The sequence below is a fragment of the Miscanthus floridulus genome, chromosome 9, assembly GCF_019320115.1.
Source record: "Miscanthus floridulus cultivar M001 chromosome 9, ASM1932011v1, whole genome shotgun sequence".
Taxonomy (NCBI): domain Eukaryota; kingdom Viridiplantae; phylum Streptophyta; class Magnoliopsida; order Poales; family Poaceae; genus Miscanthus; species Miscanthus floridulus.
In genome coordinates, this window is record NC_089588.1 from 69,452,732 (window position 1) to 69,524,820 (window position 72,089).

General features: G+C 47.9%; 1 protein-coding gene across 3 annotated transcripts; it reads left to right on the forward strand.

Annotated features, from left to right (window-relative positions):
- The first annotated feature begins 4,244 nt into the window (after nt 1–4,244).
- LOC136482108 (flavin mononucleotide hydrolase 1, chloroplatic-like) lies at nt 4,245–52,693 on the forward strand. Of its 3 annotated transcripts, none has more exons than XR_010764966.1 (7): nt 4,245–4,597; nt 5,100–5,175; nt 24,561–24,612; nt 24,771–24,885; nt 24,948–25,018; nt 25,117–25,191; nt 52,359–52,434. XR_010764966.1 is itself a non-coding variant. In XM_066479355.1 (7 exons), the coding sequence occupies exons 1-7, from the start codon at nt 4,371–4,373 to the stop codon at nt 52,664–52,666; spliced, it is 768 nt and encodes a 255-aa protein (XP_066335452.1). In that variant the 5' UTR covers nt 4,314–4,370; the 3' UTR covers nt 52,667–52,693. The 3 variants fall into 3 exon arrangements, 2 of the variants coding, with proteins under 2 accessions (XP_066335451.1, XP_066335452.1); XM_066479355.1 differs by lacking the exon at nt 25,117–25,191 and adding an exon at nt 52,528–52,693 and having other exon boundaries at nt 4,314–4,597; nt 52,359–52,446; XM_066479354.1 differs by lacking the exons at nt 25,117–25,191; nt 52,359–52,434 and adding an exon at nt 52,528–52,649.
- The last annotated feature ends 19,396 nt before the right edge of the window (nt 52,694–72,089 follow it).

The window sequence follows — 72,089 nt, forward strand, 5'->3', positions numbered from 1 at the left end:
ACGGCGATTAAGCCAAAGGTCCAAATATGAGCCAACTGGCTCTGATACCAATTGAAGGGACCGTGACGCCTAAGAGGGGGGGGTGAATTAGGCAACTTAAAATTTTAACTCTAAACTATGGCCTCTTTTTCTATCCTTAGCAAAACCTATGCAAAAGATAAACTATCTAAATGTGCAACTACGGTTTTGCTAGTGTGTTGCTATCTCTACCGCAAAAAGGAGTAATACAAATAAAGTAAATGCGGAAGCTAAAAAGCAAGGTAGAGATATGCAAACTCTCATCGATGACTCCGGTATTTTTAACGAGGTATCGAGAAGCGCGCAAGCTTCCCCCTAGTCCTCATTGGAGCCCCTCGCAAGGAATCCCTCACAAGGGCCAAGCTCCCGGTCGGATAACTCCGTGGATAGCCTTGGGCCTTCCCCACGCGCAAGTGGGTCTCCGATGTGCCTCTCGGCAAGCCTCTCCTGGATGCTCCCCTCCATCATCACTATCAAGCTTCCAGCCGAAACGCCGCGGGCCTTGTTCCCTCCGGTACACGGTGGCGGCCATACCACAAACGCGGTTGGTGTGATCTCACAAGACTTCAAGCCCCTTCGATGTACACCACTTGTGCTCGCAAGCACGGGGTGGCAAGAGGTATGCAAACCTCACTAAACACTAGGCATACACCTAGAGCAAGCGCATAAGCGATGGTCTAATCAACCTAAGCACTTCGCAAAGTACTTATGCTAATCACCTAATAAAACACTAAGCACTATGCATGTGGAGATCACTAAAATGGTGTATCAACACCCTTGGTATGTTTCCTCAGCTCCACACCTCTCAAATGACCAGTTGGGGGTTGTATTTATAAGCCCCACTGAGAAAGTAGCCGTTGGGGTCGAACTCCCGTGAAACTGCTACTGACCGGACGCTGAATCGTCCTGACCGGACACGTCCGGTCGTCCCGACCGTTGAGCCGGCAATATACTGAGCGGACGCTGGCCAGCGTCTGGTCGCCTACCACTGGACGCGTCCGGTCGCAGATTTGCTGCTCTGGAACCTTACTGTAATCAATCGGACGCTGCTGTCCTGCGTCCGGTCGGTTGCCGCCAGCGTCTGGTCCAGTGTTCGTTCGCCTGTCTACCGTGCCACTTGCCTAGCATCTGGTCGCAGCGTCCGGTCGCTTGTCCAGTGTCCGGTCTTGCATCAGTCACCAAAGTGAGCTCATTTCTTCGCGATCTTGCATACGGCTTGGTTCCAGTCTTCATGCTTGGACTTTGCTTGATCTTCTTGGGTCTTCGCTTGTGCTCCTAAGGTCTTGCTTGAGGTGTTGATCATCGGATCATCACGTCGCCTTCGTCCAAGTTACGTCTTTCACCCTATTGAACTACAAAACAAACACTTGCAAATTCATTAGTCTAATTTGGTTGTGTTGGCCATCAAACACCAAAATCCAAAGTAAATGGGTCAAGGGTCCATTTTCCTTACACTCAATGTCTCCTCCTCCTCATTGTTGTCATCATGAACATCTTGTGATGTGGCACCTTGTTCGAATTGTGTGGCCTGTGTCATGCTTCGTGTCACCATAGCCCTATGCTTGTACCTGCAAAGCTCCTGCGTCCAGCTTCTTGGTCCAAATCAAAGGTTAATTAGCGGACCTTATACAGCTGGAGTACGTCTATCAAAAGGGAGCGGGACTCTAGCTGCATGGTCATGATAATTTATGATCACAAAGTTATTTGAACCTCTTTAAGCATATGAGCTTGTATAAAGTATTCTTTTGTAATCAAGCTTCACGATGTGGATATATTATACAGAGCGATTAAGCAAGCAAAAAAAGTTGGCAAGCCTAGTTATTATTGATGTAAACTCAATAGGACCGATTCTTTCAGCACCACCTTGCCAATGAGCCACCATGGCCTTAACAGGTGAGACACGAATTTTATGAACCATAGCATAAAGCAATCTTAAATCATCATTTCTTAGAATTCTTACATCATCACAAAGAAAAAGAGTTACTCCTATCCATCGATGAAGGAAACGCAAGGTAGGATTTTGGATCTCATTAGTTCTGGGATATTCACATTCACGAAGACCGGTGATGGCTTCCCAAATTAAAACTCTAATATATTGAACCGTCAGGTGGCAAGTTCTAGATCTAGAGAACAATTTGCAGCAAAATCAAGGGCACGACTAAATTGGTTCCATGTAATTTTATACTCCTGATTGAACATGCGGAAATAGACTTCATCATGAGAGGTTTGTAAAGTGCTTAGAAATTCAAGCGTGAGAAGTCTAATTCCTAGATCATTAGCAAGATGCTAGAAACATTGCCACCCAACAGCGATAAAATACATAATCAAATTCCACATCCATACCTATTTTTGTGAGTAGACCTTGGTCAAATACTTTGGTGTGCTCAAAGATGCGACCCGGGCTGGAGATGAACGTTTGGAACTCTTATTGATTGGACAAGAGCCCAGTCTTGGGATCCATCATCCTTGTCGAAGGTTGTTGGTATTTCTTATGCTCAAGTATAATATTTCATAAGCACACAGAATACCGTTGTAGCATTTTCACTGAGGAGTATTTCAAAGTATTGTTATTTATTTAATCCCAACGGAAAGCAGTAGCCAAGAATGATAATAAATGATAATTAGCAAGATATAGCTAAGTGGGAGGACAAGACATAAAATGATTCCTATGTTGTAACTCTACTTCCGTAGTTCTATCTTAATCACACAATTGCAACACATAGATTGAGTCCACACAACAAGTATACTCGGTGGTAGGTGAGACAATAGGAGATGTAACTCCTATCTGAAGCAGCTAACTTTTTTCGGGGGCCTTACCTTTTAAGAATTTGCCAATAAACACGTGGTGAAGTACAAAAGCTAGATAAGGCTATCACCACTTGCTAGCTACCACAAACAATCCATGCGGTTAATGGTAACCAAAGGCAAGATAATGTATAAGCACCACGCTTACACCTTCTCTCACTATTCTAATTGTGTACACACAGGCCAATTAGAGCACCTAATGAAAGACAATGATCGTAATATAGGTGTGGGCTTGGATCACAATCTAATATGTAGCAATTATATGCTAAGTTAAGCAACAACAACAATATAACAAGTATAAAGTTGCACAAAGTAAATGCTAGGTAAAGTAGAGAAAGAATATAAGTATATTGAATAAATTAAAAGTCTTTTACTAAAAAGAAAATTACAAGAGCTATACTAGACTCTCTAGAAGACTCTAGAAACCCGAGCAAAGTTCATTACTCAACTCTAACTCCCACACTACTAAGATAGAATGGATCTATGCTACTCTTCACTTGGAGCTTGAAGGCATGAATGAAGAGGGGGTTGTGAGCCTCTTTTTATAGATGGATGGAGATGGACCCATGGATCCATGTGCTTCACACCATAGCCACTTGATCAACCGTCTTGAAATGAAGGGTTGAGATGTTCCACACTTGTGCTTGTTTGCATGAGTGCATACACCAATGCGGTGGAGGGTTGACAATAGGGGGTTGGACGACCCCCTCTCTATCATGTGGGCCCATCCTCTCTAGTGGGGTGAGTCCTTGGTTGGTGTAGAGTGGTTATGTGTTGATCTTTTCACCATGGCACGTTGGTTTGAAGAAGTGTGGGCCATCCAGTCCATGTGACTTGATCGGTTTAGTTGTTCTCTCTTCTAAACCTGGTGTAGTAAGAGCAATGTTTAACTCTATTTGAGTTGTTCATACGATTAATTATCTATTTAATATATGAGCTTAAATGAATAAGTAGTAAAGCATAACATGTGGTATTTTTAGCTCAGGCCATGTCTTTTGCAAACTTCACAAATGCCTATTAATCTTTCTTTGTATCCACCGAATATTTATGTTGAAATAAAATCTCTGAGTACAATCATACTCACGCTACTTCTGTTTAGTTTTTACATGTGCTGTAGACTTGGTGATCGCCCATGTCATGCTTGAAGTCAATAGCTTAGCGAAAGATGGAATGGGTGTTCCGCGAAAGCTGCTGTTACTCTGATGATGAAGTGACTAATCGTGGGAATAAAATGGAAAGAACATTTGTTTTATAGTGGTGTTGAGGCGAATCAGAGGTTATTCGCTTCTTTGCCAATATCGATCGAGTTTAAGGGCAAAAATGTCAAAGCAAGTCTAATTTATAACAAAATGGTTTAAATGAAATAAAATGAAAAGAACATTTGTTTTACAGTGGTGTTGAGGCGAATCGGAGGTTATTCACTTGTTCGGACCAAGACGATGAACTTCGAATTTTCTCAATTTTCACGCGAGCACCTGTCCTTTGCAGCACCGCCGGATCGGATATTTTTCTCGGTTCTACTACTCCTTTCTCTGTCGCCTTCATCCATGGTCTCGCTGCTCCCTCGCGTGCCCTCCCTCGCCTTCCTCGCTAAGTCCGCCTGCTCCTCGCAGCGGCCGCCTGCGCCCTCCATGTTGTCGTCTTCCACCGCCGCTTCCGTGGCCGCCGTGTCAGAGGCGGCAGCCGCGCCGAGGAAGCTGCCCGTGCTGCTGTTCGACGTCATGGACACCCTCGTCCGGGACCCATTCTACCACCACATCCCCGCCTTCTTTCAGTTCCGTACATGCCCCCGGCTCTCCTAGTTTACTTAGTTTGGGCTGTGTCTGTCGGGTGGGGTGGGTTAAGGTGCGCCGCTCAGGTGTTCGACGGAATGCATGCTAAGTTCTATAACAGAGTAGTATATTGTAAGGTGTTGTAGGTAGTGTTTTTGTCTGTGGTGTTGTGGTGGATTGTATTCGAGAACGATTTGTTTGGTGGAGAATTTGCGAACTGTGTTAGTGCTAGCTGAAAGGATTGGTTCGGTGTAATGTTACAAAATCTAACATGAACTGGTTGATCCGTATGATATTCTGTAAATTTATTGATGAAATAGCATGGCTGAAATGTGATTAGGTGTTACCAACCATTTTGTTACCTTTTGTTCTGTACCCGTCCTTTTGCTTTGTTACGCCAGTAAACTGTAGTTCAGACACTTGTCCAGTGCCCGTGTGCATCTGTGCTGATGTTTGTGATTATTGCATTACATTCTCAGCTGTCTATCTCTGTTTTTTTTGCAGAATGTCCATGAAGGAACTACTAGAAAGCAAGCATTCAACGGCATGGTCAGAATTTGAGAAAGGACTGATCGATGAGGTAAGTTCTGGATGCTTGACTTATTCCTCAGATATATGATGTGTAGTATTTGTATGTGTGGTATGTGTGCTATTGGTGTATGCTTGATGTTCATTTGATCTTGCATTATCTGGTTTTAACTCGGTCATGCGTGTCATTTTTTTCTTTGTTCATAGGAATACATGCTGGACTAATCCTGCCTGAAATGCCTTATGTTTTCATACTCACTGTTCTTGCTTCCTACATCCAGAGATCCATTATTTAGAACATTGTAAAGAATAATTAAGATCATAGTAAAGAAAAAAAAACTCAACCTGCGATGGGTAAGACAGCCCCGCCCCTAGGCATTGCATTAAGAAAAAGACCTTCTCACGTAGGTCAAGAAAACCCCCGAACCCCTGCCCTACCCATACATAGCGGCTCCGTAGCCCATGTGAGAACGACCACCGGGGCTGGGCCTTAGACCTGTGCTTTGGCGTGGGACAGACGAGGGAATTTTTCTAACCCGAAATTTGCTCCCACGGGGAGTCAAACTTAGGACCTGAGGAGTGCTAGTCAAGCCACCTAACCAACTCAGCTAGAGGCCCTTTCGCAGAGTTTACGTAAAGAAAGGTAAAGTTTACAGATCCAAACTACTTCACTAATGGTAAATAAACTATGTACATTAGGAAAGGAGAAAAAAATTAAAATGCTTTTTGCATCGACAATTTTGATAGAGGGTTGTGGTATGTGATGTGGATTTAGGATTATTGGCTGAACTGATGATTTGAGCTGTAGCATTCAGATGCCAAATATTAGTATGGTTTTTCTAAAGAACTTTTATACTCTATTTATTTCAGTTAGAGTGAAAATTGTCAGTAGTTAGCCTAGTGTTCATGTTTTTCCAGTTACCTACTATAGCTATTTACTATTCACTGTCATGTAATTTTTCTGTTTCCTTGGCAACCAAGTTGATCATGGTGCCTTGGCAACCAAGTAGGAATCATAGCATCTGCTTTATGTAGTTAGAATATGCTAAGGAGTAGGTACACCACTTGCTTATATATGCAGTGGTTAGCATCTTTTGTATCCAAGTTGTTATTTGCAATTCAATACAATCCAAGCGGCCTGCTGGCCAAGCTGCCTTCTGGCAGCCCCAATTCGCCAACAATTGGCATCAGAGCCCGGGGTTGAGAGAAAGGGAGAGGCATGGCCACCTCCGCAGAGAGAGCAGCAGCCGCCGCCGCCGTCGAGCAGCGTGCGCAGCGTCTGGCCGCGGCAGAGGCCGCAGCCGCGCAGGCGCAGCAGGCCGTGGAGGCCGCCGTAGCAGCTGCTCGGAACGCGGCCGCCACGGCCGCGGCTCTGCGTCGAGAGTTGGTGGAGGAGGATCCGCCGCGCGATCGCCGCCCGCCTCCGCGGAGGAGCCCGGAGAGCGAGCGCAGGCAGACGCGGTTGCCCGATCGGGATCAGGATCGCCGCCGCGGACGGGCCAGGGGCCGCTCGCCGGTGATCCAGACCGTGTACAAGGATTCTGGCTCGAGCTCCACCTGGCCGATGCTCACCAAGTCAAATTACCATGACTGGGCCTCGATCATGAAGCTGAAGCTCCAGGCGCGGCAACTCTGGGACGCGATCGAGTACCAGGACCTGCCGTACCATGAGGACAGGCGCACGGTGGAGGCGATCATCGCCGCCGTGCCGCAGGAGATGCAGCTGTCCGAGAAGGGATCGGCCAAGGAGGCCTGGGACTCCATCGCCGCCGCGCGGATCGGCGTCGATCGGGTGCGCCGTGCCACGCTCCAGCGACTCCGCAGCGACTGGGAGAAGCTCGCCTTCCGTCCGGGTGAGCAGATCGAGGACTTCACCCTTCGCTTGATGGCCCTGAAGCAGCAGCTTCGTCTCCATGGCGACAATGACATCAATGAAGAGCGCGCGGTGGAGAGGCTCCTGCGCGCCGTGCCGCCGAAGTACGCCCAGCTCCGGATCGCCATCGAGACGCTTCTCGACTTCTAGGACCTCACCATCGAGGAGGTGTCTGGGCGTTTGAAGACGGTGGACGACATGGAGGCGCTGGCCGTGGAACCGGCCGCCATCGGTGGTCTGCTGCTGACAAGGGAGCAGTGGCGTGCCAAGGAGAAGGAGGAGGCTGCCGCTTCCGCGTCAGGCAAGGAACCGCGACGTCGTCCACGCGGCGGCAAGAAGCAGCGTGGGAAGGGCAATCGCGGCGGAGGAGACAGAGGCAGTGGCGACGATCGCGGGGTGGACGACGACACTTGCCTCAACTATGGTGATCGCGACCACTGGGCGCGCGACTGCCGCCAGCCGCGCCGTGGTGGTGGTGACCGTGGCGGCGGCGGTGGCAACCAACGTGGAGGAGGCAACCGCGTTGGAGGTGATCGAGGTGGACGGCGCGGTGGTGGGCGTGGCGGTGCTGCGCACATCGCAGAGGCGGAGGACGATGATGGTGCTCTGTTCCTCGCCCACGGCTTCCTCGAGCTCGACGAGAAGACCGAAGTCGTCTGCTCCAAGGCCACGGCCTCCCTCGACATCAACGAGCCGCGTGCGCGTGTCTTCCTCAACACCAGCGCCAACGAGGAAGCGCTCGATGGCTGGTACCTCGACAGCGGGGCCACGCATCACATGACCGGTCGCCGAGAGCTCTTCGTCGAGCTCGACACCACGGCGTGCGGCACGGTGCGTTTCGGTGACTCGTCTCGAGTGGAGATCAAGGGGACCGGCTCCATCGTCTTCCAGGCCAAGAACGGGGAGCAGCGCGTCCTCCATGGCGTCTTCTACATCCCAGCGCTCCGGAACTCGATTATGAGTTTGGGGTAGCTCGACGAAGGAGGCTCCAGAGCGGAGATTGAACATGGAGTGCTCCGAATCTGGGACCGGCGTGGTCGTCTTCTTGCCAAGGTACATCGTGGGCCCAGTCGGCTGTACATCCTGCACTTGGAGGCCGCGCAGCCGGTGTGTCTTGCCGCTAGGAAGGAGGACGAGTCATGGAGGTGGCATGAGCGCTATGGGCATCTCAGCTTCGAGGCGCTGCACCAGCTCGGCAAGCAGGAGATGGTGAGGGGGATGCCGGTGATCAAGCATGCGGAGCAAGTCTGCGACACCTGCGTCACCACCAAGCTCCGCCGCAAGCCATTTCCACAGCAGGCGTAGTACCGCGCACAGGCGCCCCTGGACCTCATCCACGGCGACTTGTGCCGGCCGGTGACGCCGACGACGCCAGGAGGGCGCCGCTACTTCTTGCTGATGGTGGACGACGTCACCCGCTTCATGTGGGCAGTGCTTCTGCCAACCAAGGATGCTGCTGCGGATGACGTGAAGTGGGTGAAGGCCGAAGCAGAGAAGGAGACCGGTCGTGAGCTCAAGGTGCTGCAGACCGACAATGGAGGAGAGTTCACCATCGGCGAGCTGGCACAGTACTTCGCCGCCGAAGGAGTCAAGCGGCACTACTCTGCACCACACTCACCGCAGCAGAACGGTGTGGTGGAGCGGCGCAATCAGACGGTTGTGGCGACCGCACGCGCGCTCCTGAAGCAGAGGTCCATGTCGGCCAAATTCTGGGGTGAGGCGGTGATGACGGCGGTGCATCTGCTCAACCGCGCGCCGACAAGAAGCTTGGAAGGCAAGACCCTCTATGAGGCCTGGCACGGACGAGCGCCGGCGGTGTGCTATCTGCATACATTCGGCTGCGTCGCCTACACAAGGGAGCTCGGGCAGCTGCGCAAGCTCGACGACCGCGGCAAGGCTGGGGTCTTCATCGGCTACGCCGAGGGCGCCAAGGCCTACCGAGTCCTCGATCCGGCGACAGGATGCGTCAAGGTGAGCCGCGACGTGGTGTTTGATGAAGGGCACGGCTGGGATTGGTCTAATTCGGCCACCGGGACGTCTGCTTCCGCCTCCAGCGACTTCGACATCGAGTTCTGGGAAGTTGACGTAGACGGAGCTCCGCCACGCACGCCGTCACCAGCTCCAGGGGAGCACGATCCACTGGCCTCCTCTGCTTCACCGGCAGCGGAGACCGAGCATGCGGACCCAGTAGAGTTCACGTCACCGCTCGAGGACGACGACGATCACCTTGACGCTTCCTACGACGGCGAGCAGCTGTGGTACCGTACCATGCCCAACATCGTCGGGGACGCGCCCACACCGCTGCCGGCTTCACGTCTCTTCGCCAAGCTTCACCTCATGCACGCCGGCGAGCCGACCAACTTCGCGGAGGCTGAAGGCGATCCTGCCTGGCAGGCCGCCATGGAGCAGGAGATCAAGGCGGTTGAGCAGAACCGCACGTGGGAGCTTGTGGAGCTTCCTCCCGGTCACCGGCCCATCACTCTAAAGTGGGTCTACAAGCTCAAGAAGGACGAGCGGGGCGCAGTGACCAAGTACAAGGCGCGCTTGGTGGCGCGGGGTTTCGTCCAGCAGGAAGGGATCGACTTCGACGACACGTTTGCTCCCGTGGCGTGCATGGAATCCGTCCGAGTCCTCGCGCTGACGGCCCAAGAAGGATGGCGCGTCCACCACATGGACGTCAAATCAGCCTTCCTCAACGGCAACCTTAAGGAGGAGGTGTACGTGAAGCAGCCGCCTGGCTTCACCGTCGCCGGGAAGGAGAAGATGGTGTACCGTCTGCGCAAGGCTTTGTATGGCCTATGGCAGGCTCCGCGAGCTTGGAACGCCAAGCTGGACGCCACCCTCAAGGAGATGGGTTTCCAGCAAAGCGACCATGAAGCTGCGATGTATAGGCGAGGAACAGGGGAGGAGCTGCTGCTGATCGGCGTCTATGTTGACGACTTGATCATCACCGGTGCCAGCGCTCAAGCCATAGAAGGTTTCAAGGCTCAAATGAAGAAGGTCTTCGACATGAGCAACCTCGGCCTCCTGTCCTTCTACCTGGGGGTCGAAGTATACCAAGATTCAGCTGGGATCACTCTGAGGCAAACCCATTATGCCAAGAGGATCCTTGAGCTAGGAGGTATGGATGCCTGCAACCCTGCCCATACACCAATGGAGGAGCGGCTGAGGTTGAGCAGGCAGAGCATGACTGCAGAAGTTGATCCTACCCAATATAGAAGATTGGTGGGCAGCCTGCGCTACTTGGTCCACACAAGACCTGACTTAGCCTTCTCAGTAGGCTTTGTCAGTCGATTCATGGAGAGGCCGACTGCAGAGCACCAAGCTGCCATCAAGCGCATCCTGAGATATGTGGCTGGTACTCTGGAGTTTGGCCTTCACTATGCTAAGGCTCCAGGGAGAGCAAGGTTTGTTGGGTACTGCGATAGTGACTTGGCTGGGGACATTGACACCAACAAGAGCACTAGTGGCACTCTGTTCTTTCTAGGAAGCAATCTTGTGTGCTGGCAATCAGTGAAGCAGAAGGTGGTGGCTCTATCTAGTTGTGAAGCTGAGTACATTGCCACTACCACAGCTGCAACACAAGCTATTTGGCTATCCAGGCTGCTGGCAGACCTCCTTGGAAGGAATGTGGAAGTGGTCGAACTGAAGGTTGATAGCAAGTCTGCACTTGCTCTAGCCAAGAATCCAGTCTTTCATGAGCGCAGTAAGCACATCAGAATCAAGTATCACTTCATCAGAAACTGCTTGGAAGATGGAAGTATCAGGGCTTGTGGCAGAACCTCCTAAGGAATCGGGCCCACATGCACCTATCGTTGTCTTAACAGACCTCAGATAGCGTACACGAGTTCCCAACAACTCAACAGGTCTGTCGGGCATCCTCGGGAAACCCGAATCATCCACGTTTCTCTTTTCAAACAGGGTCCCGATCACAGTCATTGCAGATTACAACAGTTTATTCAAATATATACCAGAGTAAAAGATAGCGGAAGTCTTAAGATAACATAGTTACAAACCAGTTGTTTTCAAACTTACAATACCAAAAGTGTCATACAACCATAGTAGCGGGATAATATTACATTAACTTTATTTATCAAACAAACTAGTGCCTTGTCCAAAGGCCATTCATCACTCCTCCTCGTCATTGACTTCAAACACAGACATGCAGCAGGGACCAAAACAAGCCTGCGCATGTGACTCACCTGCAACAAGGGTTAACAAACCCTGAGTACAAAGGTACTCAACAAGACTAACCCGACGTAACGGAGTGTAAGACTTTAGAGATGTAGGGGTTTGGGGCAAGGTAAGGATGAAGCAAGATTCAAAAGTTCTTTGCCAAAAGCTTACTATTCTTCATTCTATTTTCAAGTTTTACCACTAAGTACTTTTTGTTCATTATCTCAAACTAAATGTACATTTCTCGTATTCCTTTCCTTCTCATTCCATTCTTTTCTCATATTTTAGTAATTCACCAGTACTACATTGCTTCTGTAATGAATCGAGTCTCCATATCCGCGGAGCACCGGCAATTCGAATTGATTCAAGTCCCAGCTGGGGATTCCTTATCACACGACATATGTAGAACTTAAATCTTGCATATATCAACCTCACTACTGGATCCTCCTATACTAAGCCGTCTCCACGCCACCCGAGAGTACAACACACCTCAAATCCGGCCACATTCCAGCCACGAGGGTACATGCTACTCCCGCCATCTCTCTACTCCTAGTGCGTGGGCATTCGTCTTAGTATCGGATTAGCCGAAGTAGGCTTACCAGAGTATGTGACTAGTACTACAAAGTGTCTCGTTCAGAAGATCCACAATGAGTGGCCTTTAAGCGACATAGTCGGTAACATTACCCAACATTCAAGATAAGTCACCCGGCTAGTCTCTAATTCATTCTACATTCTTTCTTTCTTTGGCCAGTATGCCATCTTTGATTGTATCGAAACTTTTACTTTGAAAGCCTACCATAAAGCATACTAAGCACACTACGCCTTTATAAACGAAAACATCTTCAAGGATGGTAAACAATTATCAAGGTAGGTAATGCATCAAGTAGGTAACATTTGAATTAAACAACTTAATGCAATAAATAACATAGGTGATAAACTTTTCAAAGTAAACAAGGTAATGGCTTAATGCATAAACCGGGGCTTGCCTTCGTTGACGATTTTCGGTTCCGGATTAGTACCACAATTATCAAATCCCGTGACAACCGGGGATTCTTCCAGAACTTGCTCAACTAGAATCGTTTCGTTCTCGGGTTCTACACGAAATGATAACATATGCTTTAATATGATGATAATGTAAACATGATGCTTTCACGGCACATGAAATGTAAAAACACCCGCAAAAGATTTTATTTCGCGGTACAGTTGCAAGCCAACAAAACCAACCTGTAACCCTATCATTAAGAACCACACATGTGACTTGACCTAATGGATCTTGGAACCCTACTAGTCACAAAACATGACCAAAACAAGATCCAACACTAATCCAATACTTAGGGTTCCGACGAGTTAACTTGTTAATGACCTTTGTTATCACATGAAATGTCATTAAGATTTACTAATTACAAATTAGATATTAGTTCAAATACTAATTAAGGTACTAAGGATTATTATAAGTTAATGACCCAAGGTCAACAATAAATTCTAAAGTCAAACAAATCCTAATTGATTAAACATTAATTAAATGAATAATTAATTAAATAATTAAGTCTACATTAGGTATAAAATAAACTTTGTCCAATTAAGCTCAAATTTTTATGTAAGCTTCCTCATGACAAATTAGTGTACCAAAACAAATTTCATAATTTTTGGAATTATACAGTGACCTACAAAAATCATGGAAATTGCATTTTTCAATTAATGGACTGAATATTTGAACATTCCAAATTTATCCAAATTTCAAATTTCAAATTTTTAAATCATACTAGAACATGTACAGAAGCTACACAAAAATTTTCAGAATTTTTGGATGTGTAAATAAATTCCTACAAAATTGCAAAATTGCTGCACTATTCAAAATCAGAAAATAACCAAAGCTCACTGTTCTTCTTCCTCAGCTTCACTGACAGCCTGACCCCACGCGTCAGCGACAGTGAACAAGACACGGCGGCGCGGCCAGCTCTGGCCAGCAAAACGCGCCGGTGGTGACTCTCCGGTGAGACGGGCTGCTCCTACATGATCTACACCAAGTCGCGCATCTATCCCAAGCCTCAGAACAGAAAAGAGCACACCGGATGGAACGCAACGCCGGCCATGGCGGCTCGGACCCGACGGCGGTCGATGTAACTAGGGCTACGGCGCAGTAGAGTCAAAGGAAGAGTGAGCAACACGCTCAGGAGCTCACCGTGATCGCGATGATGTGCTTGGTGCAGGCGGAGACGTACGGAATTGTCCTGGCCACGGTGAGGTGGGTTGCGGCGGAGCTTCGGTCGACTCCGAAGAAGATGACGTCGCGCGGTGGTGCTGATCGGCTAGAAGCGAGGCGAGCAGGTCAGGAATGAGCGGCAGGGTAAGGCGGAGCTGCTGGCCAACGCAATTGGCTTGGGGTGGTCCGACGAGGATGAATTGGATGATCGCGGCAATGTCACCGGCGGCGAACAGTCAACGGGAAAACTCCGATTGACGACGATGTACTCCTATTTATAGCAAGCTTGAGGGCGTACGGTGATGACAGCACACGGGCGAACTCGCGACGGAGGTTTGGGCGTGTCACTGCGCGTGAAAGCGGTGAAATCCGATCGGCGGTGAACTCCGCGTGGCGCCGGCAGCAAGCAGTGAGGTGGAGTTGAATTTTTGAAATAATTACAGAACTGCCACTGCATTCATTTCTCAAATTACTCAGAAATTTTCTAAAGAAGTTGAAAATCTCCAAAAATAAAAGTGGTTCAATTTTTCAAGTACTACAACTTTGGTTTAAGAAACATTTTCAAATTCTGCCTCCATTTTGAAATTCAAATTTGGGTACATTTAAAGATTTGAATCATTTCAAAATTACTCCAAATTTTATATGTAAACTTGAAAAACTTTGAATACCAAAGTTGATCCTCATAAAATAATCTCCAACTTTGCTTTTTGCCTCAACCCCAAATTCCTCATGGATTTTGAATTAGTTAAAAGGGGCAAAAAGGACTTTTATAATTTGAATGTGAATTCAAATTTGATTTGTCTTCCTTTTACTTAAATTTTGATTTTTGATCAGCAACATGGCCCATTAGGATTATTTGAGTCAAAGGACATATGACCTCACATGATCACATGAAATTTAACCCTTGTGGTCATGATCTGTATTTTGGGTTTTTGAAACACATCACATGAAATAACAACATTATAAAATAAACCTTATTTAGTGAATGCATTCAAAACTTTATACTATATGAATGCTTTGCGATGCACATGATGACATGTCAAATTTTAGTATTAGGTCAAAACACCAGAGGTGTTACAACCCTCCCCCCTAAAAGAAATCTCGTCCCGAGATTTAAAACTTAAGGCTAAGTAATGGAAAAGAAAATGTGTCAAGCTAACACATTACAACTTTATTCAAAAGGCTAGCGAGGGGGTTTTCCATTCTGTTAATAACAGGACAAGTTACAATATAGACAAGGTATTGCAACTAGATAGAAGCGAAGAAGTCAGGAAAGTTCTCTTCTAAGTAATCCTCGGACTCCCAAGTAGCTTCATCTTCCGTGTGTTGATTCCATTATACTTTGTAGAACTTGATTGTACGTCTGCGAGTGACTCGATCTTTCTGATCTAAGACTTTAATGGGGTACTCGGCATAAGTCAAATCAGGTTCTAATTCTACATCACCAAAGTCGATTTCTTGGTCAGGTACTTGAAGACACTTCTTTAATTGAGATACATGAAAGATATCATGTACCGCTGACATGTGATCTGGTAACTTGACGCGATAGGTGACTGGTCCACATCGTTATTGGATCTGAAAAGGACCGACATAACGGGGCGCCAACTTTCCCCGAATCCCAAATCGATGAACACCTTTCATCGGTGATACCTTGAGGTAGACATAATCTCCCACTTTGAATTCTAGCGGTCTTCTCCTCTTATCAGCATAGCTTTTCTGCCGGGATTGAGCTATCTTCATATTAGCTTGTATGAGTTTAACTTTCTCTTCAGCTTCCTTGACCACATCCGATCCAAAGAACCAACGTTCTCTAGCTTCTGACCAATTTAAAAGTGTTTGGCACCTACGGCCATACAGTGCTTCGAAGGGTGCCATTTTAATGCTCTCTTGATGGCTATTGTTATACGAGAATTCAGCTAAGGGAAGGCATTCATCCCATTTAGCACCAAAGGAAAGGACACATGCTCTTAACATATCTTCAAGAATTTGGTTTACCCTTTCAGTCTGTCCGTCTGTTTGCGGATGATAAGCAGAACTATGGATAAGTTTAGTTCCTAAAGACTCATGTAGACTTTTCCAAAACTTGGATATGAACAATGATCCTCTGTCAGAGACAATGGTCTTGGGTGCCCCATGCAGACTGAAAATTCTATCAAGATAAATCTTTGCATACTGCTCTGCTCGATATTTATCTCTGACTGGTAAGAAATGAACTATCTTGGTTAGACGATCAACAATAACCCATATTGAATTGTAGCCTGCAGATGTCCTAGGCAACCCTACTATGAAGTCCATACAGATATCTTCCCACTTCCAAGATGGAACTGGCAAGGAATGTAATGGACCTGCAGTCTTCATATGAACCGCTTTGACTCTCTGACAAATATCACACTTGGCTACATATTGAGCTATTTCTATTTTCATTTTGGTCCACCAATATCTCTTTCTCAGATCATGATACATTTTGTTGCTACCCGGATGAATGGAGTATCTTGTAGAATGAGCTTCATCAAGAATCTGCTTGCGTAGCTCCGGATTTTTGGGTACTACCAACCTATCCTTGAACCATACAACATCTGATTCATCAATCTTGAAACATGTTGGTCTTCCAGATCTGACTTTATCCTTAATATGGGCTATGCCCTTACTTTTCTGTTGAGCAACAATGATCTGATCTTTGATAGTGGACTCAACTACAATATTGGACAGGGAACCTTGTTCTATGATTTGTAAATTCAGATGCTCCATCTCTTGACACAATGTTCGCTGCATAGGTTCTGCAATTAGGCAATGACAATGACTCTTGCGACTCAGGGCATCGGCAACCACATTAGCCTTGCCCAGATGATAATGCACTTCTAAGTCATAATCTTTGATAAGTTCTAACCATCTCCTTTGCCTCATATTCAGCTCTGACTGAGTGAAGATGTATTTCAGACTCTTGTGGTCCGTATAGATATGACATATATTGCCTAATAAATAATGTCGCCAAATCTTGAGTGAATGGACAACAGCAGCTAATTCAAGATCATGGGTAGGATAATGTTCTTCGTGCTTCTTGAGTTGTCTGGAAGCATATGCTATGACTCTGCCTTTTTGCATAAGAACACAGCCAATACCAATTCTAGATGCATCACAATAGATATCAAATGGCCCCTCGATATCAGGTTGTGCTAATACTGGTGCAGTTGTTAGCAACTTCTTCAATGTCTGAAAGGCCTCTTCACATTCTGTTGACCATACAAACTTTGTTTGATTTTTCAACAGTCCAGTAATTGGCTTCGCAATTCTGGAGAAGTCAGGGATAAACCGACGGTAATACCCTGCCAACCCCAGGAAACTACGAACTTGATGAACAGTTGTAGGTGCTTTCTAGTTAAGGACTTCTTCTACCTTGCTCGGATCAACAGCTATACCTTCAGCAGATAGCACATGACCCAGAAATTGTACTTCCTCCAACCAAAATGCACATTTGCTGAACTTGGCATATAGTTGGTGATCTCTTAATCTTTGTAGAACAATACGGAGATGTTCCACATGTTCCTCTTTGCTCTTAGAGTAGATAAGAATGTCATCAATAAACACCACGACAAACTTATCCAACTCAGGCATGAAAACTGAGTTCATCAGGTACATGAAATGAGCCGGGGCATTGGTCAGCCCAAAAGACATGACTAGATACTCATATAGTCCATATCGGGTAGTAAATGCTGTCTTCGGCACATCTTCACGTCTGATCTTAATCTGGTGGTAGCCTGATCTTAAGTCTATCTTTGAGAATACCTTAGTTCCCGCAAGTTGATCAAAAAGTAAATCAATTCGGGGTAAGGGGTATTTGTTCTTGATGGTGACTTCATTTAATGGCCGATAGTCAACACATAACCTTAAGGTTTGGTCCTTCTTTTTCACGAAAATGGCAGGACATCCCCAAGGTGATGAACTGGGTTGAATGAAAACCTTGTCTAACAACTCTTGTAGTTGCATTTTTAATTCTGCTAATTCTTTCGGTGGCATCCTATATGCTCTTCTGGACACTGGTGCTGTCCCTGGTTTTAGGTCAATTCTGAACTCTACGTCTCGGTCTGGTGGCAGACCAGGCAGGTCATCAGGAAAGACATCCATAAACTCACATACCACTGAAATTTCCTTGGCTCCTTTAACTATAGTTGCACAGACTGTCTCCACTGTACTCTTAGGAAAAGGAAGTTGGATGAGAAGTTGGGTTTTGCTGTCTGGTGCATTTACCCTTATTGTTCTACGCAGGACATCTATGATAGCCCCGTGTTGAGTTAGCCAGTTCATACCAAGGATCACATCTATATCTTGATCCTTTAATATCAGCATATTGGTAGGGAACTCATAACCTCCCAAATCAATAGGTACGTGCTGAACTACCTCCATTGTACAGATTCGTCCCCTAGGCGACTGTATATGATAGGGTTCTTTTGTTTCCCCAATAGCTATCCCATGCTTCACAACAAATGTACGGTTGATGAATGTATGGGATGCACCAGAATCAAATAAGGTAATTGCAGGATGCTTAGCAATGGGAAACATACCCATCATAACTAGTTCTCCATCTAGAATAGATTCCACTTGCGTATAGAATACCCTCCCAGTTTTCTTCTCAGCCGGACCCTTTTGATGGTTCTGAGCATTGCCCTTGTACTGATTTTGAGCTTGATTAACAGGGGCTTTGGTTGCATCAGGATTGTTCTTCCTAGGATACGGGCATTCTTGGGAAAAATGCTCGGGTTTACCACAATTATAGCATGGAAAATTGTGATTCTGGGGAGTAGCATTGCGGTTTGCATTATTTGTATTGTTCTGCTGCTGCGGTGCTTGATGAGTATAAGGCGTATTAGTTGCAGGGCGAATGAAGATTTGCTGCCTGCTTTGGCCTTGTTGTGGGCGAAATGGCGTACGGCCATGATTCTGAGGATGGTATACTATCTTCTGACGCTTGCCACTTGATGATCCGGAAGCAAATATTTTCTTCTTCTTCGCCTCCTTGTGTCGGCGGTAATTTTCTTCCGAAGCGATAGCAATGTTGATTGTTTCATGGTAAGTTGCATTACCATAGGCTGCCATCATTGTCTGAAGTTTAGTGTTCAGGCCTCTAAGAAAATGATTCTTTTTCTTCCTGTCCGTATTCACGTACTCAATAGCATACTGAGACAAGTGGTTGAAACGCCCAACATACTGCATCACCGGGTGCTCCCCTTGCTTAAGAGCCAAGAACTCTTCCAACTTCATGGTCATCGCACCGTCCGGAATATAATGTGCCCTGAAGGCATCTTTGAACTCCCTCCAGTTGATTTGGTGACCAACGGGCTGTACTGCTACCAAATTTGCCCACCAGGCACCAGCAGCTCCTCGGAGTTGCTGTGCCGCAAACCTTGGTTTTTGAACCTCAGTACAGTGGATCAGCTCGAACTTTTGCTCTATTGTCCTAAGCCAATCATCAGCTTCTAAAGGTTCGTCTGCCTTAGAGAACACAGGCGGACGTGTGTCAGTAAAATCCACATAAGTTGACTCGTCGTTTCCATTATTACGACGGCCACGATTAGGGTATGGTGCCTGCTGGTTTTGCGCCAACTCCCTTAACAGCCTGGCATTCTCTGCCGTTGCGTTGACGAGTGCGGCTATGGCATCTGCCATAGTCGAGGGCATTGGTGGAGGATTTGGGCACTCATCATCGTCGTGCGAGCCACTAGCACCAGTTCGGGTGATAGGACGAGGCATCTGTTAGAGAAACACATTTACTTACATTATTCTTTATTGAAAGCTTTTAAAAGGTTGCATACTACAAAGGGTTCTTATTTATATTACATGTCTTGTATCCCACAAGACAACCCTGGTTTTCTAAGAAAGCAGTAAAGGAATTACTACTACTCCAAGCTTTCAGTCTTTGGCATCCGTGCCTGTATCGGACGAAACCTCATCTTCATCTGAGAAGTACACTAACTCCTCAGGGTCCTCCTCTTCATTCTCGACTTCTCCTGGAGCTACAATCATTTCTTCATCGGTAACTTCACCATCCCCATGAGGTGGATGGAGTTGAGTGTACAACATGTGGACATTCTCATGAAGAATAGCATTGTCCATCTCCAAGTCCTCTACGTAGAATTCCAACTCATTGACGCGTTCATTGGCCGCATCCTCTCGTGTCCAGGCTTCATTCCGCAGCTCCATGGTCATGGTGATGCCCCTTTGCATTTCCGCCAGCTCTTCTTGGTCTTTGGCATGAGCTCGACGAAGAGTGTTGAGCTCCTTGTTAAGGTTCTCGACGTTGGCGGGGTTGCTTGAAGATCCTTCCTCTCCTAGGTTCTTTGAACTTCCTTCACCAAGCTCATTATTTCTTGGTGCCAATTGGTGATGAGGGACTCCATGAGGTCCAGTGGACTTGCGTGCGGTTTTCTTGGTCTTTGCCATAGCCTAAAGAATTTAGGGTAGGACTATAAGAATAGCTTGAGGATAATGGAGGTTAGCAAGAATGGGATTGACATTACTTACCCAACCATTATTAAGGGGAATTATTATGCAATGTTCTCAAGCATGATGCATGAATCGATCTTACGAATCTAAGTACAAAAGATTAATATAATCATAAGTACTAGATTTTCATAGGACAAACCTAATCATATTATCCGCCACAAACTTTTCAAATAAGTCAGGATTGAGTCTAGATCAAAGGTAAGAAGAAAGAAATTTAACTTTCAAAATATCATGTTTACTTTCCTTGATCTAAATCATTTTGAAAGCTTTCTAAAGATACCTACAATGATCTTAGATGGGAACTTCTCTGATACCAGCTGTGGCAGAACCTCCTAAGGAATCGGGCCCACATGCACCTATCGTTGTCTTAACAGACCTCAGATAGCGTACACGAGTTCCCAACAACTCAACAGGTCTGTCGGGCGTCCTCGGGAAACCCGAATCATCCACGTTTCTCTTTTCAAACAGGATCCCGATCACAGTCATTGCAGATTACAATAGTTTATTCAAATATATACCAGAGTAAAAGATAGCGGAAGTCTTAAGATAACATAGTTACAAACCAGTTGTTTTCAAACTTACAATACCAAAAGTGTCATACAACCATAGTAGCGGGATAATATTACATTAACTTTATTTATCAAACAAACTAGTGCCTTGTCCAAAGGCCATTCATCACTCCTCCTCGTCATTGACTTCAAACACAGACAAGCAACAGGGACCAAAACAAGCCTGCGCATGTGACTCACCTGCAACAAGGGTTAACAAACCCTGAGTACAAAGGTACTCAACAAGACTAACCCGACGTAACGGGGTGTAAGACTTTAGAGATGCAGGGGTTTGGGGCAAGGTAAGGATGAAGCAAGATTCAAAAGTTCTTTGCCAAAAGCTTACTATTCTTCATTCTATTTTCAAGTTTTACCACTAAGTACTTTTTGTTCATTATCTCAAACTAAATGTACATTTCTCGTATTTCTTTCCTTCTCATTCCATTCTTTTCTCATATTTTAGTAATTCACCAGTACTACATTGCTTCTGTAATGAATCGAGTCTCCATATCCGCGGAGCACCGGCAATTCGAATTGATTCAAGTCCCAGCTGGGGATTCCTTATCACACGACATATGTAGAACTTAAATCTTGCATATATCAACCTCACTACCGGATCCTCCTATACTAAGCCGTCTCCACGCCACCCGAGAGTACAGCACACCTCAAATCCGGCCACATTCCAGCCACGAGGGTACACGCTACTCCCGCCATCTCTCCACTCCCAGTGCGTGGGCATTCGTCTTAGTATCGGATTAGCCGAAGTAGGCTTACCGGAGTATGTGACCAGTACTGCAAAGTGTCTCGTTCAGAAGATCCACAATGAGTGGCCTTTAAGCGACATAGTCGGCAACATTACCCAACATTCAAGATAAGTCACCCGGCTAGTCTCTAATTCATTCTACATTCTTTCTTTCTTCGGCCAGTATGCCATCTTTGATTGTATCGAAACTTTTACTTTGAAAGCCTACCATAAAGCATACTAAGCACACTACGCCTTTATAAACGAAAACATCTTCAAGGATGGTAAACAATTATCAAGGTAGGTAATGCATCAAGTAGGTAACATTTGAATTAAACAACTTAATGCAATAAATAACATAGGTGATAAACTTTTCAAAGTAAACAAGGTAATGGCTTAATGCATAAACCGGGGCTTGCCTTCGTTGACGATTTCCGGTTCCGGATTAGTACCACAATTATCAAATCCCGTGACAACCGGGGATTCTTCCAGAACTTGCTCAACTAGAATCGTTTCGTTCTCGGGTTCTACACGAAATGATAACATATGCTTTAACATGATGATAATGTAAACATGATGCTTTCACGGCACATGAAATGTAAAAACACCCGCAAAAGATTTTATTTCGCGGTACAGTTGCAAGCCAACAAAACCAACCTGTAACCCTATCATTAAGAACCACACATGTGACTTGACCTAATGGATCTTGGAACCCTACTAGTCACAAAACATGACCAAAACAAGATCCAACACTAATCCAATACTTAGGGTTCCGACGAGTTAACTTGTTAATGACCTTTGTTATCACATGAAATGTCATTAAGATTTACTAATTACAAATTAGATATTAGTTCAAATACTAATTAAGGTACTAAGGATTATTATAAGTTAATGACCCAAGGTCAACAATAAATTCTAAAGTCAAACAAATCCTAATTGATTAAACATTAATTAAATGAATAATTAATTAAATAATTAAGTCTACATTAGGTATAAAATAAACTTTGTCCAATTAAGCTCAAATTTTTATGTAAGCTTCCTCATGACAAATTAGTGTACCAAAACAAATTTCATAATTTTTGGAATTATACAGTGACCTACAAAAATCATGGAAATTGCATTTTTCAATTAATGGATTGAATATTTGAACATTCCAAATTTATCCAAATTTCAAATTTCAAATTTTTAAATCATACTAGAACATGTACAGAAGCTACACAAAAATTTTCAGAATTTTTGGATGTGTAAATAAATTCCTACAAAATTACAAAATTGCTGCACTATTCAAAATCAGAAAATAACCAAAGCTCACTGTTCTTCTTCCTCAGCTTCACTGACAGCCTGACCCCACGCGTCAGCGACAGTGAACAAGACACGGCGGCGCGGCCAGCTCCGGCCAGCAAAACGTGCCGGTGGTGAGTCTCCGGTGAGACGGGCTGCTCCTACATGATCTACACCAAGTTGCGCATCTATCCCAAGCCTCAGAATAGAAAAGAGCACACCGGATGGAACGCAACGCCAGCCATGGCGGCTCGGACCCGACGGCGATCGATGTAACTAGGGCTACGGCGCAGTAGAGTCAAAGGAAGAGTGAGCAACACGCTCAGGAGCTCACCGTGATCACGATGATGTGCTTGGTGCAGGCGGAGACGTACGGAATCGTCCTGGCCACGGTGAGGTGGGTTGCGGCGGAGCTTCGGCCGACTCCGAAGAAGATGACGTCGCGCGGTGGTGCTGATCGGCTAGAAGCGAGGCGAGCAGGTCAGGAATGAGCGGCAGGGTAAGGCGGAGCTGCTGGCCAACGCAATTGGCTTGGGGTGGTCCGACGAGGATGAATTGGATGATCGCGGCAATGTCACCGGCGGCGAACAGTCGACGGGAAAACTCCGATTGACGACGATGTACTCCTATTTATAGCAAGCTTGAGGGCGTACGGTGATGACAGCACACGGGCGAACTCGCCACGGAGGTTTGGGCGTGTCACTGCGCGTGAAAGCGGTGAAATCCGATCGGCGGTGAACTCCGCGTGGCGCCGGCGGCAAGCAGTGAGGTGGAGTTGAATTTTTGAAATAATTACAGAACTGCCACTGCATTCATTTCTCAAATTACTCAGAAATTTTCTAAAGAAGTTGAAAATCTCCAAAAATGAAAGTGGTTCAATTTTTCAAGTACTACAACTTTGGTTTAAGAAACATTTTCAAATTCTGCCTCCATTTTGAAATTCAAATTTGGGTACATTTAAAGATTTGAATCATTTCAAAATTACTCCAAATTTTATATGTAAACTTGAAAAACTTTGAATACCAAAGTTGATCCTCATAAAATAATCTCCAACTTTGCTTTTTGCCTCAACCCCAAATTCCTCATGGATTTTGAATTAGTTAAAAGGGGCAAAAAGGACTTTTATAATTTGAATGTGAATTCAAATTTGATTTGTCTTCCTTTTACTTAAATTTTGATTTTTGATCAGCAACATGGCCCATTAGGATTATTTGAGTCAAAGGACATATGACCTCACATGATCACATGAAATTTAACCCTTGTGGTCATGATCTGTATTTTGGGTTTTTGAAACACATCACATGAAATAACAACATTATAAAATAAACCTTATTTAGTGAATGCATTCAAAACTTTATACTATATGAATGCTTTGCGATGCACATGATGACATGTCAAATTTTAGTATTAGGTCAAAACACCAGAGGTGTTACAGGGCTGATCACATATCCACCACTGATCAGCTGGCTGACATTCTAACCAAATCTCTTGGAAGATCAAAATTTGAAGAGATGAGGGAAAGAATTGGGCTCAAGCACATCACTTCCAAGGACCACAAGGCTAAAGGGGAGAATTGTCAGTAGTTAGCCTAGTGTTCATGTTTTTCCAGTTACCTACTATAGCTATTTACTATTAACTGTCATGTAATTTTTCTATTTCCTTGGCAACTAAGTTGATCATGGTGCCTTGGCAACCAAGTAGGAATCATAGCATCTGCTTTATGCAGTTAGAATATGCTAAGGAGTAGGTACACCACTTGCTTATATATGCAGTGGTTAGCATCTTTTGTATCCAAGTTGTTATTGCAATTCAATACAATCCAAGCGGCCTGCTGGCCAAGCTGCCTTCTAGCAGCCCCAATTCGCCAACAAAAATATCATTTTTACATTGTAACAGTGAAACTGCTTATCTGTTTTCTTTACACCTGCAGTGTCAATAATTTAAAAAAGATAATGGAAACAACAGAATATCTTTTGTTTTCAACATTTTAACCTTCTGTGCCCTCTTTGTACCTCAAATCGTGACCAAAAGATATGCAAAAGTGTGCTACATACAAATTTTCGGACACCATAAAACAGGGAGATCATATTTTTGTCATTGTATTTGTTGCTTTCAGAATGAGCTGGCCAAAAAGTTCTTCAATGATGGCAGATCGTTTGATTTGGAAGGTGAGAAGGTCAGAGTAGAAATGGCACTGTGGTGTCCCCTTCCAGTAGACTGCTTCCGATAAAAAATGAACTAGATTTTTCCTAAAAACATGTTTTTTGTTCTTATTTTACTGACCTAAAAGAAGTTGGTAGTTGTAATCCATTTTAATGCCTTGCAGGTCTAAAAGAGTGCATGGTGAGAGCATATGAATACATTGATGGCGTCGAAGATATTCTTTGCTGTTTGAAGAAAAATAATTATGAAATGCATGCTTTTACAAATTATCCAGTATGGTGAGTGTTAGCTCCTGTTGGCATGTTTGTTCATCCTGCATGATCCTGAGTATGTTTTGTAGGTACCAATTAATTGAGGATAAGCTAAAGCTCTCAAAGTATTTGTCTTGGACATTTTGTTCTTGTAAAACTGGTAATGCTCTGTATCTTTGTTCTCCTATATAAAGTACAAAATTTTTTCCTGAGATGCATTTTCAAATAATCAGTAACTTCTGCATGCTGTTTCCATAGTTGTAGGGACCAATTAATTGTCTAGTTCAACAGTTTCAGTTTTAACATTTCAAAGCAAGTCCTAAAATCTGTAAGGTAATTTTTTTACCCTGCCGTGAAAGTGTAACTACTCAGATTTGTGCCATACATAGCCTCATATAGGCATAATATCCAAGTCATGCTACAGATTAATATATTCAATAAAATAAATTCCGTAACCAAATATCACAAAATTTATCTTATTATCTAGATAAACCATCTTTGTCCACATCCACATAAAGGAATCCTAATTATCATCATTTTACTATTAGAGGTGTTTGTTTCTCTAGAATCTAATGTAGGGCTAAACTCACTTAATCTTGATCCCTTATGATGGAGAATCTAAAGCACTACTTTCTTTCTGCAAAAGAAAACAAGGATGGGAAAATAATTCTCAGCAAGCAAACAACAATGTGTGTTTGTACTGTATTCTGAAATAATTTTAGTTAAATAATCAACCTTTTTTTTACAACACAGGAGGGGAAACCCCTAGTGATCTAATTTTATATTTTAAATTGTATAGAAAAACTGCCCAAAACTATGCACAAAAAAGAGAGGGTGGGAGTTGTTAGAAATGCAACTCAGATGTATTGGCATGGCCAAAGGGCTGGATATGAAGTTGTGCAAACTGCAGATAGGACCCTACACAAGTGACTAAATACATATGCAGTATATACTATATACATCTACCCCCATGCAAACTCATGGTGGATCAACAACACTGAGTTTGGAGAGCAAATAGCTATATTATGTGTTAGTATATGCCTTTGTGAAAAACATCTGCTAACTGAACCTCAGAAGCCACATGGTGGAGTCACAACTTGATCATGCACTTGCGATCTCTTATACGAAGATCGACTCCAATGTGTTTGGTGGTTCATGCTGCATAGGATCCCTGGCAATACTGATTGTACTATCAGAGGAGAGTCAAAGGAGAGAGGAATTCGTCCAGTAATCAGTACATCAAAATCGTCAAGCAGCCATCATAGCCAAGTCACCTCGACACACACAGTTGCCATAGCTCGCAACTCAGCCTCAACACTTGAATGGAGAAACTGCAGTCTGCCTTTTGGTCTTCTAGGCAATCAAGGAGCCAAGAAAGACGTAATAAGCCAAGAGAGAGCGACGATCAGAGTAATCACTAGCCCAAGTGGCATCAGAGTACAAGTGGCCTTAGCATAGGCCTCCTCACGCAGCCAAGTCTCATAGACAACAAGATCACACTGATAGGCTTCCATCTCAACCTCAAAAGCCTCCAACAGGGCAGTCTTGATGGCATCGTCATGTTCGGGGGAATACGAGGGTGGTTGTGGTGGGTGAGGCGCTCGCGCCAGGGGTGTTGGCAGGGGGGGGGGAGAGTTGGACATAGCGGAATTTTTCACCCGTGAGATAGCCCCACAGCTGCTGGCCACCCATATGAAGAAAAAACTCCCCCCATGTTACACCCTTGGCCGCCGGTGATGGCCGTAAGGATGGCAACGGGGCGGGTCAGGGCCGGGTGGAGCATTCGTGGACTCGCACCCGAAACCCGAGTCTAAAACCCGCCCCGAACCCGAAATTACTTACTGGTGAAAAATTAGCCCCGGCCCCGAACCCGGCGGGCACCCGAAACCCGACGGGGACCCGTGAGTCGTCTTCCTCCTTGCGACTCAGGCCGCGCCCCTGCCTTGGAATCGGCAGTCCTCCACACCGGACCAGATTCAGAGCCTCCAAGCAATTAAAAGAAATAATAATGGGGACAAAAAGAATCATGAACGAGATAGATATGATGTGGCAACCTTCCCATCTAGAATGATTCCTACGAACAGCAAGAAAAAAGAAACAGTTGCAGCCATGATTGAGATGGATTTGGATGAGTGGACTCACATGGTAGCCTCAATTTGCACGGATGCACTATTAGACTCAAATGGCAGCTAGCGTCAAACACACACACACGCGAAAGAGATTAGCTTGTCTCCGCCCACCATTGCATTTGATTGGCTTCCCCTTCGCATGCGCTCTTCTCCTTCGTATGCGCTCGGCGTCACTGCCGGACTGGGATCGAAGAGCGGAGAGCGGACTCGGAGACAGCGTCACTGCCGGACTCGGACCGAAGGGCGGACTCGGAGATGGCGTCACTGCGGATTGCGGCTAGGGTTAACGAGCGCACTGCCAACAGGCGATAGGCGACCGCAGAGCGCTGGTTGGGCCGCTAGGTGGGAGGGGGTCGGGGAAGGCGCTAGGCGGCCTGGTGGGCCAAATTCTATATATGTGCCAGTAATTTTCAGGGCCCCGCGAGCACCAGCGGGGAAATCTGAAAACCCGCCCCCGCACCCGGCCCGGTTCGGGTCCCCGAACCCGAGACCCACGGGGGGAGAAACAGACCCTTCCCCGCCCCCGTCAGGTCTAAAACCAGCGGGTTTCGGGTCCAAACCGTCGACGTGAGGGAACAGTGAGATCACAGATCGGAGAACAGCAGAGGGCCGAGTTCTATTGTCTGAATTAGGATAGTTCCCAACCGTACAGGAGTTCGCTTATTACATAGCCTTCCCTGGCTAGCGGGGCCCGCCCGTCATGGACTCGCATTGCAACTTAAACTATAACATGAATACGTATTCTGGATATGATGCCTTCTTCACTGCATGGTGGTAACCGGCGTGACTATTCCCCTGCTGAAGAGGCTGTTTGTGATGGATAAGTCTCATGTGTGGCTGGCCTTTGTGGGGCTGTGATGCTCACATGGTCCTGGCTGTTTTTCTATTTTTATGACAGCATCTTAGACTAGAGGACAGCATCTTAAAGGACAGCATCTTAGACTAGAGGACATCATCTTAGCTAGGACAGCATATTAGCATCTTAGACTACCATCTTAGACTAGCATCTTGGCATATGCTTGGCTGGCTAGCAGCCTATAAGTATGTAACCCCAACCCCTCAGGTTGGCATGGCATTTGTGTGAGTTTGTGTGAGAAATAGACAAGAAAATTGCCCCAAGTCCTAGTGTCATCCTCTCTCGATGACAGTAAGAATTCTCCTACTGCCAAGAGTGAGAATTCAGCGACTAACAACTGGTATCAGAGCCGTATTATCCTGTAGCCTGAGCATCTCTTGCTCATCTTCTCTCCCAGCCCCACAACAGCCCCAGCTATTGGCAGCAGCAGCTCCTCCGGCCGCTCCTGTTCACTCCTCTCCCATCTCGTCTGAAACAGCCCTCTCCCCACGCAGCAGCCCCCCGGTAGCACGTCATGTCCGCAGGGCAGTCTCAGCGCTCGGTCGCCTCGAGCACGCGGCGTCGGCAGGAGGCCGAACTTGCCGCGGCAGAGGAACGCGAGTGAGCGGCGGCAGAGACCGCTGCAGCGGCGGCAAGGGCATCGAGGCTGGCAACGGCAGAGCTGGCAGCAGCCAGAGCGGAGGTGGAAGCAGCGGCGGCGGCGAATGCATCGCGTGCGGCGGCAGCGGAGGTCGAGGCTCTGCGCGGCAGCATCGGCAGCTCCATTTCCACTGACGACACTGCCGACTCGGATCTCGAGCTGCTAGAGAGGGAGGCAGCGCGAGCACGGGCGGCGCAGTGGGCAGCCGCGCACGCCCATGAGCGTGGCGGCAGCCTAGACAGGCGCGGACATGCTGGCGGCGCTCCTGGAGGAGGCGCACACGGCGGTGGCGCTCTTGGGGCAACCGTGCACGCCCACGAGCGCGGCGGCAGCCCGGACAGGCGCGGACGCGCTGGCGGCGCTCCTGGAGGAGGCGCGCACGGCGGCGGTGCTCCTGGAGGAGGAGCGCACGGCAACGGTGGCGGACGGGTCGATGGAGAGCGCGGCCTTCACAGGCAGCGTGGCTCTCTCTCCCCGGATCGGTACCGATGGGTCGATGGAGAGCACGGCCTTCACAGGCAGCGTGGCTCTCTCTCCCCGGATCGGTACCGTGGTTACCACGGGCTCCAGGCTGTTGTCAGGGACGTCGGTCCTGGCGGTGGGTGGCCTACCCTCACCAAGACCAACTACGTCGAGTGGGCTGCGGTGATAAGGGTAAAGCTCCAGGTGCGGCACATGTGGGAGGCAGTCCGGTACGGCGACGTCGACTACGACCTAGATCGACGGGCGCTGGATGTTCTCATCGCTACAGTCCCGCCTGAGATGCAGTTCTCGCTTACCAGCAAGCGGACTGCCAAGGAGGCTTGGGACGCCATCGCTGCGGCACGCATCGGCAGCGACCGCGCCCGCAAGTCCACACTGCAGGCACTTCGCAAGGAGTGGGAGAACTTGGCCTTCAAGCCAGGTGAGGACGTTGATGACTTTGCTCTCCGTCTCAACACTCTGTTGCAGAAGATGGTGCAGTTCGGCGACGACACCTACGGCGAGGAGAGAGCTGTCGAAAAGCTCTTCCGCTGTGTCCCCGAGAAGTACAAGCAGATGGCTCGCTCGATCGAGTCTCTGCTGGATCTCTCCACGATGTCGATCGAGGAGGCAATAGGTCGCCTCAAGGTCGTCGACAGTGATGAGCCACAGTCCCTCTCGGGGCCGATCACCACTGGCGGGAAGCTCCTTCTCACTCGGGAGCAGTGGCTTGCCAGCCAAGGTGATTGGAGAAAGGGGGAGCCTTCTTCCGCGACAGGCGGCCACAAGCGTGGCAAGCCGCGCAAGGCGCGCAGAGATGCCCAGGCCGGGGCGCGAGGACGTGTCGAGGGTGATGCCCGCGGAGGCACCGCCGGCAGGCACAAGCCGGCACGAGACGACACCTGCCGCAACTGCGGCCAGCTTGGCCATTGGGCCAAGGACTGTCGACAGCCACGACGCGGCCAGGCCCACGTCGCACAGGCAGAGGAGGAGCCAGCTCTGTTCATGGCACATGCCAGCATCGAGCTACCTCCAGCGGCACCGGCCGCAGCGGCTCTCCTCCACCTTGACGAGCCAAAAGCACACGCCCTCCTCGGCGACAGCTCCGGCAACGACAAGACTAACAGGTGGTGCCTCGACACCGGCGCCACCCATCACATGACCGGTCGACGGGAGTTCTTCACCGAGCTTGACCCTAGCGTCCGAGGCTCCATCAAGTTTGGGGATGCCTCCGGCATGGAGATCAAGGGCGTCGACTCCGTCATCTTCACCACCGTGTCTGGTGAGCACAGGCTGCTCACCGGAGTCTACTACATCCCCGCGTTGAAGAACTCCATCATCAGCTTGGGACAGCTGGATGAGAACGGTTCGCGCGTGGTGGTTGAGGATGGAGTCATGAGGATTTGGGATCGTCGTCGTTGCCTTCTTGCCAAGGTATCTAGAAGCGCAAATCGACTCTACGTCCTTAACGTGCAGGTGGCACAACCCCTCTGTCTCGCTGCTCGTCGGGACGACGAGGCGTGGCAGTGGCACGAGCGTTTCGGGCACCTTCACTTTGAGGCCCTGAAGCGGCTCAGTGCCACGGAGATGGTGCGAGGCCTGCCGTGCCTCGACCATGTGGAGCAGCTCTGCGACGTCTGCGTGTTGACGAAGCAGAGGCGACTCCCCTTTCCACAGTGGGCTAGCTTTTGAGCCAAGGAGAGGCTCGAGCTTGTGCACGGGGACTTGTGTGGCCCGGTGACACCGGCCATACCAGGAGGACGACGCTACTTCCTGCTGCTCGTCGACGACCTCTCCCGCTACATGTGGGTGATGGTCCTCGGCAGCAAGGGAGAGGCTGCAGACGCCATCAAGCACGCGTAGGCTGCTGCGGAGGCGGAGTGTGGCCGCAAGCTGCGCGTGCTGCGCACCGACAACGGCGGCGAATTCACGGCGGCTGAATTCGTGTCGTACTGCGCTGACGAGGGCATTCAGCGCCACTACTCCGCGCCGTACAGCCCGCAGCAGAACGACGTCGTCGAGCGGCGCAACCAGACGGTTGTGGGGATGGCTCGGGCCCTCCTCAAGCAGAGGGGGATGCCGACTGTCTTCTGCGGAGAGGCGGTGGTGACGGCCGTCTACATCCTCAACCGCTCGCCTACCAAGGCGCTCGACGGCAGGACGCCGTACGAGGCTTGGCATGGGCGCAAGCCGGCGGTCTCCCACTTGCGGGTCTTTGGCTGCCTCGCGTTCGCCAAGGAGCTTGGTCACATCAGCAAGCTCGACGATAGGAGCACTCTGGGAGTGTTCATCGGCTACACGGAGGGCTCGAAGGCCTACCGCATCCTCGACCCGAAGACACATTGTGTGCGCACGGCGCACGACATTGTGTTCGACAAAGGGCGAGGATGGGCGTGGGACAAGGCGGTGGACGACGGCTCGGCTCCAACGTACGACGACTTCTCTGTCGAGTACGTCCACTTCGAGGGAGCTGGGGGAGTAGGTGGCTCTTCTTCGGCGAGCGCGTCTACCCCAGTCCCCGAGCCTCCACCGACACCGGCGCCTGCTACTCCGACAGCATCACGCTCTCCGGCCAGGACCTCGGCTGCGATGAGTTCTTCGCCGGCTCCACCACAGCCGGCAACGCCACGCACTCTAGCACCGATAGGCACCACTCCAGGCATGTCTACTCCACCACCAGCTCGTGTCGAGCACGACCCGGTTGAGCTCGCTACTCTGCTCTCTCACTACGAGGAGCGCGTCGACGCGTACCACGACGGCGAGCCGTTGTGGTACCGTACGATGGAGAACCTTCTCGGCGACCAGCCGCTGCCGGGACCGGTGCCTCACGACCTGGAGGCGCAGTTGCACCTTGCGTGTGACGATGGCGAGCTTCGGTCATTTGCAGAGGCCGAGAGACACGCGGCATGGCGCGCCGCGATGCAGTTGGAGATGGATGCGGTTGAGAAGAACCGCACCTGGGAGCTTGCTGACCTTCCTCGTGGTCACCGCGCGATCACCCTTAAGTGGGTGTACAAGCTGAAAAGGGATGAAGCCGGTGCCATCGTCAAGCACAAGGCTCGCTTGGTGGCACGAGGTTTCATGTAGCAGGAGGGGGTCGACTTCGACGACGCCTTTGCTCCCGTGGCACGGATGGAGTCCGTGCGACTCCTCCTTGCGCTAGCTGCCCAGGAGGGCTGGCGTGTTCATCACATGGATGTCAAGTCGGCGTTCCTTAACGGCGACTTGAAGGAGGAGGTCTACATGCACCAGCCGCCGGGATTTGCGATCCCCGGCAAGGAGGGCAAGGTGCTCCGCCTACGCAAGGCCCTATATGGCTTGCAGCAGGCACCGAGGGCGTGGAATGCCAAGTTGGATTCCACGCTAAAGGGGATGGGCTTCGAGCAAAGCCCGCACGAGGTGGCCATCTACCGACGGGGCAATGGAGGTAATGCCTTGCTGGTGGGTGTCTACGTCGACGACTTGGTGATCACCGGCACCAAGGATGCGGAGGTGGCGGCATTCAAGGAAGAGATGAAGGCCACCTTCCAGATGAGTGACCTGGGGCCTCTCTCCTTCTACCTGGGAATCGAGGTGCACCAGGATGACTCTAGGATCACGCTTCGACAGACCGCCTACGCCAAGCGCGTCGTTGAGCTAGCTGGGCTCACCGACTGCAACCCAGCTCTCACTCCGATGGAGAGGCTGAAGCTGAGCCGCGATAGCACGACGGAGGAGGTGGACGCTACGTAGTACCGGCGTCTTGTGGGGAGCCTTCGCTACCTCGCCCACACATAGCCGGACTTGGCATTCTCCGTCGGCTATGTTAGTCGGTTCATGCAGCGACCGACGATGGAGCACCAGCAGGCTGTGAAGAGGATCATCCGCTACGTTGCGGGGACTCTCGACCATGGCCTCTACTACCCGAGGTGCCCTGGGCGGCACACTTCGTCGGGTACAGCGACAGCGACCACGCCGGCAACATTGACACCAGCAAGAGCATGAGCAGGATCCTCTTCTTCCTCGGCAAGTGCCTCGTTAGCTGGCAGTCGGTCAAGCAGCAGGTGGTGGCCCTGTCCAGCTGCGAGGCCGAGTACATAGCGGCCTCCACCGCTTCGACTCAGGCGCTCTGGCTCACTCGACTGCTTGGTGATCTCCTCGATAGAGACACTAGAGCGGTGGAGCTCAGGGTGGACAGCAAGTCCGCTCTGGCCCTGGCAAAGAACCCCGTGTTCCACGAACGCAGCAAGCACATCCGGGTGAGGTACCACTTCATCCGAGGCTGTTTGGAGGAAGGGACCATCAAGGCGAGCTACATCAACACCAAGGACCAGCTTGCGGACCTGCTCACCAAGCCCCTTGGGAGGATCAAGTTCCTTGAGCTCTGCTCCAGGATCGGGATGGTTCAACTCTCCCACAAGACGACGCACAAGACTTAGGGGGAGAATGATGGATAAGTCTCATGTGTGGCTGGTCTTTGTGGGGCTGTGATGCTCACATGGTCCTTGTGGCTGTTTTTCTGTTTTTAGGACAGCATCTTAGACTAGAGAACAGCATCTTAGAGGACAGCATCTTAGACTAGAGGACATCATCTTAGCTAGGACAGCATATTAGCATCTTAGACTAGCATCTTAGACTAGCATCTTGGCATATGCTTGGCTGGCTAGCAGCCTATAAGTATGTAACCCCAACCCCTCAGGTTGGCATGGCATTTGTGTGAGTTTGTGTGAGAAATAGACAAGAAAATTGCCCCAACTCCTAGTGTCATCCTCTCTCGATGAGAGTAAGAATTCTCCTACTGCCAAGAGTGAGAATTCAGCGACTAACAGCTTGACCCCAAGCAGGTGCATCAGGAAAGCGCTGCTTCAAGATGTTGTAGTCTTCCCAGGTGGCCGAGCCTTCAGGGAGTGTGATCCACTTGATCAGCACCTGAGGCACCGCGCCATTGCCCTTCTTCACCAACTGACGCTGGAGGATGCACTCTGGAACAGCAGCAGCTTCTTCTATGTCGGTGGTGACTGGAAGATCTGAAAAGACTGGAGAGTAGTCTGCAACAAAGGGTTTTAACTGTGAGATATGAAAAACTGGGTGAATTTGGCTGCCCGATGGCAAGTCCAGCCGGTAGGCGACTTTGCACCACACATTCCAGAATCTGATAAGGGCCATAGTACTTGTAGGACAGCTTAGGATAAGGCCTATTAGCAACTGATGACTGTGTATAGAGTTGCAGTTTAAGCAGAACTTCTTCCTGTCAGCCATGAGCTTCATGCGGTTCGGAGCATTGGCCAGATGTTGCTTCAGTGACTGTATGTGTAGCTCTCTGTTCTGTGCTACTTCAGCAATAGTAGGAGGGGCATCTGGTGGAACAGTAGGTGTGGCGCCTACATTTGGTTCATAACCATATAAAGCCTTGAATGGTGAGCAGTTGATGGAGGTATGGTAGGTTGAGGCCCTGTTTGGTTCAGCTTATCTCAGTCTCGCTTATAAGCTGAGCAGGTTTATCTGATAAGCCACGATACGTAGAATCTAAGCTGGGCTTTTGGCTATCCTGATTATTTCGGGTAGGACATTTGCACCGGGACCCGTAGACTTTTTTCAAACTGCGTAGCACTGTTCCTGTGAGTCTATAGCCTTGCAACTGGACCTAGATAAGAGTTTCTATTTACATCCCGGTCCTTCTTCAAAACCGATGCAGGAGCTCGGAGATCCGGCGGAGGGAGGGAGCCGGCTAGGAGGTGGAGATCCGGCGGCCGGTGGAGGGAGGGAGCCGGCGGAGGAGGGGGTGAGGTCACCTGCACATGGGGGCAGCGCCCACATGGGAGGAGGCAGCGGCGCCCGCATGGGAGGGGGCGAGCTCACCTGCGGCCGGCGGAGGGAGGGAGCCAGCGGAGGAGGGGGTGAGCTCACCTGCACACAGGCCGGCGGAGGGAGGGAGTCGGAGGAGGAGGCGGCATTCACTGGGGAGGAGGGGCTGAGCTCGCCTGCGCATGGGAGGAGGACGCGACGCTTGCACGGGAGGAGGGGCGAGCTAGCCTGTGTAAGGGGCTGAGAAAGCGCTCGCGTTTTCCAAATCGCGGACTCCCAGCCGCGTTTCGGCCAACACCTGCGGGCGACTCCCCATCGCAGATGCACGTTCGCGTTGCCCCCGCCATCGCGACCCGTTTGGCGGGATTATCCTGCTTCTCCCCATCGCAACGCTCGTTTAAGCGGAACCAAACAGGGCCTGAGTTGTACCAAAGTTCTGCCAAAGAGAGCCACGCTTTCCAAGTTCTTGGTGCATCTTGTACTACACAGCGCAAGTACATTTCCAAACATTGGTTAACTCTCTCGGTTTGTCCACAGATTGTGGGTGGTAAGCTGTACTCATAGCAAGATTGACTTTGTAGAGTTTGAAGAGCTCTCTCCAAAAAGTGCTAACAAATATGGTGTCTCTGTAAGTCACAATAGACTGAGGCAAGCCATGTAACTTGGCAATGTTATCCAGGAATAGCTCAGCAATTGAACTGGCTGTGTAAGGATGCTTGACTGCCACAAAATGAGCAAATTTGGTCAACCTGTTCACAACCACTAAGATAACACTGTAACCCTGAGATTTAGGTAAGCCCAATACAAAATCCATTGATATGTCTCTCCACACACCCTCTGGGATAGGAAGTGGTTGAAGGAGGCCTGCAGGATGAGAAGTAGTGTGCTTGGCCTATTGGCAAATGGCACATTGTTTGGCATAATCCTCCACTGCTTGCTTCGTACCCTTCCAAGCAAAATGGTTCTTGAGTATGTGGTAGGTGCCTGCTGTACTAGAATGTCCCCCAATGGCACTGGAATGGAATGATGAGATCAGTTTGGTTTGAAGTGCTGAATTTTGATCTATCCACAGCTTAGTTTTGTATCTAAGTAGCCCACTGTCCAAACTGTAACCTGCAGAGTCTGGACTAGTGATGGCCAGCTGCTTGAGGAGTTGTTGGGCTCTGGGATCAGTGGCATATGAGTGTAGTACCTCCTGAATCCAGTCAGGTTTCACCATTGATACTGCTTGTAACATGTAAAGGTGTGCTATTTTAGAAAGGGCATCAGCTGCTACATTTTCCTTGTTCTTTTTATAGATGATCTTAAGTTGTAGGCCCATTAGTCTTGTCATGGCTTTCCTTGGAGCTCTGAGTGCAGAATTTGTTCAGTCAAGTAGGACAGTGATTTGTGATCAGTAAGAATCTACGTTACACGGATACGTGAGGTAGGCCACGTATCCCGTATCCGATACGTATCCGATACGGATACACTTGGGATACGCAACGGATACGTATCCGTGAAGTATCGGGAAAAAAATAATTGCAGAAAAAATCCGATACTTACTCTGATACGTATCCACGCGATTTGATGAATGACGATACGTATCCGCCTTCCGCCACGAACGCCCGGCTGCACGAGCGCCGCCGCCTGATGCGCCTCTGCCCACTTGCACGCGTGAGGGCTGAGTGGCTGACCGCACCTTCTGCCCGGAAGTGCTACCGCCCGCTCGGATGCGCACAGCAGCACGAGTGCCACCGCCCGACGCGCGGCTTCCTGCCAGTACGCTCGAGCGCCAATGGCGCAGCCCGCCCGACGCCTCCCTCATGGCCACCCGCCTGCCTCGGTGGCTGCAACAACCTCCAGCACTTCCCGGTGGCGATTCAGCGGAGACTTCCAGTGATCTTCCCTTAATTTCTTTCTTCCCCTCCTGATCTAGTCAGTCGTTGCTTCATTTCTTCTTCAACAGCAACCTCTGTTTTGTTCCTGTTGCCTGATTTCTGTCTTCCCCTGTGGAAAGGGGTGAGATCTGGGGAAGCAAAGGATACAGACTGAGCGGTGGTGAGCTGTGCTGATTTTTACTGGTGTCGGTGGAACGAGTGGTGGAGATGGAAACCTACGTCAGTGCTTCCGCTGTACGAAGCCACTAGTCTAGAAGCAGTTAAATAATTGTAGATGTGGCTTCAGAGAGCATTTGATTGGCTTCTGCTAATTTTAACATGTCTTATTATTTTTTATAAAAAAACATAAAACGTATCCGCATATCAGGTTTTTTTAGAAAAATGACGTATCCGCGTATCCGTATCCGTCCAATACCGATACACGATTCCGTTGTTAGTCGCTGAATTCTTACTCTTGGTAGTAGCTCAATGCTTGCATGTGCCATGAACAGAGCCGGCTCCTCCGCCTGTGCGACATGGGCCTGGACGCGTCGTGGCTGTCGACAGTCCTTGGCCCAATGGCCAAGCTGGCCGCAGTTGCGGCAGGTGTCGTCTCGTGCCGGCTTGTGCTTGCCGGCGGCACCGCCCTGGGCGCCTCCACGGGCATCACCCTCGGCACGTCCTCGTGCCCCGGCCTGGGCGTCTCTACGCGCCTTGCGCGGCTTGCCACCCTTGCGGACGCCTGTCGCAGAAGAAGGCTCCCCCTTCTTCCGGTCACCTTGGCAGGCAGCCCACTGCTCCCGAGTGAAAAGGAGCTTCCCGCCAGTGGTGATGGCCCCGAGAGAGACTGTGGCTCATCGCTGTCGACGACCTTGAGGCGACCTATCGCCTCCTCGATCGATATCGTGGAGAGATCCAGCAGGGACTCGATCGAGCGAGCCATCTGCTTGTACTTCTCGGGACACAGCGGAAGTGCTTTTCGACAACTCTCTCCTTGCCGTAGGTGTCATCGCCGAACTGCACCATCTTCTGCAATAGAGTGTTGAGACGGAGAGCAAAGTCATCAACGTCCTTACCTGGCTTGAAGGCCAGGTTCTCCCACTCCTTGCGAAGTGCCTGTAGTGTGGACTTGCGGGTGCGGTCGCTGCCGATGCGTGTCGTAGCGATGGCGTCCCAAGCCTCCTTGGCAGTCCGCTTGTTGGTAAGCGAGAACTCATCTCGGACGGGACTGCAGCGATGAGGGCATCCAGCGCCCGTCGATCCTGGTCGTAGTTGACGTCGTCGTACCGGACTGCCTCCCACATGTGCCGCACCTAGAGCTTTACCCTCATCACCGCAGCCCACTCGACGTAGTTGGTCTTAGTGAGGGTAGGCCATCCACCGCCGGGACCGACGTCCCTGACAACAGCCTGGAGCCCGTGGTAACCACGGTACCGATCCGGGGAGAGAGAGCCACGCTGCCTGTGAAGGTCGCGCTCTCCATCGACCCGTCCGCCACCGTTGCCGTGCGCGCCTCCTCCAGGAGTGCCACCGCCGTGTGCGCCTCCTCCAGGAGCGCCGCCGGCGCCTATCTGGGCTGCCGCCGCGCTTGTGGGCGTGCGCGGCTGCCCACTGCGCCCCCCGCGCTCGCGCTGCCTCCCTCCCCAGTAGCTCGAAGTCCGCGTCGGCGCTGTCGTCAGCAGAAACGGAGCTGCTGATGCTGCCGCGCAGAGCCTCGACCTCTGCTGCCGCCGCACGCGCTGCATCCGCCGCCGCCGCTGCTTCCGCCTTCGCTCTAGCTACTACCAGCTCCATCGCTGCCAGCCTCGACGCCCTTGCCGCCGCCGCAGCGGTCTCTTTCGCCGCATGCTCGTGTTCCTCTGCCGCGGCAAGTTCGGCCTCCTGCCGACGCCGCGTGCTCGAGGCGACCGAGCGCTGAGACTACCCTGCGGACATGACGCGCTACCGGGGGCTGCTGCGTGGGGAGAGGGAGAGGAGTGAGCAGGAGCGGCCAGAGCTGCTGCTGCTCCCAGCTGGGGAAAGGAGATGAGCAGGAGATGCTCAAGCTACAGGATAGTACGGCTCTGATATGAATTCTTGTCTCTGGAGGTAGGGTCTCCACTTCTCCACTGCCATCATCAATGCTAAGATAAGCAATAAGTTGGCCGGATTGCATGAGGACAACACCAATACCTTCTGCACATGCATCAGTTTCCACCTGAAAGGGTGCTTGAAAGTTGGCCAATTTGAGGTTGTCAAAAGCTTGTTGGGCTGTAGGTGTCCAAAGAAATGCCTTTTGTTTGAGGAGCTGTGTGAGGGGTTTGGCTATGATGCCATAACCTTAGACAAATTTTCTATAATAGCCTGTCAGTCCCAAGAATGCCCTGAGCTCTGTCACATTAGTTGGTGGTGGCCAGTGCAGCATTGCAGTTGTCTTCTCTGGGTCAGTAGCTACTCCCTTTGCAGAAATGATGTCACCTAAGTACTCTAACTGGTGTTGAGCAAATGAGCACTTGCACATATTCAAATATAACTTGTTTGCTCTTAAGGTTTGGAGGACCAATTCCAGGTGTTTGATATGCTCAGCACGGGACTGACTGTAGATGAGTATATCACCTAGGAAGACCAAGACAAACTTCCTGAGAAATGGCTGTAGCACATGCTTTGTTCATCACACACTGAAAGGTGGCAGGGGCATTGGTCAGCCCAAAGGGCATGACTTTGAATTGGTAGTGGCCTTGATGAGTCTTGAAGGCTGTTTTGTACTCATCTTCAAGGAGCATCCTAACTTGGTGATAGACTGATTTCATATCTAGCTTGGTGAAGTATTGAGGTCCAGCTAACTCATCCAAGATCTCATCTATAATGGGTAATAGAAATCTTTTTTTGATTGTAATGTCATTTAGCTTCCTTTAGTCTATGCAGAACCTCTAGGTACCATCCTTCTTTTTAACTAGCAATATAGGGGAAGCAAAAGGGCTATGGCTGTGGGTAATGAAACCAGATTGGAGGAGTTGTTTCACCTGGTTTTCAATTTCTGTTTTGTGCTGTGGAGAATAGTGATAGGGTCTGGCATTGATAGGGAGAGCTCCAGGGAGCAGTGGAATGGAGTGGTCATAGCTTCGGGTGGTGGTAGAGTTTGTGGATCTTGAAAGACATCTGCATATATGTCCAGCAGTTGTTGGAGGTCTATTGGTGTATTGGTGATTGATGTGGTGTTCAAGGAGAGGGAGTAGGGAATAGCTTCAACTGGGACAAAAGCCCAAGTGTCATTGTATAACTTGTTAGCAGATATTGGTGTGGCCTTTAAAGGTGGTGGGAGTAGCCCTTGAATCTTGATGTGCTTGCCTTGATGTGTGAAATCCAAGATTTTCTGGTTCCAATCACACTGCATAGGATTGTGCTTCTTGAGCCAGTCAAAACCCAAAATTGCATCATATGTGACAGTTAAGCCTAGTTGCTATGTATCTTACTTTTCTGTCTCTACTATTTCCTGTCATCTATTTTCAGGCTTCTCAGCCTTGTATTAAGAATATGCCCAACATCCACTTTAGTGGTTAGAATATGCTGTAGAGTAGGTAGACCACTTTGCTATATAAGCAGTGGCTAGGACCATCTTGTATTCCAAGTATTGCAACTTTAGATTCAATCCAAGCGGCCTATGGCCAAGCTGCCCTCTGGGCTTACCCAAATCTGAGATCCATTTGTGTGTGTGTGGGCAACAATGCCCGGTGATCGTCGTCGTAGTTGACGCCACTGACTAGGACCGCCTCCCACAGCCACCGAGCCCGCAGCAGAACATGGTCGTGGAGAGGAGGAACTAGACGGTGGTGGCCATGGCACGGGCACTGTTGAAGCAGCGCGGCATGCTGGCCAAGTACTGGGGGAGGCGGTGGTGACGGCAATTCACCTGCTAAACCGATCGCCGACGAAGAGCATGCAAGGCAAGACCCCGTACGAGGCGTGGCATGGAAGATCACCGTCGGTGACTCACCTGCACACGTTCGGCTGCCTCGCCTTCGCTAAGGAGCTGAACCAGGTGAAGAAGCTTGACGATCGCAGCAGGTCGGGTGTCTTCATCGGGTATGCAGAGGGCGCCAAGGCGTACTGCGTTCTCGACCCGGAGTCCCAGCGCGTGTGTGTCACACGCGACGTCGTCTTCGACGAAGGATGCGGCTAGGATTGACCAAGGTGGGAGAGGGCTCGGCATCGGCGGTGGAGAAGTTGACTGTCGACTACATGTGGATCGGAGGGGCTAGGGGAGCACAGGGTGCATCTCCATCGATGGCCGGGGCATCAACGCCGCTGGCAACGTCCCTAGCTCCGCCGCGCTCACCGTCACCAACTTCGGGGGAGCCTAGGAGCGCGATGGCGGCAGCTGGCACTCCACCTGTACCCCAGCCTACTTCACCGGTGGCATCTTCGGCTACTGCATCACCTGCCTTCCCCACTGCCACACCGCCGCCTGTTGATCAAGCTCCGGTCGAGTACGCAACGCCACTGGAGGATGATGAGGACCATCTAGACGCGTTCTACGACGATGAGCCTCTCCGCTATCGCACGGTGACGAACATCATCGGCGACGGGACTCCACCAGGACAGGCGATGGCTCTTCGCCCAGCAGCACCTGACGCAGGACGGCGAGCCAACCACCTACGTTGAGGCGCAAGGCGACCTGGCATGGCACGCGGCAATGAAGCAGGAGCTAGAGTCTGTGGAGACCTGGGAGCTCGTCGACTTTCCTGCTGATCACCGCTCGATCACCCTAAAATGGGTGTTCAAGCTGAAGAAGGATGAGAAGGGCACGGTGACCAAGCACAAGGCACGGCTAGTGGCGCGCGGCTTCGTTCAACAGGAAGGCATCGACTACGACGACGCGTTCTCTCCGGTGGCGCACATGGAGTGAGTCCGTGTCTTCCTCGCGCTGGCTGTCTAGGAAGGATGGCGATTCCATCATATGGACATGAAGTCCGCATTCCTAATGGCGATTCCTGGTATCAGCTTTGACCCAGGCCCATACACTTGGACCTGGAGTAGTTGGCGGCGGTATGGGTCTCCGTCGGGCGAGACGGAGCCCTCGGCCTCGGGGTCGGGCGAGGCGGAGTTCCTCCCGTGAGGCCGAGCGAGGCGGAGCACAAACCCAAGGCTCGGGGTCCCAGGAAGGTGCCGAGCTAGCGCTCCAACCTACCGTAGTCGAAGTCGAGGAGCTGGTTGCTCCCGTGGGCGCGGGCCTCCGGTGCGTGCAGCTGCAGCTCGTCAAGCGCCTCGGCGATCGCGTTGAGGCCGGCGAAGTGGAGAGGTCGGACGGCGGCGGGAGCGATCGCCAACTCTTCATCATGACGATGAAGTCTAGGTCCCCGAAGCGCACGTGCGCGCCCGGGACCCAGCTGACGTTGCGATTAGCCATCTGAGGCCTAGTGTGGATGTCGAGACGCGCAAAAGGCCCCTACGGCGCGCCAACTGTCGGTGTTTCGAGTTGCTACCAACAAGTAAATTTCTAATATTGTGCGTCTGGCTCGGATGGTGTGCTAAGAGGACACGAGATATATACTGGTTCGGGCAGAATGTCCCTACGTCCAGTTCGACGCTGCCGCTCGTGATACTAGTACTAGAAGCTCGAAGTAGGGGTTACAAACGGGCGAGAGTGGGACAGGTCCCAAGTCTCTAATGGAAAGGGTGAACAGGTGCCGAGAGTTCGGACGCTGCTCGGTTGTATGTTTGGGACGTCCTGCTGTGGTGTGTTGCGAGGAGTTCCGATCGTTGGTTCGATCGTTTGTTCGATGCCCCCTAATGGGACGTCCTGCTTTCTCTTTTATATGCCAAGGGAAAGCAGGGGTTACAGCGGAGGAAAAAAAGGAGAGCCAGAAGGAGAAGTCCTCCAGGATCACCGGGTCGTTCTTTTCTTCTATACGGGTCCCGCCGACCCTGTAGACGTCAACAGGGATAGCTTCACGTCGTGGCCATGTTCGTTACTGGTGCCATGTGCAGGCGTCGTCCGCCGGTCATGGTGCTCCATCCTGTCCTGACAGACGTCGTGGTGAACTGACGCGCCCGTCAGTGTTCGTACGGGGGTTAGGCAGAACAACACCGGTACGCCCGACGCTGTTCCTAATGTGAACCCTCTGGTATGGCCCGTTGTGGTCGCGGGTTACATCGAGACGTGCCAGTCTCCTTCCTAGTGTCAGAGCTTTGACCTAGGCCCATACGCTTGGACCTGGAGTAGTTGACGGAGCCCTCGGCCTCGGGGTCGGGCGAGGCAGAGCGCAAACCTAAGGCTCGGGCGAGGCAGAGCCCAAACCCAAAGGTTAGACGAGGCGGAGCCAGCCCTTAGAGGTCGGGCGAGACGGAGCCCGCGGTCTCGGTGTCAGGTGAGGCGAAGCCCGCCCCCAGAGGTCGGGCGAGACGGAGTCCACCCTCAGGGATCGAGCTAGGCGGAGCCACCCCTAGGGGTCGGGCGAGACCGAGCCTGCGGCCTTGGTGTTGGGCGAGGCGGAGCCTGCCCCCAGAGGTCGGGCGAGACGGAGTCCACCCTCAGCGGTCCGGCGAGGCGGAGCCACCCCCAGGGGTCGGGCGAGACGGAGCCCGCGGCCTCGGTTTCGGGCGAGGCGGAGCCCGCCGCCCAGAGGTCGGGTGAGACGGAGTCCACCCTCAGGGGTCTGGTGAGGCGGAGTCCGCGGCCTTGGCGTCGGGCGAGACGGAGCCCGCCCCCTAGAGGTCGGGCGAGGCGGAGTCCGCCCTTAGGGGTCGGGCGTGGCGGAGCCACCCCCAGGGGTTGGGCAAGGCGGAGCTCGCGGCCTTGGTGTCGGGGGAGGCGGAGTGCAGGCTCAAGGGTCGGGCGAGGCGGAGCCAGCCCTCAAAGGCCGGGCAAGGCGGAGCTTGCGTACCTGGGGGTTGGCAAGAGCTGTAGTCGTGCTTTTGATCGCTCGAATGAATCAACGTTGATGGTTATTAGCTCCTCTTCGGATACCCTAGTATTGGTCCCCGACAACAACAATATGGGCTCATGTCCAACACAACCATGTCACTGGTAGGGTGTGCCCCTGAATATACCCCTGAAGATTTTGTACTTGAGCTGTTGTTGTGAGTGTGTGGCCATTGGCGACTTGTCTTGGGGATATTGGCACAGTGGGTATGTTGGCCAGCTTGAAAAATTGGGAGCTGATGAATCCAGTAGCACTAGCATCACTTTGTCATGAACCAGAGTCTTGAGTTTGATACAGTTTTCAGTATCTGCACTTGTGAGGGCATTAAGTGACAGCTGGCAAAAATCTTTAGCTAGTACATCTTCTGCAGCCATTGCATTGAGCATTTCCTCAGTGATTTCTTCCTTGTCCAGATTGTTAACTGCTAAGGCATTCACTGGAGATTTCTGCCTTTTTGTGCAAACCTCCTGATGACCTGGTTCATACTTATCACCACAGAAGTAACAAAGGTTGTTGGCTTTCCTATAATCTCGTAGCTGTCTGATTCTTTGAAGGTTAGGGGTGGACTGCTGCTTAACTCTAGGTTGGTGTGGCTTGGTTGTGGTCTGAGGCTTAGTATATTTGCTCCTGCCTCTTTCTAGTGTTCTTTGCTGAATTTTGGCAATTACTGCTGCTCTATCCACTGTGACAGGGACATGAGGCTCCACAGTGGCCTTAATCTCCTCCTTGAGCCCTTCAACATACTTTGATGCAAAGAGTTCATCATAGTTACTATTGTGCATGGTAATGTCAAACCGCAGTGCCCTGTTTGTTTGAGGGTGAGGAGTTCATTGATGGCTGTCCTGAAATCATCAGCCCCAAACTTGGCTTGCACCACCTCACAGAAATTCTTCCAAGTGCTCACTGTATGATTTTGCTTGTAAGCTTGCCACCATTTAGCTGCATTTCCCTCCAAATGCATCACTGCTGCAGGGACTTGTAAGTTCTCTGAAATAGAATAGATGTTGAAGTAATTGTCGCACCTGTCAATCCAAATTCTTGGATTAGAGCCATCAAATGTAGGAAACTGCATTTTGGGCAGAGTGTGGTGAGAGAGGGACTCCTTGTGTGAGTCATGGTTTGTTCTTGGCTGTTTGGATGTTCCAGGTTTGAACTCATGTTTTCCTTTGGCAAAAATGTTCTGTAATGGCTCTTCTTCATAGACAATGGAAACAGCATCAAAATTTTCAGACAAGGCTTCATTTCTGCCGTAAGGTCAGACTGGCAACTGCTTGGCCATTAACTCGGTCTGTTCAGAGATGAGTTTCTGCTCTTCCTCGTTGGCTGTCAACTCAGTTTTGAGCTCTTGCTGGATCGAACCAATGTCATTCACACGGGCAAACAGAAGATTGAAATTTTCCATTACCTGGTCCCATGACCCATCTGTTCTTCTCATCAGCACTCTTCGACATTGCGTCGAGTATGAAGGTTGTCTGCGCGGAAGGCTTAGGGGGAGCCGTTGTTGCCAATTGCCTCTGTGATGCAGAAAGATTGAAGATTGGGTGAAGCAACAGGTTTGGTATACACCTCCCTTATGTTCTACTACACCCCCAAATTCGCCGACTTCACCTGGAAGTGAGGCTCTACCAAGGAATTTTACACAGAGACAGAGCTCTACAACCCGAGTAGAAGGACACTTCCTTGCCAACACCACCGCGCCACAATCAGTTAAATAAAGTTACGGAATTTTACACGGGAACACGCCCCGCAACCCTCACTTTCACCGATTATGCGCTAGACAAGAAATAGGGAGCACGACGATGGATGCTCACCGGGGTTCTCATTGCTGAATCCGAGTATCAGTTGATGTCGTCTCGCAATTGCGCAAGTCGTTGCAGATTCGGATCCGATCCTTCAAGCTGGTGTGCGGAGCGTCGAAGCAGAGGCAGAGCTCACCGGGCGGAACAACTCTCGAGTCTTGCCATCGACTGGATCAACCTCGGCACGGACCTATGGGACCTCACGAGCACCAACGCTAGGGATGGTGAACAGAGATCTAATAGTCGTCGGGGATGACGATCCCAAGTCAAGGTGGAAGAAATCGAGAGGGTTGGCCACGAAAAGCGAGGATCTGGCCAGAGCAGAGGAAGAAGCTGTGCCGAATCGTGAAATCCGCCGCCGCCGGTAACTAGCGCTGGTGTAGAGTGGTTGCTCGTCACCCACGCCGAGGATACGCCATCTTTGATACCATTTGTTACACCCCTTGGCCGCCAGTGATGGCCATCGACGTGAGGGAACAGTGAGATCACAGATCAGAGAACAGCAGAGGGCTGCTTGCCCTTTTCTGTCGAGTTCTATTGTCTACATTAGGATAGTTCCCAACCGTGCAAGAGTTCGCTTATTACATAGCCTTCCCTGGCTAGCGGGGCCCGCCCATCATAGACTCGCATTACAACTTAAACTATAACATAAATACATATTCTGGAGATGACGCCTTCTTCACTGCGTGGTGGAGACGGGTGTGACACCCCAATTGGTGCCATTGAAAATAACCAGCCACCGAGGAAAAGGAGGGGCACAGGATTTCCCAAGGGAAGCCATGGAGGCAAGGCACAACCCTCTGCTGTCCTTTTTTTTTCTTTTTCTTTTCTTTCTCTCTGAACTCGGCTGCACAAGACCAGGCCATGCAGGCGCTTGTTGGAAGGAGGGTGGAGGTGGCTGCCATAGGCATGCAGCGTGCAGCCGGTGGAGACGGCTGGTGGGTGCGGGTGGGAGATGCGTGGCTGGCACGGGCAGGCCTCGCACAGTCGGCAAAGGCGTCTGCCGTGGGTAGGGTGCGCACAGCCAGCAGATGTGGCAGCTGCGGGCGGAGCTCGTGTGGCTGATGGAGGCCACGACCACGGGCAGGCTCCCACGGGCTGCGGAGGCGATGGCCACCTGAGCGAAGGGAGCTGGGAGCGGAGGGTGAAAAGTGGAGTTGCTCGCTGGTGGAAGGTCGCCATCGACTCTCCGGCTGGCAGTGACGTCAGTGGCCAGGTGAGGATCCATCCCAACCTAGACCTGTGTTACCATGTTAGAAATGCAACTTAGATCTATTGCCATGCCCAAAGTGCTGGATATGAAGTTGTACAAAGTGCAGATAGCACCCTACACTAATGACTAAGTACATACAGAATATATACATCTAAAAGGAGGGAGGGTGATTTCTTGGAGCACTTGTCTTTGAAGATGATACAAAAACAGCCATTTTCTACCAATAAGGGGAATGGTCATTTCTACTAAATCCGGATATTGGATTTGCACGGAGTATAATCATAAGCAAGAGCTGAATGGATGATTAGTTCTATTAACAGAATTGCATGGCTGATGTTTATCACCTTGTATATACAGACACTTAAGTTTTGGCCATTGGGCCTTTTTTTTAATGTGGACAACCGAGTTGTATTGCCTTGAGCACACAAGCATGGCCTAACCAACAATATATATTAGTTATATACTCCCTCTGTTCTAAAAAGAATGTTATTCTCGTTTTTGGAGGAGTCGATGAATCTCAAGTTTGACTAAATATATACAAAAAGGTACTAATAGTTATGATGCTTAAGAAATATCACTAGATGAATCATGCAATATTTTCATAATAAATCTATTTGGAGATATAAATGTTGATAATATATTTTCTATAAACCTGGTCAAACTTAAGAAAGTTTGACTTTCTATAAATCTATTCAAACTTAAGGAAGTTTGACTTAGTCCAAATCTAGAATGACATTCTTTTTGGGACGAAGGTAGTATGTGGGACAGTTATTATATAAGACAATTTGCTGTAATTATCCATAGCATAGTGCCATAGCCAGATTGATGGTAGAAAATTGGCTATCATTCTGTAGCTTCATGACTTCCAAGCCTATGATTTTCCTCGCTACAGAGCTGAACTGGGAGCTTTGTTGATGTTCCTCTCTATGGCATCTTGCTAGTCAAGATAAATAAATTCTAACTAGTCCATCACGCTCGCCCTTGCGCGTGTCGGTTATCCAACCAAAGATGCAGCGCAGGATTGAAAGCCTTTTTTTATCTGAAAACCAGGTAAGAAACACTGAAACTAACAAGACAATGCATTACCTTAAATCGATAAGCTAATATTTTTTTTCTCTCAATGCAAGCTAAGAAATAGTGTTTCTGTTGAAACATTGGTGAGAGTCAGTAATCTTTGGCTGTGTATGTGCTAATCAGATAGAAAGAAGGAACAAAAATGGTGCTCTGATCTTACTGCCTCTACTAAATCTGGAGTTTGTCATTGGGAGTTGGAAAATTGGAAATGAACCAACATTTTTAATTCCAATGAACTAAGGGTAAGTAAAGGGTATTATATAAGTCAATGCTACACGCATTGATCAATCAGGTAACTAAATTCATAACTTAGTGAACTTAAACATTAGTTTTTACCATCCTAACTAATGCATCTTGCATCTCAGGTTTCACTCTATTAATAAATGAGAATAAAGGCAACCATAGAAGCAATTTAGAATTGTTCACTCTATTTCAAGTACACACCTTCATAGTAGCTTCTCAAATGAAGAGCTCATCAAATAGAAAGTGTTAGGCCTAAACACAATAGGGTCACCTTGCCCAAATAGCACTGTAGCTCAATGACCATCAGCATCATAAAATGGACCTAATTGTTTCTTACATTTGCTAGAGGATATGTTTGTACAATTTTAAGATGGCTAGTAATAAACACGAATGGGGACATTTTCTGTAATCCTTTCGTCTCCGAGACTTCATGTAACTAAATCAAATGAATTTAATTCTCATGGACACGTAAAAACAATCGGAAACTGTACTAGATTTTACTAAGCACTAATTGTTCATGGGCATATTCAAATTGCTAAGCCTCATTAACCCCTACTGTTTTACTTCAACTAAACTACTGTCGTAACCCCCATTACTTCTAAAAGAAGCAAACTTCACTGCAGCATAATTATATAAGAGGACTATTCTGAGGAAGCATCGTACCTTTTATGGAGCAGGACTACACGAAACATTAGTGTTTACACACCGGACTGTAAGAAATAAAGTAAAACCAGACGATATTAGATTCAGTAAGGCAAACACCGAACATGCAAAAATTAAGAACTAAATACAATTCATCTTGCATCAAGAGATAATAGAATCTACAACGAAATAATAAAGGATAAAAGAAATCATCCATTTGGTCTCCAACCTGATGGTATAGAGAAGTATGAGCAAGCAGAGAAGTCACACAAAAACAGACCAAAATGCAAACTCTAAAGTTAGCCCAATCCCTCTCCTTTGTTCAGTGGCCCAAGAACTAAACCTTACAATGGCATAAGAAATAATCAAGGCCAGTGCATACACCACGAGTAACAATGTAGGTTTATTTAGCAAAGGTTAACTGAGGAACAGATCTATTTGTTTCTCTAGGTTATATTACAGAAGCACAACACCAATCGCGGCACAGTAGACCATACCATTTATGTCTAAGCAATCAAAGACGTATCTCAGTATTTGTTCCTGCAAAGCACACCAAAATGAAGGAAATATTAAATCCATACGCTCCAGGTTATCATGTTTCCAAGAAGAATTACACAACTGAAGTGGCTGGGTTAAACAAGAACTCACCATCTATTGTTCTAACTTGCTGTCTTTGCTGCCACCATTTCTCCATCTGCTTTCCTGTGCAACAACAAGAACTCACAAGACCGAAAAGAAAAGCGGGGTCACATGCAAATACCTGGAACATGTATGGTCAGTTTTCGATAGACAACAATAAGCACAAAGGAATTTTAAAAACATGTCAGTAATATCAAGACAAATATCTTTCATAAAAAAGGTTCGGATGGCAACAATCTAGATAGAGGGAGGTCCATTTTGTCCTTTGTCGGTAGACGAGGGTTTTGTAGCATAGGAAGCTAACACCTTGTCCGTCCTCCAAAAGCACTGCCTAGTTTCTCCTTCTTTGGGGTCCACCGTAAGTCATGAACGAACTATGGACATCGTATCAGATATTCAAGGGCAATCTAAAAGTGGACATCGTGCTCTATGTTATTCAAAGTAGAGTTAACCTAGAACCACATAATTTTAGGCTAGCTGTATTTCATATTTTTGTTGCAAAGAAAGGCATCAAGGTTGAGTAAATCTAGATTTGCAATTAGCAGTGAAGAATTAAAATCAAGAGTGCGCTCTAAGGCTGACGAATGCATTCTATGTTGTGCAGCTAAATACTGAAAAAATTACTGAGTATTCGAAACAATATATGCCACATACTCCCTCAGTCAATTTTCTAAAATTACTGGGAAAATATTTTACCTTCCACAGCAGGTGGAGAAATTATTGGAATGCATAATTCAGTTTTTTCAGCAAGTCATCGTAATTAGGCCGTAACTGGAATCATCTAGATGGACCTAACTGGTGTATAAATGACACCGGTATTAGTATTTTTGGACAAAAAAAATGTAGATTCAGTAAAAATGATAAACCAAAATTTTAATATGGCCTGAAACTAAAATCCTCAAGTAAAAACACAAAGTATGGTTAACCTGAACTAAGTGTTAACTTTATAAGTTATAAAACTATCTATAGGAAAATCACATATACTGATCAGAGATTTATAGTAGAATCATATATCTGAATATACTACTCTACCCAACCATAAATATACCAAGGGAAGGCCTAGAAAATACATGTTAATCTATGGCAGCAACCTCATGTAACTCCACATTTTTGTGTTTCCGATAGTACAATGACCAAATGTCATGTAATCCTGCAGTAGCTATATGGACCCATATCAAGTTGCAACAATGAATATCATTTGAGTAAAAGGAGAGAAGCGCTGGAAAATACCATAAACTGAACTGGAATTAAATACGAAGAGAACGACTGATAGGCTGCCTAATTGCCTAGCAAACCATTTTGTGAGCTAAATTACATAATTCCTACAAATTACAATTAGGAATGGAATCAAATTAAATAACGCCTACTAAACCAAGGTTGATTAACTAAGAACAATGGCTAATAATCTTGTATAGACCTAAAAAAACAGTAAGCATGGGAAATTTGACCTCAAACATTCGCCTTTTTCCTTTGTTTGCCTAGTCTCTGTAACTAACAGCTACTAAACCAGTCCCAAGGAATTCAGTGGATAGTTAAATCATATGGTCGTGATCCTGAATTAGAAAGGGCCTATACGGAAGTAAATCTTCAGTGGATTGTAGATCCACCGAAACGATAGACAGCCGTGTGAATCCTTTAGAAATTGTTTGCTGTGATGTTGATTACCTGTTCGCTGACTGATGCCCTCTATGTAGAAGCCTGCAGTCCAACATCTTAGATCACTGGTTACCTAGTCGAGATAAGAGGACGATCACCCCTGTGAGATAGAATTGCCTAACTAAATGAAAGAGAACACGTATGAAGGTTCAGTTTCAACAGCATGGATCTTAATTAAAAACATAACTCACATGTTTCTAAACAGGTAAAAAACATATAGGAGGTATAATTGAAAACTAAAGCCAAACTAAAAACACATACAGAAGGCTACATCACATTCATCAGAGCAGAAATTAGTTTGGTATTTAGACATACCCAAAAGACAGTGACCTCTGCCCTTGTACGTACATGATGAGCAATGGCATACGCTTGTATATTTTTTGAAAAGGTTCACAACAGTAACAGGAAGCTTTCAGACATGGTTAGGTTTTTCTTTTCCAGAACACAAACTGTATGTGTAAGTAAAAATAATACATACATACAGAAAGCGAAATCAAGGGATTAGAGACATAAGGTGGCAAAGGAGTTAAAGGGGATTTTTTAGGCTACCGTACCAAGCCCAAGGGAGGTCAAGGAGGAAGAAATAGAGCAGCGGATGGCCGCCACTGCTGTCGCCGGTGAGCGTCTCGATGCGGGAGCAGGGCACCGCCGTCGGGGCGGGGTCAGTGCTCTGCTGCCCCGACCTGTAGCACGGACAGCTAGGGTTTCCTGGAGCACAGTAGCACAGACGGATCAGAGGGAGGAGGCAGCGTCGGGGGAACTGACGCCGGCGGGCAGGGGGGGGGGGGGGGTGCGGCGGCGGCGGTTGCGCCGGGTCGTGGCCGGGGACGACCATCGCCGGTGGCCATGGGCGGAGCCGCGCCGCAGGCCGGGAGCGCCGTCGCGCCCCGACCGCGCCTGGCGCAGTGAGCCGCGTTGCTGGGCTGGACGGCACGCCGGGGTGGGGAGGAGAAGGAGGAGGGCTGCAGCCGCCGCGTCAGCCGTTGTCGCCGTGTCCGTGTCGCGCGTCCACGTTGGGGCTAGGAGCGACGGGGTGAGAGATGAGAGGAGGCGAGATATTCTGGGAAGTTTCAGGAAGGAGAAGTAGAAGCTGGATATATATTTGGTTGCCTGGCTTCGGACGAGAAGCAGGAGAGTCCAATGAGAAGCAGGTGAGAAGCTGGATAAGGTAAGGAGAATCACGAGAAGTCGCTTTCGGTAAAATTTGCTTTACGAAATCTGGGTCGTCGGATGGGAAGATCGAACGGCTAACAAAATTTAAGGTGACGTGGACAGGCTAGGAGGCGGCCAAAGCAAACTGCCTTAATATATTAGATTTATGTCTTTCCCCCACCGGCTGAGTTTTTTTATGTCTTCTATCTATCTGAATAGTTTGAACTAACCATAGAATTGATCTTAAAATTTGAATCTAGAGATGGAATGCAGATCGTTCATTCATAAACTAATTCTGTACTTCGGTTTGGGCATTATCAATCGAGCAACGGGGCACTAGGGTACTAGTTCATTGTTATGTTTGCTAGGCCATTATAATCTTGTATGATAGCTCCTTAATGAAAATGCTTCCTTTATTTTGTGGATTGATCATTACACTACACCATTCAGGAAAGCGCAAACCTTCGCTGGAGTTTTATCTTCAAGCTGCGGATCAACTCAATGTTGATCCAGCAAGCTGCATTTTTATTGATGATAGGTTAGTTTTTGTTGATGCAGCTCTAGCATTGTTTACCAGTGATGTGGATTCCTTAGCATGTTTGTATTTTTACCACTGCAGGATGATAAACATTGAAGCAGCTCTTAGTGTAGGAATGGTTGGGTTGCAGTTTAAGAGTGCTGAGGCACTACAGGACTTGTGTGCTCTGGGAGTTGAATTATCTCCTCTTGTTTGCGAAGGTGAAGCACAAGTGCAATAAGGTCGTGTTGTGCCCTATCTTGTCTTATGCTCAACCAAACCATCCGTATAGGGGCTCTTGCGTTTGTACCCTTGTTTTGTATCGAAATTGTGATTTTGCCCCTATTTTTTTGACTTTGTGAATTTACCCCTACTATGTCATTCACGAAGCACCAGTTTGCCCCTGCTCCGTCATCCACCCCTAACGGTGTTAAACTTTGTACAAAAGGACATGAATGCCCATGCGATTTTGCCCCTATTTGTTATGCCTAATTGTGATTTTACCCTGATTTGGAATTAGACTTTTTATTGTATGCTGACAATTGATTAAATTTGGTCAAACATATTTGGCACAACTTGCAATTATTTGAACTCAGATTTAATATTGATAAATATTCAAAATTTTGGGACCAAAAGGTTCATAATGCTGGGATGGGAGATTACATAAGATGCTACAGAGATCGATTCATATGTAGACAGTGGACTAGACTCGGCCGTGTTTCCGTGTGTCCAGCGTCGGCATAGCCCTGGACGCTGCCGCCTTCTCCCGGTGAAACCTCCTGAAGTCGGCGCCGACGTCCACGCCCCGCTGTAGATCACGGCATCCAGCGGCGACGACGGCCGCGCCTCGGCCGCCCCGGCCTTGGCCCTCACGGCGCGCCCCCAACGCGGGCGGCCCCTCTACGCGCGTGCCCCTGCAGCCACACACCCGGGCGCATGTTACCTTACAGCCAACTATGTCCAGTAAAGATTGGTCTGAAAATGGATGCTCAAACACTCCAGAAATAAACTTAACCCTCAGAATTCGCTCAACTAAAATTAGAAAATGGAAATAAGTACATTGGCAGGATGCAAGGCTTTGTTTACAGTCCTGTAAACTACGAAGGAGAAGAATGTTAGTCCTATGTCCATTTATAACAATATAAATGAAGTTATCAGCTAATTACAGTATTAATGCACTTTCCTCAACCTTTATCTTTGCCTGCACCACAAATTACAGTATTAATGCAGGTCGGATGTCAAGTTAGCAAGATTTGTTCGAAATCTAAATTTAATCTAGATGCAACTTCGAAATTGAAAAGTTGAGCCAAACCTAACCTAAGTGTGGTTGACATATGTTCCACATTGACTAATTTTAGTATTAGGAGATAAACGAGCACAATCAGAGCAATATTTAAATCGAGCTTTTCAGCTTACAAAATGCATTTTTTTAGCCCCAGCTGTCAGCCAAAATCACAGAATCTCATGTCTTCTACAGTATAACAAGGGCTAATAAAGGGCTAAAAAGATGTGCAATTTCTTGATTACGGCATCACTTGGATGCCAGCATAACAAGGTTGCAGGGTTCAGCTTCAAACTCAAACCATTCCACCAAATAGGCTTATCTTCCTCTTCCCTATGTTAAAGCCATTCCACCACCAACTAAAATTCTCATGACCACATCTACTGACAAGATAATAAACTTCAGATCCTACCAAATAGGCTTATGCTTTGGAAAAAGCGATAAATGGTTATCAGTTCAGGGCATGTTTGTTTTTTAGCCTTTACCTACCTAGCTAGTGGAAAGGAACTGAAAGATTGTGGAGTAGAGCCAATCTTGCTTGCTTCCAGATATAGTTAAACCAGAAACGGCTAGGTAAGAAGAGCACCTTTAGAAAGCAAGTGAGCTTGAAGGGTAGCAGTCATTCTATCATTATATGATGCATTATCTAGAGTCATGCAAATAATTTTACTGTCAACTTTCCATTACAAAAGCACATGTGCACTTCATCAGCAATAGAAACCATATCAAGTGGTGGATGCAATTTATTGAACCAATGGTCCTCTTATGCAATTTCCATTTAGCATCAATATAATGAGCAGTAATGCAAATATAATTGTACTTTTGACAATCTTATTTCCAATTATCTGAGGTGAAACTAACTCTGCCAGGACTATTAGTGATAGCTTCTTCAATTACTTCTTTTCTTTCGTTTTCAAACACATAGCCATGGTATCCCTTTTTATAGTGTAACGACCAGACCCATCATCATTTTTCTCAGACAGTAGTTGGAAGTTATTTTTTAACATGCCTCGACATAGATGAGGTTCCATTCTTACTGTCAGCAACTAACTTTTTCTTGCAAGGTAAACACTCAGGTTCACCTTCTGGTGAACTTGAAACCTTTCCATACCTCAGATTTACGAGAATTTGAGGGATTAGTAGATGAATTGGCCGCTGATCTTGCACGTTTCTTTCCGGTTTGTTGTGCCCTTGCTTCAGCTGTCGACTCCTGCCGCTGCCCATCACCCTGCTACGGCTGCTCACCAACCTGCTGCTCCTCGGCATCAAGCTCTTGGATCTCTTCGTCTTCCTCCATACTCATAGGGCTCCACGGACTAGACATGGTGCCAGCAAAACACCAATCTGAATCTGCCATGGTGACAAAACAAGAGAAAAGTTCAGACCAGATTAATGCACAGGGAAGATCTTGAGAGGGGCAGTGAGGACTGAGGAGTGACTAATGAGTCCTGTTACCTTGGAGGGCCGGGACCGGGTGTCCGGGAGGGCGCGACGGCTACGGGTGACCGGCTGGGCGGCGCGGGCTAGCGTGTGCGGCTGCGCGCCTGCGCGCCTGCACCCTGCGGTGACGCGATGGGAGACCGGGACCGGGAGAGGGCGCCGGCGACGTCGACGGCGACAGGTGAGGAGCGAGCGGCGCGGAGACCCGCTGCCAGGCGCCGCCGGGAGCCGCGTCCAGGCACCGGAGCTGCCCGCTCCGCCCGCCCTGATGCCGCTCCGCCCGCCCCTGCAGCCACGAAGCCGGGCGCCCAGACGAAGAAGACGACCCACGGCCGGGCGCCGCCGGGACCTGCGAGCGGATGCCGGGACCTGCAGGCGGACGCCGCCGGTGAGCCGCGGCAGGGCGCGCGCACGCCGACCCGTGGGCGGCCGCCGCGGCCTCCCCGCGCCTAGAGGAAGGTCGCGCCCGCACCTTGGAGCCGCGACCGGGAGGCAGCCCCGCGCCCTAGAAGCATCCCCTCCCTGCGCCCGAACCTGGAGTCGTGGCCTCCCCTCCCCTTGGTGCTTCTGCAGCCGCCGCCGCTGGAAAAGCCGTGCCCAAGCCGATGTGAGCGACGACGCCCTATGCGTTTGGGATGATGAGATAAGGATAAGGGGCACTATGGTCATTTGGTCTTTGTTTTTCTGATTTAGAATTTTTTTAATTCGTTTAATCCATGTCCATCTGACGGGCATTAAAAGCAGGGGCAAACGGACGATTCAGTTCAAAATAACAAGGGTAAAAACACAAAGTTGAAAAAGTAAGGGCAAAATCACAATTAGCTTATTGGACAGGGGTAAGAACACCATTCTCCCTAGTATATAATGCTCTTTCTTTGTGAGCTATGTCAATAAATTATTGTACTCATATGAATTGTCTATCAAATATAACCGCTATGTTAACTGCACATATTCTCTGCCTATGAAGAGCTTTTTGTTGCCAGTTAGTAGAGGCAAAAAAGATTATCACAGACATATGCTGTCAAACCTCAGCCAATAAGGCTCATTAACTTTAATTCAGGTTAATGTTCATCAAGTTTGAGGAGTGTTTATTATAAATTATAATTACCTATCTATTTTTGTGTGGAGCTTAGGAAAAACTCAACCTTGCCTTGGAAAGAAACGTCAAAGCAATTTTAAAACTTAAACTCAAAGGGTATGTATGATTTGGAAATCAGAGCTGCTAGGCTGATTAAACAAACACAATTACTTGATTCTATTGATCTGGATTTCATCCTTATATGTATTGTGGTGATATTAAAAGACTTCTAGTCATCTAGCGTATTTACAGGCTTGATTCTATTTCTTACATCCCTTTCCTCTGTTCCTGTATCTAAAGCCTGCTGTATCGAACTCTTTTGTTACCATTGTTGACATGGAAACTGGAAAGGCATCCTAGATTTTTCTTTTTTTTGATAAAGAAGATATAGTTGGAGGCATAGAAGCTGAAGTTTTTTTTAATTAGTTTAAGGTCCACTTTAACTTGCTTCTACAGTAACCCTTTTTTGTTAAGCCTCATGTATAACTTCTGAATCTTTGATCATCCTTTTTATTTGCTTGGTTCTTAAGTTGTTTTCAGAAACTTCACTTTCCGTTCCATCGGAGTTGGAGTGAGTCGTTGTCTCATAATTTATATGTTCCATATAGTTATTTTTCCCTTGGTAAACCAGCCATCATTTTTGAGCATTTATTTTAATCAACCAGGCTACAAAGTGCAACCTATAGATTTTGATATTACAATGCAAGCATTTCCAATTAACTCATCATCTCAGTTTAAATGTAGCAAGTTTTTTTTGGGTATATTTTAGAGTTGTTGTAAACTTAAAAGCTCCCCAAATTTTTCCTAGTTCATAGTTTATTTGATATAAGCAATAGTAACACACTGGTCGTTACAGCCTTAAGTTGAGATTCCTGGCCCTCAATGTTTTACTACGCCCTCTCATTAAGTCAGCCAGGGACCATCAAGGTTTTAGTTTTCTCGGATACACAGGAGAACCGCACGTCATTTTTTTTATGTGGATTACTGCTTGAGGAAGAATGGCTTTTCCATGGCCCCAGCAAGGAACTTCACTACTCACGTAGTAACATCACTGTTTTTTAGTTAGGAATATCATCATCCTTTTCAGTGTTGTAGTTCATGACAGCCCTTGATTTTCTTGAACCTCTTCATGGATTCTCGATTAGTGTTTCTCACCATCCTTTATTTGCATTCTTTTATGTAGAGAATTAGGAAACATCTCACTCTCAATTAGATGGCTTTCATATATATAGTTAAGTACAACTTGGAATACAAGTAATATGTGTTAGACTATACATATCTCTAATACCTGCCGTAGTCGGGAGGGAACTGAACGCAGAGATGGGACCTAATCCCTTAGTCATAATGTCCACGAACTGATGAGCTGGAGTACTTTGAACTGCCCCAAAGCCACCTTCTCATGAACAAAGTGGATGTCAATCTCTATATGATTCGTGCAACGATGATGAATCGAATTGGCAGCCATATAGATTGCACTAACATTGTCGCAATAGACAATGGTCGCCGAACGGATCAAGATATGAAGCTCTTGAAGCAACTGGCGCAGCCAGCAGCACTCAGCAACTGCTCAGTAATGTACCTTTGCATTGGACCGAGATACCGTGGTCTGCCGTTTTGAAAACCAAGAAACCAGGTTATCGTCGAGGAAGACGCAGTAGCCTGATGTAGATTGCCTAGAGTTTGGACATCCAGCCTAGTCGTCGTCGGAGTATGTCGTGATGGATGGATGACACACTGCCAATGCCAAGGTGCAGAATACGCTTGATCAGAGCAAGATGCGTCTCCCACAGGTCATGCATGAAGAGGCAGACTTGCTGAATGGTGTAGGCAATGTCCGGCCGAGTCAGCGTGAGATACTACAGGGCACCAGCAAGACTCCGGTATTCTAAAGGGTGGGCAACTGGAACTCCATTAGTGGTAGATAGCTTGGACATGGAGTCAACCAGTGTTGCCGTGGGGTGACACTCAACCATGCCGGTCCGCTGAAGAAGGTTGACAGCATACTATCGCTGGGACAAGTGGTGGCCATCAGAGGACCTGAGTGACGGAGATGCCAAGAAAGTGGTGGAGAGCCCCAAGGTTCGTCATGACGAACTCATAGATGAGACGGGCAATGATGCATCGCGGGAGATCCCAAGAGGATGTTGTGACGATGATGTGGTCGACGTACAGTAGCAAGTATGCTATCTACACTCCATCTTTGAGATGAAGAGAGAAGCATCAGACTTTGCCACAGTGAAACCCTGCTTGAGGCCATACAGTGATTTCTACAATAGGCAGACAAAGTCAGGGGTAGATGTGCGTAGGTTGGTGTGCATAGACGGTCTCCTTAAGGTCACCATGAAGAAAAACATTCTTCACGCTAAGCTGATGAATTGGCCAGGATCGTGAAGCAGCAATGCTAAGCACAGTCTGGATGGTAGCAGGCTTGATGACCGGACTAAGGTCTCATCATAGTCGACACCATGCTGCTGGGAGAAGCCACGAAGAACCCAATGAGCTTTGGGTGTGCAAGGGACCCGTCAGCATGATATTTGTGCTTGAAGAACCACTTGCCTGTCACAATGTTGGCACCCGGTGGTCGAGGAAATAAACGCCATGTGTCGTTGTTGAGAAGAGCCTAGTACTCATCCACCGTCGCAACACGTCGGTTGGGATCAGCCAACGCACTGTGATAATTAGCAGACAATAGAGATGTCGATGTTGCAGACAGGCAGCACAACACCTATCCATGTGCATGTCATCATGCGATGGAGTAGGGAATTGGCCGGTGCAGGCCCCTACATAGGCCGACGAGAAGGTGCAGGGGCTGCAGCAGCCTTGAGCCGCCCGTGCAGCAATATCCGAACGCTGAGGCCCGTGCACAACCCGAAGTAGTGGAGGCCTGCCGGGTGGCAGCGCAGGTGGCTAAGGGGCAGCCGGCACACTGGTCAAACCACCGACAGACAAAGAAGTAGACGCAACCGTGCTGGTGGACGGTCGAGCTCCAGCGGGCACAAGTGATGAAGGCGAAGAAAATAGATGTCGGTACACCTTGCTGCTGAAACGCCGCCGAGCTGACGCTAGTGCTGGTGACGGGGGCCAACACTGATTGGTGGGGTCAAACCGGCGAGTGTTGAAACGCCGCTGATTGGTGTAACAGGGGCAGGTCCAGGCGACTGCTTAGGATGATCGACCCCAGCTATACTAGCAGGCCAACCGGCTGGTCGGCAAGGACTGCCGGTTGGACAGAGGGCCAAGCAGGGCCAGCCATGACGATGGTCGGATTGTCGAGGTCCTGGGGCAACGGCTGCTCAACCTCTGTAACAGAGGGAGTGACCGAAGTAACATCCTACAGAAGAAAGTCAAGCGAAGATGCCGGAGACGTGGCAACAGCAAAAGGAAAAACCGACTCATCAAACACAATACGTCAGGATATAATCACACGCGGAAATGTCAAGGCACCAATAACCCTCGTGAGAAGATGGATAGCCTAGAAAATGCACGCCGCGGAGTGAGGTGCAAGTTTGTGGGGAGTCGTGGCACTAAGGTTCGGGTAAAACAGACAGCCAAACACGCGAAGGTGGGAGTACTCAGGGAAAGAGCGATGAAGGAGCTGGTATGTGATTTTGTTGTCAATAGAACAGGAGGGGCACCGGTTAAGCACATAAGTGGTTGTAGCAAACGCCTCGGCCCAATAAGTCAATGGCATGGAAGCATGGAGGCGGAGGGTGTGGACAGTGTTGTTGATGGTGTGAAGCATACGCTCAGCTTTGCCATTCTGCTGAGAAGTGTAGAGGTAGAAAAGGCAAAGCAAAATGCTGCTACTAGACATGAAGCTAGACATGGCATTATTAACTAACTCAGTGCCATTGTTGACCTGAAAGCACTCGGGAATAGAACCAACTGAGCCTGAACATAAGCAAAAAATCAACAAAATGACCATAGATAGCAGATTTTTGACGCAGCGGAAAAGTGTAGCAAAAATGACTAAACTCATCAAGTATGGACAAATAATGTTTATAACCCGAAGTGCTTAGGACTAGAGATGTCCACTCGTCACAATGAACTAGAGCAAAAGGTTCTGATGTAATAGAAATTGAGCTAGCAAAGGACAAGCGCATGTGTAAGCAATGAAATCAACAAAATGACCATAGACCATGGATTTTTTACGTAGCGAAAAGTCTAGCAAAAATGAGTAAAATCATCAAGTATGTCCAAATAATATTTATAACCCGAAGTGCTAAGAACTAGATGTCCACACATCACAATGAACTAGATCAAAAGGTTCTGATGTAATGGAAACTAAGCTAGCAAAGGATAGGCACCTGTGTTTTCCTAGATGGTAGGCATGACACAAGGAGCATGCTGCTTTATTCCATGTGATGATTGGCATGTTTCTAAGAGATGCGACGACGGAGTCGGTCGGATGACTAAGACGGTGGTGCCATAAGGTGGATGTGATGGTGAGACAGCAACTAGCGGCGGTGGAGGACGAAGTGGATGGTATGGTGTAGAGGTCGTCGCTGCTATTGCAGCGAAAAATCACGCGTCTCGTCCATGGATCCTTAATAGAAAAGCCAAGGGCGTCAAATTCGATAGAACAATGATTATCACGTGCAAATTGACTAACCGAAAGAAGATTGCGCACAATGTCAGGCACAATCAGAACATTTTTGAGATGGAAGGAGGTGTCGGTTGTGGGAAGGATGGAAGTACCACGACTAACAACTAGTATAGAATGACTATTGCCCACAGTTATGGATGGAGGAAGAAGGCGGGTGAGCAATATACCATCCGAAGAGGCCATGTGTGATGTGGCACCTGTGTCCGGTACCTAGAGACTAGCACCCTGAAGCCCCATCTGGTTCAAGGCAGCGATGAGTCCTACCTGGTTCCAGCCACCAGATTGAGGACCGGCGAACGAGCGAACTGTGGCTGCTTGATGCCAGATAGGGTGGAGAACTCGATTGGAGCAAATGCGAAGTGTGCCTATGGAGGACGTCCTAGTAGCCCCTGCCCCTGCCACGCCTGCTACTACTAGGGTGGACGGAACTAGGGCTGCTACTGTTGCTGGCTAGGCAGTGGGCCAAAACAGACCCACTAGCTGGATTGAGGAAGCGGGCGTTGGCTGCCCTACTGCTACCATCCACTACCACTGCTGCCACAATCATCGTGGTTACCCTTCTTCTTGTTGTGGTTGGAAGTACTGTCGCCACCGTTGTCACTGTTAGAACCACGACCACCTTGTCCCTGTGTTGCGCCAAACCAAGCAGAGGAAGAACGACACGCAGAGCCTTAGGGAGAGGAGCCGGTGGCATGGAGTGCAGTCTCGAAGGAAACCTTGCCTTCATTAGCTAGGAGAAGTTCCTTGAGGACGAGCTTCTGACACATGGTGTTGAAGTCAGGCAATGGTGTGGTGTTGATGATGTTGTCTGTCGTGCGGGAGAAGCACGGGTTGAGGCCGTGGAGGAGATTGAGGACCAGCTAGGATGGAGAGACTACATGTTCGATATCGCTCAGGGCATCAGCGATGGTCTTCATGCGTTGGCAGTGGTCATTGACATAGAGAGCCCCCTAAAAGGTCCTTGTTTGGTTTTGATAATTGAGTGACAACCTTAGGTGGACTAATATGTGTTTGAGTGAGATACACAGGTGATTAGTCCATAGGTACTTGTGTGAGCAACTCATGCCATGACGGTGAAGATGGCTTGGATTTTTTGCAAGGCTCAGACATGTGATGAAGGAGCTCATTGCATATGAGACATGACATGGAGTCATGTGATCAAGGTGGAGAAGATCAAGACAAGACTTGGCTCGACAGACCGATTGCAAGTGTGAAGGGCAAGTTGAGTGATGACTTGGCGCCGATGGACCAAGGCAACGGTGAAGAGCAAGTGAAGTCAAGATCAATGAACCAATACGGTCATGTGATGATATGAAGTGTATCATATCATTTGGTGATTGGTTGGTGAATGTGTTGCATCAACAATAGAGGAGATGTAATGGAATGCACAAGGCAAATGTGTATTTATAGGGCATTTCATTTCACCGGTCAAAGATTGTGTTGAGAAGTGCATGACCGGGTTTATGATAGATGGTCGTACTATCAAGAGGGTCAAACTTATTTGCATATCGGTCATCTAGTGCCACTCGAGTGATCTAACTTTGCATTGTTGCTAGGATCGAGTGGCGTGGTGAATGGAGTGACTAATCCTTTGGGAAATGTTTGTGAAAATGCTAACACACATGCGCATGGTGGTGTATACTAGGTGGTGTTAGAACATTTGCAAAGGTAAAGAAGTTGGTGAATAAGAGGAGGCAAAACCAGGCTCGAGGTGCTACCTAGGGGCACTGCCACCCCCTGTCCAGTGCACCACCACCCTTGTGGCGGTGACTGGCTAGGAGGTCGAGAGCAGCGTGTTGCCCTAAGGGCACTGCCACTAATTGTCCGGTGGCACCACCACCCCTAGGGCGGTGCCCACCTAGACTTGGCCGAGCACAGCAGGAGCTGAGGTGGTCACCGAAAGTGGTGGTGCACACTGCCATAGTGAGGGCGGTGCACCGCCAAGTGCGGTCTGGTGCCACCGCCTCTTTTTGGCAGAGAGCGAGGGAGCAGGGCTGGTCACCGCCATGGTGACGGTGGTGCACCGCCCTAAATTTCTAGAGAGTGAGTGTTTTAGGGGGTTGGCTGGTGGTCACCTCCACCCCTAGGGCAGTGCCCATGACCAGTCAACCTAGCCGTTATGTGACCGTTGAAGGGGCACCGCCACCCCTAGGGCGGTGCCACCACTGCCATGTCCAGTGCCCTCACAGAAAAGGGATCTTTGGTCCAACGGCTCTATTTGGCTTGGGGGCTAAAAATAGAGGTAGAGCTCAGGCATTTGGCTGGTTGAGCACCCTTAGGACTGAGTGGCCATGCTTAGGGAGTGTTTGGGAGCCGTCTAACTCACTTATGTTTGATAATGATCATCCGATCGAGTGAGTGGGCGATTCTGGTGCGATTGCATCATGAGGTTGCATCGAGTGGCACTAGGTGATCGTGTTGCAAGCCGGTGGTGCTTGTTACTCTTGGAGATTGCCACCTCCTAGACGACTTGGTGGCTTGTGACTTAGTTGAATCACGCGAGAAGATTGTGTGGTGCTCCGAAGGAGGATTTGTGAGGGGGATTGTGCTCACCCCACGGGGATCGCAAAGAGCAACTCTAGTTGAGCGTGTCATTGAGCTACCCTCACTTTTGGGGTATGTTCTTGCGGCGCCCGATGTGCGGGCTTGGCAGGTGATGCTAATTAGCCACTGAACCACCAAGTGAGTGGTCGACATAACGGGGACGTAGCTTGGTGGCAACCAAGTGAACTTCAGGAGAAAATCACCGTGTCAACATTGTCTTCATCATCTTCTCGGTGGTTTGCATTCCGCGAAACACAAGCTTGTATTACTTTCATATACATTGTGCTTGTGTAGTTGCTCTTGTGACTAGTTTAGCTTTAGTAGCTTGCTAGTTACCTTTTTGCTTGTGTAACATAGAAGTAGCTCCCTTGCGCAACTAATTTTGCTTGAGTAGCCTTGTTAGTTGCATTGCTTAGTTTGTGTAGCTAAGTAATTTACGCTCTCTAATTTGGCTTGTGTAGCCTTGTTATTGAACATTGCCAGTGAGCTTAGGAGCTTTGTGCGCTTTGCATCACTAGTTGTGTAGGAGTTTCCCCGGTACTTGAAGTATTAGTTGCATAGGTTTGTGTGACCTTGCAAGCTACAATTGTTAGGTAAGCTCTAGCTAGCCCGACACATTTTTGCTTAACTAGGATCTTTTATAAGGTGCTTGAGAACTTAGATAGAGGGGTGTAGTCTTGACTAGACCGATAGTTTTAATTTCGTATTTGATTCGGTTAGCCGACACGATTAATTTTATAAAGGACTATTCACCCCCCTCTAGTCCACCATCTCGACCCTACACATGGTATCGGCGCTTGGTCTCTCATTTGTGTTCTTCACTGACCCGAGAGGATGGTGTCTAGTGGGATAGTTGATTGTGAGGCACACATTTTTTATGGCACAAACTTTGCATTTTGAAAAAATCATATGCTTGATCATTTTCGTGCAAAGGGACCTAAGTTTTGGTGGGTTGTCACTAGTGGTCTCACTCATGTCTTGGACCATAGAAATCTCACCAAAGCTCAAAGAGTCTCTATGAACTTGATGCACATGCTTGTTGTTATCTAATGGATGCTTTGAGCTTTGATTTGATGAAAAGGATAAACTACGTGAGAATCGCTCGTGAGATATGGGAATCAACCAAGCACACCTTCGGTGATTCCTCCACGTGGGATGATGGTAAGTTCAAGGAGGATGAGCCCAAGGAGAAGGTGCATGAGTGTGTCAACCATGACCACAATTTGGTGATGTGGAAGATTGCTCCACCTCATGGTCAAGTGATGATGATGATAGATCCACTACAAGTTCACTTGACAAGATTGATGATGATGATGCCTCAACTGATGCCGATGATGATGCTACTCCATGCACACTTGATGATGGTGATGATGGATCATGCTCGGATGACATTGCTACCACAAGCTCTCCTATATCACCACATTGCTTCATGTCACAAGGTAACACTAAGGTATCTAATGCTAATGTGGTTGACCATGTTGATTCATATGATGAGCTTGTGAGTAGACTTGCTAGCATGACCATGTCTTTAGAAAATGAGAAAGCTAAAACAATGAAATTGGAAAATGAAAACTCAATTCTAAAGAACTCATGTGAAGAACATAAGAAATTACTTGATGTTCTTAAATCTTCACATGGTGAGCTAAAATTGACTCATGAGACACTACATGCATCTCATGAAGAATTATTAGATCAACATGCTTCTCTCATTAAAGTATTTACAAAGAAACTTAAAAATAGTGAGAGCTCATCACATGGGTCACATGATCAATCACATATTATTGCTAACCCTTGTGATGTAGGGAAGAAGTATGTATCCACCTCTTGTGATGATTTATTAGAAATACCATGCTCTTCACATATAGATGCTTGTTCTACTTTCTTGTCTTGTGAGACTAACCTTTTGAAGGAGAACAATGAGCTCAAGAATGAAGTGAAGAAATTGAGCAACAAGTTAGAGAGGTGCTACAACTCAAAAGTCACCTTTGAGCATATGTTGAAGACTCAAAGAAACTTTGGTGACAAGAGTGGCCTTGGCTTCAAGAAGAAGATGACAAAGGGCGAAAGAAAATGAGAAAAGAAGATGAAGAAGGAAGCACGTGAGAAGCTTTCTCATTTCATGTGCTATCGATGCCATGAAGTGGGTCATCTTCATGATCAATGCCCTAACATTGAGAAGCTCAAGAAGATGAAGAAAGAAGTGAGGCTCAAGCATGTCAAGTGCTTCAAGTGCCGCACTTGGGGTCACCTCACCTCAATTTGCCCAACCAAGCAATTGGTGAAGCAACAAATAGAGCCTCAACCAAAGCCACAAGTTGAGCAAGAGAAGACACCCCAAGAGTAAGTCAAGATCAACCATGATGGTGGTGACTTGATGATGAAGAAGAGAACAAAAAGGGGTAGAAGAGCAAGGCATCCAATGCAAATCCAAGATGCCAAGATGATAAGCAAGAATCAAGTCAAGAAAAGAGATTTGACTCACATCAAGTGCTTCAAGTGTGGAGACAAAGGACATTTTGCCTCGGGGCGTCCTACCAAGCTTGAGAAGAAGTATCAAGAAACTCATGAGAGGCAAGGCAATGAGAAGCAACACATGAGCAAGGAAAAAAAGGCTCAGCTCAAGAGAAGTTGCTACTTATGCCGAGAAAGAGGACACATGGCACATTCATGTTCCCTAGGTAACACTCCTAAGCTCATTTCAATTAATGATGATTCTATGTTTAGGAAGGGTGGCAATGGTACCTCATTGGTTGCAATTGCAAAACATCCCCCTATCCATACTAAGGCTACGCCTAAGTATGCTGCTCCTAACTTGAGAGGACCCAAAGTAGTTTGGGTACCATCAAAAAATGGATGAATGATTGTAGGTACCATCGGCATTGGAGTCTTGGTTCAAGTGGTATTCATTTTGTTGATCACATGATTGAGCCAAGTATTGAAAAGCAATGATCATTATCCCAATGCCATGACAAGATAATGAAGTCCAAAGAGCTATCAACATACAAGTGCTATAATTCAAGTTATGGTGGTTTATTGGAATTATTTGGTGGCTTGCAAATAATTGAGTGAAAGCTTGCTATGGATAATCATGAGCTAATCAAGGTATATCTCTATTTGATCATTTTATTTGGGTGCATATAAGTTGATTGAATTGGATAAATATGCAATGTTGCTTGCTATAAGATGTTTGAATGGATAAATGCTTAGTAATCAAGTTTGGATTGATTTATGTTGGATAAATTTATGAGATGACTTTTAGTAAGTGGACTGAATGGATATATGTCTTGTGAAAGTATTCAAATAAGTTAGTTTCAAGTTTGATTCACATTTGATGAAGTATAGATCAAGTGATTGAAATCTGTCCTAAATTAAAAATCTGAGCTAGCTGAGATCAAGTCTGAGTTTGAGTGATCAAATCTATTTGGATGGGCATGAAATTTGGTATGCATGCTCTAGACTTATGATATGAGATGCTGTAGAAATTTCATGAGAATTGGATAAGAGATGCTTCGGTTTTGGAGTGGATCTTGTCAGCCATAGTGCAGCAGTTTTCAGCATATAGCAGTGGTGGAAGAATTGAAATCTAGTAGCAATATAGAAGTCAAATGAATCCCACATTTTTACATCTTCTATATGACTTAGTGAAGCACATCTCCACCAAATTTCGTGGTAATTGAATCTGTACACTGGGAGATATGGATTTTTCATTGAAGGGTACATAATCTGCCAGAAAAGTGACAATTTTGGATTGATCAAGAGTCACTTTGATTGAAAGATCCTCAAGTTGGAAACATGTTCATAAGTGATTGAGGTACCTAAGTTTGGTTTTTAGATGAGCTAGAAGCATGACAAGTAAAGAGTATAAGGCCATTTGATTGTGGAGTGTACTTGGCACATATTTAGTACTCAAATTGATGATCAAGACCAAGCTCAAGATGAAGATAAAGTTTAAGTTCTAGATATTATTGGAAATCATTTGGTAAAAAGAAAAAGGACTTAAACAAGTAGAAAGAAAAGGACTTAAAGAAAGATTCATGGTTGTTCATGAAATTAAGTACTTCACTTGTATCAATCAATCAAGACATTTCAAGTGAATGTTAAGAATGGTTCTTTGGAGAGAGGTCACTTCTCCCCTAGTGTAGGGGCTTGCCGCCTATGTGTTGGTAAACCAAGTGGGGTACTTGAAAGGCTAACATGGAAGTGGTGATCCGAGGGACATTTGGGATGCTTAGTTGAAGCAATCAATAGGATTGATCAAGAAAAGCAAGCAACACACAAAAGAGAGCTAGTCATGAAAATTCAAGTGATATTCCAAATAGTTCTCTCATGTAAGCATTGATCAAAAGAAGAAGCAAGTCAACCACAACTCAAGATAGTGCACTGGATCATAAGTGGTTCTCAATTCATATGGGTGAAGAATGGATTTTATATTGATGATAGGTCTTCACCAAGCTATTAAATTGGACTTCACATTGCTATTAGAGTAATTTAATTGGAATCTATATAACTATCCTCTACTCCAACATAGCAAAGTTATCATTGTAATGTGCATGACCATTTCATCCCATACTAGTATACGGTTAGTGCATATAGTACATGCTTATTAGGATCATGCATGACAAATGAAAATCTTTGAAATTCATAGCCTACCACTATTGCTTGAATGATTAATTGATCTAGTGGTTAGTATATGAATTTGCTCATGAGCTAGTGAACACAAGTACTTGATTTAATTTGGATTGCTAACAAGTGACAAGTACAACATTGGCAAGATAATCCTTGCAAGAGGTGTGAAGAAGCTTGTCATTGGTTCAAACCGGATTTGAAAGCTTAGGCAAATCAATTTAGTTCAAGTCAACTTAGAAGCTCATGATAAGTAACAAGAGTACAAGCACAAGACAACAATGTAAATGGATATCTAGTTTGTTTGTTTTATGTGGTATCTAGACTCAAGTATTGCATCAAAAATTCATAAGTGGTGTCTAGATCAACTCATAAGTGATATCCTACAAGTGGTACTCATGAAGATAGCAAATGTTCAAGAAATTATTTTATTGACAAATCCAACAAGTGGTTCCATGCTAGAATTTTTTTTCAAGTGGTATCACACCTACACGTGGTATCAATCATACAAGACAGTGGTTCCACAAGTGATCCTCAACTTTAAGAGATCATCAAATGAAGAGTGCATCCCTCATATACAAGAGCTCAAGTTTAGCAAATGGATGACCCATACAATGACTTAGGGGGAGGTGTCCCACCAATTGATATCAAGGTCAAAGATCCTATGTGTGGTACCTCAAAAGCTATCCAAATGGTGTCATTCCAACATATGAAGTAATGCAAGATTCTTGTCCATAAAAAAACAAGATTCAAGCCTCCATCTACCCCAATGCAAGCCTTTGCATCAACGAGAAGCAAACCTTTTATGGAAATTGATGACAAAGGGGGAGAGATTGTACAAAGGTATGAAATCTTTGGGAGAGATTGAGACAAAGAAGTAGAAGTTGGACATGGACATGGACAAAGAGGGAGCAATATTGAAGAATGTGAGAGGATCAAAATTCTTGGACAAGAGAAGCACACAAATAGGGGGAGCAAGCTCATGAACTTTGATTAGTTACATTTGATATGTGCATATTCATGTGCTTGCTTGCATTGCATAAGTTTTTAAATTTGATATGCATGCTTGTGTGGTGTATGCTAGTTATAGAACTTGAATGATGATATGATAACTAGCATGCATAGGATGGTAGCTAGACACTTGGTATGTTTCTCAAGTATTGCTAGTACCTTGCTTCTAATGTTGATCTCACGGGGTATCTAGTGTTTTGTTTCCAAGTGGTATCTAGCTAACCATGGTGCAAAGGCTGAACTTAAAGGTGCAACTCGGATTGGTATCACGCTTCAAAGGTTAATTCTTTACACCTTAGCATCATTTGGTAGTAATTACTCTCCCACGATTCAAATCTATGCATATGTGCATGCTTAGAGGCAAGTGGGCTGAGCAGAGGCGCACAAACTACACATGCATGAGGGAGGTGGGGCGCGCATCGACGTGGAGTACACGTGAGGCTGTAGAGGTGCACGGGAAGCCACACAGGAGCAGAGGAGGCAGTGCACGTGGGAGAGAAGACCCGTGTGGGGGAGCCAGGTAGATGGGCCGCGCGACGCGAGGAGAGCGGGTAGGCCGTCACGCGTCACACGCGGGAAGCTGGGGCAGAGGAACCGGACGGTGCGGGGAGGCGACGCATGCGCTCGTGGAAGCAGAGGGGGTGCACGGGAACTCGCAAGTGGGAGGGGTGGACGCGCGTCCTGGGATTCGGCGGCGTAGGGAGGAGCTAGGGTAGAAGAAAGAATTGGAAGGAAACTTGGGCGATTAATACCATGTAGAGAATTAGAAAACATCTCACACCCAATTTGGTGGTGGCTTTTATATATATAGTCAAGTACGACTTGGAATATAAGTAACATGTTCTAGACTATACATATGTTCAATACTTTTGCATTTCTGCTCACTCATCGTCTTAATCGTGTTATTTGTTCGGTGCATTCTTAGTTGCATAGTGTGTTTGCTCAACCAGATATGCATGAAATGTCACTGGTCGATCAAAAATGTTAATTGTGTAGAATATTTGTGGAGTGTGGGCATGTTGGTGTTGGTCACTTTTACATGGTTTCCTCGATTTTTTTGAAATTGTGGCGCACTGGCGCCTGTGATGTGTATTTTTTTTTTCGGAATGCCTATCATTTTGTAGCTTACGTGGCAATCTGTCGAAGGTGATGATCTCTTCCATTGCTCCTTCTCCATGGACTTTTTCAGATAAGGCAATAGATGTGCCACTACTTAACTTTTGCTTTGTGCCTCCTGATGAGACGCGTTGCTGGCTCTTTGCACTTGAGTTGCTGTCAGTTTACTCTTTACGGTGGTTCGAATGATGATGTGTCAGTTCTCAATTTTCATATGATAGTTGGAGTCCCAGATAAGGTAGGTAGTTGTGCATGAGTAGCCAGATCAATCACGTGAAGAATTTGTCAGACGAAAGGAACCGCACTCACAATGATGGCTTTGACAAGTTTGTAAAGAAATTGTACAGTGTCAAAGAGATGGAGTCATGTAAAACGGGGCCTTATACTAGGAAGAAAATTTTATGCAACACCGTCGCATGGTGGCTCGCATGAGACACCACGTAATCGCTTGACATGTGTCCATCGACTCCGTGCTGTTCGCTGGATCTGGTTATAAAAAAAAACTAACTACCGGGAAGCAAGCAGATGGTGTTAAAACTACGAAGGAGTTGCTCCCTCTGGGAACGTTCCCATGACGGGAACCGCTCACGCTCCCCTCTTCCTCTGTCGTTCGAACCGGCGGCGCCATGGGCAGTTGCCTGCGTGCATCTCCCCATGGCGTCCGTACAGGTGTATAAATATGTACATTACAGATCAATGAAATCTACTGGTTCACTTGCCATTTACTGTGTTCAATTTATATTCCAAGTTTTATAAGTTATCAGCACGCTACGCTCGCAGTCTGCGCTCTCGAGAGGGAGTCCAGAAGGAGAAGGCCGGCGAGATCGAGTTTGCGAAGAAGATCCAAAGGTCCCATGCCCCCACTGCGCTACGGACCTCCGGCGATCCTCGTCGTCGACCTCGTCTTCTTGATTCTCCACCGCGCCATCGACATGGGGATTCCATTCAACCACCACTACATCCGCGCCGAACTCCTGGACACCTTCCGCTACCTACTTGGCGACCGCCAGGCCGGTAAACGCCGCGGAAGAGGAAGGGGTCGGGGACTTCAGATGCGAGTTGGCGGTCGTGGTGGTCGTCGTCACGCCGTCGATGCACATGTGGCCCCTGCGCCACCGCCGGGACTCGTCTGCCCCGAGCACGCACCGGAACCATGTCCGCCATGGTTGCCGCTGTACTACGACGAGCACGGCCACGGCCCCGGCCCCGGCCCCTGCCCGCTTCGAGCGCCTCCTACCCCGCCAGCCCCGAATGCCGCCGGTCCTTCTAACTGGGCCGGCCCCATGGCGATGGACGTCGAGCCAGCGCTTCCACGGCCGACTCCGTCCCTCACCGTGGCGGGCTTGAGGAGGAGACGGAGCCACTCTCCGCCGTCAATCACGGCCCCATCGTGCCACATCATCACCGACCCAGAGCTCGCCGCTCTGCCTCCTCCGCCTCTGCCGACTGCGCCGATCGTGCGTCGTATCCACGCCGCTGAGGCCACCAACCGTCGTCTCGGCCTCCGTCCGACTTGGCTCTGAGTTCTGCACGGGGCCTGGTATGCGACGACTTCGAGATTTGCAATGTTCAGGGGGTGGGAGAAATCTCCGAGATGTTGCCCTGTCCAAACCATCATATTGTACTCTTTTCTTTGTATGAGTTTTTCTCTCAAGGTTTCTCGTATGAAGTTTTTAATGGGGCAATATTAGCATAAGCATATGTCGTGTTTCCTGTTTTCTGGGTTTTTAAGGAGATATCAATAACATATATTGTCCTCTAAACTATGGCGCTGGCAGGTGTTTAGAGTGGCAGGTGTTTAGACGGCAGGTGTTTAGATTGGGGTTAGGAATCAGTATTTGACACTGTAGCACGTTCGTTTGTATTTGACAATTATTGTCCAATCATGGCCTAACTAGGCTCAAAAGATTCGTCTCGTAATTTACAATCAAACTGTGTAATTAGTTATTTTTTTTATCTATATT

Excerpts from the sequence above, each read along its gene's own strand:
- LOC136482108 (XM_066479355.1), top strand. The coding sequence starts at position 4,371 with ATGGTCTCGCTGCTCCCTCGCGTGCCCTCCCTCGCCTTCCTCGCTAAG. Across the intron at positions 4,598-5,099 it reads CACATCCCCGCCTTCTTTCA|AATGTCCATGAAGGAACTAC; the intron begins GTTCCGTACATG and ends TTTTTTTTGCAG. Across the intron at positions 5,176-24,560 it reads AGAAAGGACTGATCGATGAG|AATGAGCTGGCCAAAAAGTT; the intron begins GTAAGTTCTGGA and ends TGTTGCTTTCAG.